Source organism: Panicum virgatum, chromosome 8N (assembly GCF_016808335.1).
Source record: "Panicum virgatum strain AP13 chromosome 8N, P.virgatum_v5, whole genome shotgun sequence".
In the NCBI taxonomy this organism is placed as follows: domain Eukaryota; kingdom Viridiplantae; phylum Streptophyta; class Magnoliopsida; order Poales; family Poaceae; genus Panicum; species Panicum virgatum.
In genome coordinates this window covers 35,128,808-35,200,896 of record NC_053152.1, presented here as the reverse complement: position 1 = coordinate 35,200,896, position 72,089 = coordinate 35,128,808, and the positions used below count along the sequence as shown (strand labels likewise).

The 72,089-nt window shown below is 45.4% G+C and overlaps 1 protein-coding gene and 1 non-coding gene across 6 annotated transcripts; both read left to right on the top strand.

Annotated features, from left to right (window-relative positions):
* Positions 1–32,534: 32,534 nt before the first annotated feature.
* Positions 32,535–46,432, top strand: LOC120684527. Of its 5 annotated transcripts, none has more exons than XM_039966380.1 (6): positions 32,535–33,727; positions 33,812–33,954; positions 34,248–34,341; positions 35,262–36,583; positions 37,173–39,559; positions 46,095–46,432. In XM_039966380.1, the coding sequence occupies exons 4-5, from the start codon at positions 36,566–36,568 to the stop codon at positions 39,543–39,545; spliced, it is 2,391 nt and encodes a 796-aa protein (XP_039822314.1). In that variant the 5' UTR covers positions 32,535–33,727; positions 33,812–33,954; positions 34,248–34,341; positions 35,262–36,565; the 3' UTR covers positions 39,546–39,559; positions 46,095–46,432. The 5 variants fall into 5 exon arrangements, with proteins under 5 accessions (XP_039822314.1, XP_039822317.1, XP_039822316.1 ...); XM_039966383.1 differs by lacking the exon at positions 46,095–46,432 and having other exon boundaries at positions 34,282–34,341; positions 35,262–35,431; positions 36,315–36,583; positions 37,173–39,791; XM_039966382.1 differs by lacking the exon at positions 46,095–46,432 and having other exon boundaries at positions 35,262–35,394; positions 36,315–36,583; positions 37,173–39,791.
* Positions 46,433–67,074: 20,642 nt separating this feature from the next.
* On the top strand, positions 67,075–67,180 carry LOC120687078. The gene has a single exon (XR_005680578.1). It is a non-coding gene; the product is annotated as a small nucleolar RNA R71 (small nucleolar RNA).
* Positions 67,181–72,089: the final 4,909 nt, after the last annotated feature.

The window sequence follows — 72,089 nt, the reverse complement described above, 5'->3', positions numbered from 1 at the left end:
GTACTTGATGCGGCACGGATCTGGATTATGGATAAGATGTATCACGCCTTGTATTCATATGCCTTGTAAACTAGTCATGATAGCTTTAGAACTAGTCGCAGGTATAATGATCCACCTGAGTAGTATTTGGATAGACTTGTAGGTTCTCACCGACCAAGAGTTTCCTTGTAATCCTACTCCCCCAATCGATATAAGGGCGAGTAGGGACCCCTCTCATTCATCTAGGCATTAGCCAAAACCTCCAAGACATACAGACTTCCTCTCTACGTGTCCCAAGCAATACAAACCACACAGGATATAGGGTATTACGCAATATCTGCGGCCCGAACCTGTCAAACCCTTGTGTTGCTTGTACCATTGTGTTCTTGAACTCGGAGATCCCCCACGATCATCTCTCTACCTAAGGGTATCCCTAGGCAGATCCGACGGTAAAACACCGACAGTTGGCGCCCACCGTGGGGCAAGTCTCCGACGATCCTCTGGTAAACCCAATGGCCATCTTCTAGTTCCCCGTCACTATGCCCAAAGAAGGTATAACTTTCATCTTCGGTTCATGGATTTGTGTAGCCAATGCTCAGGGAGGCTTCGATAGCCACCTTAACACGACTCTGTTCATCTAGAGGTCATCCAGCCCAGCGTTATCAATAGCGCTGACGAAATCCCTAATCAGATGAGGAGATTATCCCTCGATCAGAAGGTGTTCCTACAAACAATAAAGCCGAAATTAGAAAATAAAAGACAAAAATTGAGTGAAAAAGTACTTGGGCTTGAGCTAAGAACTCACTAGAGTTGGAGGCCTTTCAACACTAAACAACTCGAGGATAACAGGCAATGCCAGGACCCCGAGAAACGCACGCCTGAGCATCCTCAGGGCCAGCCTATCATCCAATTCCTCTAAGGCGATGCGAGAAGGGTCGTCAACCCCAGTGTACTCGTACCCGAAATGTGTATGTAGCTGCAGAGGCTGTACACGCCTTCGCAGCCACGACAGCATAACAGTGGCACCCGTAGCGCCGACCTTCTTCAGGTCCTAGATCTTTTGAAGAGGACCCCGAACTTGGGCCATATCCTCCTCCGGAACCTCATACTTCCAACAATCCTCGGGCACGAGGGCTACATGAGTCCGAGCAGGTAGAGAGGCGCATGGTTCCTGATGTAGATCTAGCAATTCTTCCACCGTGACAAACTACTTGGGGTATCATATTCTATATACTCTGACCCCCTACCTTGGATTAGCGCTGTTGGGTTTGGGTTTGAGATGGAAAAGATAAGCAAAGAGATTCCAGTGAGGCGGAATGACAATAAAAGCCTCACAGAGATGAACAAACATAGAGATATGCAGAATAGAATTGCGGACAAGATGATGGATCTGAATCCCATAAAATGAAAGCAAATTGCGAGGAAATTCAAAAACAGGGAGAACAAGACAACGCTCGATGAACTGCTGGAACAAAACCAGTACATCCATGTTTTCGAAGGAGGTCACATCTGAGCCAGACACCCTCCACTGAACTACCTCGCGAGCTTGAAGCAAGCCCTCATCTACGAGTTGGAGAAGATTGGACTCGGAGCACCTACTTTTTCTCTACTCCGAGTTCGAAATGGCAGTCCCCTCCGCCTTCCCCTTGTTTGCGCCCCTCTTCTCAGCCATCTCTTACTCAGCAACGAGACCTCGGACTTGGGGGCTCAGAGAAGAGAGGCGAACAAGAGCAACAATGTCAAGGGCGCAGATCTAGAAATGGCAGCAGCAGAAGCGAAAAGGCCATTGAAAGAAACCCTAGCTTACCGATTGGGCTAAATAGCCCACCGAGTGTCAGAAAGGGTAAATCTTGAGAAGTTGCCACAACCGTCCCTGGTTGCGTCAATTCCACCAACCCATCGGGTATGGATTACTCAAACAGTCATTTTTTTCGATACTTTATTCCGAAAAAGAGGCATTTTAAATTTAAACGTGAAACCAAGTATGCCACAATATTCTTGGATCCTCTTCTCCAAATTTGGGAATTTGGACTCAAGGCTCAGGGGCTACTAGGTACGTGTCATTAGGAATCTATTTTTCCAAATGAGTTTTAGAAGGAAAAATAACTAACCTCAGGTATTCAAAATTGACCTTCAGCCTAATTCTTCGATTCGACCTAAGGCTCGGGGGCTACTCCATATGGAGTGCGACTACTCATCGAACCGCATATATATATGTATATAAGACTTTCAAAAAATTCCAAGACCACTCGGGCAGGAGCACCTCATAGCCTCGCTGCAGTCCCTGGAGCACTTGGTGGATCAGAAGTACCCGAAGGTCAGAAACCATTCGGCTACGAAGAGCTCGGGGGCTTGTCAGACCTAGGGACACAGGGTACTTGACGTGGCACGGATCAGGACCATGTATAAGATGTATCACGCCTTGTATTCATATGCCTTGTAAACCAGTCAAGATAGCTTTAGAACTAGTTGGAGGTATAAAGAACCACCTGAGTAGTATTTGGATAGACCCGTAGGTCCTCACCGACCTAGGGTTTCCTTGTAATCCTACTACCCCAGTCTATATAAGGGCAAGTAGGGACCCCTCTCATTCATCTAGACATTAGCCAAAACCTCCAACTCATAAAGACTTCCTCTCTAAGCATCCTAGGCAATACAAACCATAGAGGACGTAGGGTATTATGCAACATCTGCGGCCCGAACCTATCCAACCCCTGTGTTGCTTGTACCATTGTGTTCTTGATCTCGATGATCCTCCACGATCATCTCTCTACCTAAGGGTATCCCTAGGCAGACCCGACAGCAAAACACTGACAAAACTTTCACCCAAGTGTATTCTAGGGTATCATATCCATAGGGAACATGAGTGCATTATCTAAGACACGAATTCATCCAAGGACACCACACTACCGAAGAGGTAAAGGGGAAGAGAGGATTTCAAAAACCAAGAATCAGAGGTAAGATAGAGCTAACTAGTTGTTCACTTTGGGCTATCGGGTTCACCTGGATTAACCAGAAGTTCCAAAACTAAGGCTACTGTCATACACTCGAACATGGAGGATTATGATGGCACAAAATAGGGCAGTCAGCACTTGCAGGCTATCTCTACAAACTGTGGGATGTCACAATAATCAACAGGTAGAAGCAGAAGCTGATGGATTTCTAATTTCAAGAAGCAGGTGCATCTTCATCTCTTGAGAGTGAAGACTTCTCTCCACCCACAAATTGTACAATGGATAGATTGAGTTGTTTAGAGCTTCTCCTTTTTCTTCTCTCCTTTCTACCCCCCTGATGTACCTCTATAAGTCTCTTCTTTTGTACAGTTTTTTTCTTTTTTATATATAAAAAATCTTGAAGCACTGTGGGGAACTCCCTCATAGTTTTTCTTCAAAAAAAATAATCAATAGGTAGAATCTAGTCTAAGCACCACATCTAAATTGTCCTTTACTAACTCTAGAGTCATACAGGATTATCTCTCTTTATAAGGAGTCCTACTCTAGAGGCATCCACTAAGCTAGTGAACTATTGATCCCACAAACAACTAGTGTACTAGCACTAACTTAACTAAGAAACTAAAGTACAAAGAAGATCATGAATGCTTATTATGATTGATAAGCATCCGTCGAGATACAAACTGGAGACGTGTGCTAGTAGCGCAAACCTAGAACCTCCTCGACTCCCCCTCACTCTCATAGAAGTACTAATTAGAGAGAGCGCTGACATACCGGTGCCCCTCCTAAGTACCTCTACCCCTACCTAAGCAGCACTACACCTCAAGCATGAGCCTAAAGCTCAAAGGAAGAAGTTAAAACTCAAGAGGTGAGTCGATGTGGGATGTGGTGGTGTCTCTCTTTTTGGAGCCCCTCCCCTGATATTTATAGAGGGGATTCACTAGTGTTGTGGCTGAGTTCTGCACATGGGCACCTTGAACTGCCTTTAGGAAGCCACCACGAAGCTGCACGTGGAAGCTGGAGGTGAGAAGGCCCAGTGCTAGGTCGGCCAACCATTGGCCACCGTCTTTCACCCACAATTTTGGTCGGGAAGCTTCTTGGAAGGTCCTTAAGTCGGTTCGTGGTGAATGGGCTGAAGATACATCGGTTTACTCCCTCCGGTGGGCCCTCTAATCTGTGTGTTGCTGCGTGTCAGGCTCTGATTGGCCGAGAAGGTGTTGCCTTGGATTGATAATGTGTTCACGAGCATGGTTGTGTTACCTTGTGATTTGTTGGAAATTTATACCTTGGATCAAACTTGCTAGTTTCTAGCATTTTTGGTCCAAATTCATCTGCGCACATTTTCATACCTGCATATGTGGAATTGGTTAATAAATTATACTATCCTAACATTTATTCCCTTTGATGTTGTTATTTTGTGCTATAGTTGACGGTGAAAATGGGTCAAAGTAGACCGTCAACAAGATCCCCCACACTTAGTCCATTGCTCATCCCGTTCATTCAGGAGACTAAATGGAAGGGCCAGGAGGTGAAGGAGGTTGAGGATACTGGCTTCAAGCGACCGGATGGAGTCGTAGAGGTTAGAAGGCAAGGCGACCGGATTATCCTAATTTGGATGGTAGTTCGAGATTCGGCTTTGAATGTGATCAATGCCTATGCCCCTCAGGTAGGCCTTAGTGAGAGCACTAAGAGGCAGTTCTGGAAAGATCTATATAGCATGGTTAGTACCATGCCTACCGGAAAGAAACTCTTCATAGGAAAAGATCCCCATGGCCATGTGGGTGTGACTAATGTAGGGTTCAAGCGAGTGCATGAGGGTTTTGGGTATCGTAGTAGGAGTCAAGAGGGGGCGGATGTGTTGAACTTCGCATTGGCCTACAACTTGTTGATAGCGAATACACATTTTAAGAAGACAGAATCCCATCTTGTGATGTTTCGTAATGGACAACACTCGAGCCAGATCGACTTTATCCTTGCTAGGAGGGAGGATAGACATGATTGCTTAGATTGTAAGGTGATACCTAGGGAGTGTGTTGTCCCTCAACACAAGCTTGTGGTGCAGACATTCATCTTCGGGTACATATCCACCAAGACAAATGTGCCAAGATTGCGAGAACAAAGTAGTGGAAAGTTAGAGGGGAAGCGACGCAAACTTTTAAGGAGAGGATGCTAGGTGGGCCTTGGGAAGAAGGAGAAGATGTATATGACATGTGGCTAAAGATGACAACATGTGTTCGGAAGGTGGCCTCTAAGGTGTTTGGTGTAAGTAGGGAAGCCAAACAGGAGGGGAAAGACACCTGGTGGTGGAATGATGAGGTGCAAAGGGCTATTAAGGAGAAGGGGTGTTTCAAGCGCCTCCACCTTGACAAGAGTTGCAAAACGAAGAGGGTTGCAAAGTGAGCTGTGAGTGTAGCAAAGGGTAAGGCGTATGATAACGTGTATCAGCGGCTAGGCACGAAACAAGGGGAGAAGGACATATATAGGATGGCTAGGATCCACAACGGAAGACAAGGGACATCAACAAAATCAATTGCATCAAGGATGGGACAGATCGACTTCTAGTGAAGGATGAGGAGACCAGGGATAGATGGAGAGAGTACTTCAAGAAATTATTTAATGGGGAGAGTGAGGGCCCTACCCTTGAGTTAGATGACTCTTTTGACGATACCAACAAACGCTTGTGAGGAGAATTCAAGAGGTAGAGATCGGGCAGGCTTTGAAGAGGATGAAGGGAGGTAAAGCGATGGGCCCCGATGGTATCCTCATTGAGGTATGGAGATGCCTAGGTGACAGAAATAGTATGGTCAACGAAGCTTTTTAACCTCATTTTTCGGTCAAATAAGATGCCGGAAGAATGGAGGAAAAGTATATTAGTACATATCTTCAAAAATAAGGGTGACGTTCAAAGTTGCACTAATTACTGTGGGATTAAGCTGATGAGCCATACGATAAAGCTCTAGGAGAGGGTTATCAAGCATAGCCTAAGAAGAGTGACAAGTGTGACCGAAAACCAGTTTGGGTTCATGCCTGGAAGGTCGACCATGGAGGCGATTTTCTTAATACGACAATTGATGGAGAGATATAGGGAGCAGAAAAAGTACTTGCCCATGGTCTTTATTGACCTCGAGAAGGCATATGACAAAGTATCGAGAAATGGCATGTGGTGGGCCTTGAAGAAGCACAAAGTCCTAACTAAGTACATTACCACATCATCAAGGATATGTATAAGGACGCAACGACGTTTGTCCGAACATGTGATGGAGACACCACTGACTTTCCTATTAACATAGGCCTACACCAGGGGTTTGCATTGAGCCCTTATTTATTTGCTTTAGTGATGGATGAGGTCACAAGGGACATACAAGGTGATATCCCTTCGTGTATGCTCTTTGCTGATAATGTGGTGCTAGTTGATGAGAGTAGGGCAGTAGTTAATAAGAAGTTAGAGCTGTGGAGACGCACTTGAGAGTCAAAAAGGTTCAGACTTAGTTTGACCAAGACCGAGTACATGATGTGCGATTGAGCATGACTAGGCAAGAGGGGAGAGACATTAGTCTATATAGGCAAGTGGTTGCCCAGAAGGATACTTTTCAGTATTTAGGATCAGTGCTACAAAAGGATGGCGACAGTACTGAAGATGTTAGACATAGAATTTCAGTTAGCTAGTTGAAATGGCATCAAGCTTCTGGCATCCTTTGTGACAAGAGGGTGCCACAAAAGCTAAACAGCAAGTTCTATAGGACAGCGATTTGCCTAGCGATGTTATACGATGCTGAATGTTGGCCTATAAAAAGGCGATATGTCCAACAACTGAGTATAGCAAAGATGCGGATGTTGCGGTGGTTTTGCGGGCACATAAGGAGGGATAGAGTGCGGAACGAAGCAATTTAGGATAGGGTGGGGGTGGCACCAATTGAGGAGGAACTTACCCAACATCGATTGAGATTGTTTGGACATGTCCAACGGAGGCCTCCAGAGGCACCAATGCATAGTGGGGTTCTAGAGCGGGTCGATAATGTAAACAGGGGTAGAGATAGATCTAAACTCACTAGAGAGACCTTAGAGATTGGAATATCTCCAAAGAGATAGTTTTGAATAGGAGTGTTTGGAGACTATAGTTTTGAATAGTAGTGCTTGGAGACTAGCTAATAATATGCCTGAACCATGACCTTTATTTCTTTTGGGTTTCATCTCTAGCCTACCCCAACTTGCTTGGGGAAAAAAGGCTATGTTGTTGTCGTTGGTTGTTGTTGTTGTTGTGTCTAAAGAGAAGAATCTTCCGAAGAAGAATTGCTAGTTTTTGGAAGGGCTGGTTTTGGAGGTGTTTTCCAGAAGTGGGTGGAATTTCAGAAGCTGGATAAAATGATAGCTGGTAGGGTGAGTTTTAGGGTTCTGTTTGACACTGTCCTTTGGGAGAACCCTCGTTTCAGTTGGTGTCAATTGTCCAGGAATAGTGTCTTGTTGTGCAGTGATCTTTTGTCGGCTGTGGACCGTTTGTTTGGTCGAGGCCGGATCATCCTTAATCTAAAAAGAATGTCAGCTATGTGTTCATTCTATATCTTTGCACACTTCTACAAAGAAAATGCACGCGGAGCAAAAGAAATTATTGAGCAATATAATTGAACGATTAGCAGCTTTTTATCTCAACAAGGTAGGAACAATACTAGAAAACGTGCCATGGGAACCAGTTGGAAACAGCCTTAGGCACCGGTTTTCCAACCGGTTCCCCCAAACCGAAACCAATAGCATCACCCTAAGACCCCGAGTATTTAACCCGGTGCCTTAGCCATCCATTGGTACCGGTTGGAAAGACCAACTGGTACCAAAGGGGCTGCCACGCTGACGCAAGGTGGCAGCCCCTTTGGTACCGGTTGGTCTTTCCAACCGGTACCAATGATATTTTCCCTTATTTTCCGAATTCTAGTTTTGTTTGTTATATTTATTACTCTTTATTCTTTTATAATTGCTAAATGCACTCGAGCTCTACAGTACTATGTGTTCATTGGTAATACGTACGTGTTCGTTTTCAGAGAATATTTGAAACTAACTAAAAGTGAAATGCGAGCATATAATTAAGCTAATTAGATGAACTAATATATTTATAAATATACAAACATCAAGGCATCACGTTTAGAAATATTTATAAATGTACAAGTCATATTTGTAGTCCAACTATTGGGCCCCTCAGGAGCTCGATGGAAGTCCTCTATAGATGTGATCGTCGTGGTAGAACTCGCCTCTAGGATCTAGGATCTCGTTCAAAATGAATCCGGTGAGCTGCTCACACACGGCGTTGATCCGATCGGTAAAGTAACATTCTTCCTCATTCGAGACATCTATCATTTAGGAAAAAAAGGATTAACATCACGTGTGTTATAGTATAATTATGAAAATGTACTAGTGAATGATTTGTACGTACTCTTAAGTCCTCTGTAGTAGGCTTCCCGCATGGAGTCATGATGTGCAAGTAGTCGCATACGTAGTACCCGCACCAATCAGTTTCTTGTACTTGTCGCGCAGACTTAAGGAGAAACAAATAAATTACTCAATTTAGAACAATTTTGAATTACTTAACTAGACAAATGTCTGTGAATCAACATACCGGATAATCCATTTTAACATTCAGTTCGGGGCTCCATTGACCACGTCCTTTGTTCGTTTTCATAAATTTTTTCCACACCCTGCGCTCAAAGGTAAGTTTGATATTCAGGAATTGTTATTAACAGAAAAAGGATTTGATTGTGCAAACTGAACTTACCTGTTCAAGGGGTCTATGATATATTCGATTGCGGACTTTGGATTTGTCATTGAGTCAAAGACTACAAGATTGCCGGTCTCTATGGAAAGTATGAGTAAAATCCAATGATAACTGCAGATATAGATATGATATATACATACATGCATTAGACGACTTAGTATTTATTTAGTAATATAACAGAGGATTGAGTAGACCAAGGCTTACCCAAAGTTGTATGGTATGTATATATAGGATTTGAAATTTTTCCTAGTCAACGAATTGTACATGTTTTGGCATGTGTCCCTGTAATTTTAGTTGAGCATTTTTTGGTTGACTAGCAACGGAGACATGAAGCCGATCTGATGGTGCCAACCTTGTTTTCGGCTTCTTTGAATCTCCTATCTACACGATACAATAGAAATTATATAATGCACATAGATAATTATGTTCTTGTTAACAAAAAGTATTAATGTAGAGGTAAGTGATACAGAACCCAAATGGTGATGATAGAGGCGTCGAGGGCTTGTCGATGGTAAATGTGATATAAATCTTCGAAGTACACCTAGAAGTCGTCCTCCCCGCGGAAGAAATTATGGTCACAATACTTGACTCCAAACATTTTGCCTTCATCATTTGACATTCGCAGGTACCATCTATGCAAATTGAACATCTGCGTGCCTAGACTTTTCTCCTCTTCCTCAGTGACAAAAGGTTTTCCATGCTTGAATGGAGTAAGAACGGGAGCGACAGGGATTTCTACTGCCTCGTCTTGCCCCGTTGCCTGCCCTAGCATTAATCCAATTTCTGAAAGAAATATCACTGCCTGTAGGTCCGCCTAGAGTTGTACGTCCGTCGGGTGTAGGACTGGCAACCCTGGCACCCGGAGGGGCTCGAGTTCTTTTTGTTGTGTGCCAAGCTGAGGAATGGTCTTGCCACATTTTTTCTTCACATTTCTCACCTTGTGTGCCTTTGTCAGGGTACGATCATAGTCCGAGGGTAAGCTTTTCGGTTTTGGTGGGTTGTCTAGGTTCGCAGAAGCTTTTTCCGTAATTCTAGATCTACCATTTCCCTTGGCGGGGGGACTTTAGGCTTCAACTGTTCTTTTATATATCGAGTAGTCTCCTCTTCCAACTCCTCAGCAGTCTTCTCGTAGGTCAATTTTCTTACGACCATTTTCTGCTTCTTCTTTGAGGGTCTAGCCGCTGGGAGGGATGCTGTCTTTTTCTTTCCTTTTTCTGGTGCAGGAGGAGTTGGTGTACTCATGGCCCTTTGCCCCGGCGGAGACGGTGGTGAGGGAGGTGGTTGTGGGGACGGTGGTGAGGGAGGCCGTGGAGACGGGTGATCGGTCTGCGCAGAAGCCGTTGTGCTTGCAGTAAGTTTGATGTCGACTTACACCATAGAACGACCCCATGCAGTGCGTCTCCCGATGTCTTCTCTCCATCCCCTCCAGCGAAGTTGAGCTCAAATCCTCATTGTTTCCAACTATCTGCTCGACTGTGATGGAGGTGTAGCCAGGGGGTATCGGCCTTCCATGAATTGTAGTACAAGGATTCAGGGGCATGGCTGACCCGTATGCGACATGAATGGATATATTCTTTGCTCGCACATGAAGCTCGCACGCTGTCGGCATGGTGACATCATCCACTGGATACCTCTGGTCATCTACCGCCGTTGGCTCAATCTGGGGTTGCTGTTCAGCTTGTACGTCGGGCGTCACCGTGGATGCACAGCTGCTGCGTCGCTGAGAGGCCCTGCTTATCACAACATCCGGGGTACGACCCAGTAGTGCCCCTTTGGCTCAGAGCTAGCTGAACTGCCTCATTGACCCTGGCATCCATCTGAGATTCCAAGGATGCAACCTTCCTGTTCATCTCTTCTTGTATGGCACAGAGTTTCTCTTCTCGTTCGGCTTTGCTCTTTCGGTGAGTCTTGTAAGAGTAATCTCCGGCCCAAGCAACTTTCGATGGGACCACGCCGATGCTGCGGGCTCGTCCAGGGTGTTCTGGATTCTTTAATGCCCTGGTCAGTTCATCATTCTCCCTTTGAGGCTAGAATGTTCCATGTTGGGCCTCATCTATTGCTGTGACCAGATAGCGGGACACTTCTTGCATATGCTCGGGCACGACCAAAGTTCCATCCAAAGCGTCACGCCATTAGCAAATAACCACCATTTGGATCTATCCGGCCGATCCCAAGTCGTCGGCCTGATGCCTTTGTCCATAAGGTCCTACTCCATATTCTACTATTTTTTTATTGCCTTCTTGTACCCTCCAGCCCCAAGGTGGTGGTTGTATTTCTTATTTGCTGCATTCGCCTTGGCCTATTGGGATTTTTCTTGGGCTTCCTCTGATAGTTTGTATTGTTTGAACTCCTCCTAGTATGGTTTAACTTGAGGAAGATCGCCCCGGTTCGGCTCCTTATCCTTCTTGATGTAATTGTTGTACAACTTCTTCTTAAAACTTGCAACGGCAAGGGCCATCTTTTTCAAGGCACATTTCTTCACAAGTTCTTGGTCAACTCCTTCAGGAAGAGTGAACATATCCTTGAGTTCTGTCCATAACATTTTCTTCTGATGTGGAGGCACGACGTGTTGCTGTTCTTCGGGCTTGCTCGATTTCTATAGTCTTGTGGTGATCGAAATTCGTGCCCGAATAATAACCCCACATTGGTTGAGAAATTTCGTGCTAGCAACCTCTGGAGCACTTGGACAGCCCTCTGCGTCCACTTCTGTGACGACCTGTCTTCCCTCCATTTTCTTGGTAGGCCGGCGTCTCCCTTTTGATTGCCTCAACGAAGTAGATGAGGAGGTCGACTAAATTATAGAAAAGTTATGTTAATCACAAAACTAATCAACCGAGGTCACCATGCATAATTAAGATACGTACTGGAACGTGCTGCTGATGGTTGGGCGGTGGCGCAAAGTCATCTTCTTCTTCTTCGGCATCTCCAGACATATTCAGGAACAAATCAGCTATCCTAGCCTCTTCTTCACCGATTGGCTGGGTGGTGTTGGCCCTCGTATCTTCGTTTATTGCGTCCAACATGTATTGCCTGGCGGTCTTGTCATCACTGAAAGGGTCCACCCTTAACTGAAACCGTATAAATGTGTAAGAGTCGGTGACCATCCTTAACTGAAGCACGAGAATTTAATTCTTTAAACGAATGTGTGTGTATGTGTGTGTGTGAGAGAGAGAGAGTGTGTGTCTTTGAGAGAGTGTGTGTGTGTTTGAGAGATTGAGTGAGAGAGTGAGTGTGAGTGTGAGTGTGTGTGTGTGTGTGAGAGAGAGAGAGAGTGTGTGAGAGAGAGAGTTAGTGTGTGTGAGTGTGTGTTTGAGAGAGTGGGTGTGAGCGTGAGTATGTGTGTGTGTATGTGTGTGTATGTGTGTGTGAATGTGTGTGTGTGAGAGAGAGAGATATAGCGAGAGGTCAGGTGTGTGAGAAGGAGTGAGAGACCGTTTATGAGATCGAAGGAGACAGCGAGAAGTTTGTGTGAGTTAGTTTTAAATGAAAGTACAAAAATTCACTATATAAGGACATGTACATCTCATAATGACACATTTGAATTAAGAATTAAAAATTACATGTACATCTCATAATGACACATTTGAATTAAGAATTAAAAATTACATGTACATCTCATAATTACACATTTGAATTAAAAATTACATAATTGACATGTACATTGAATAAGGAAATTAAAATACACATGTCAAGAAAAAGTAATTAAAGGAAACACTTAATATATAATACAGAAAACATTATAGCCATAATTAAATTCTAAGAATATCTCTATAATTAAGCTTGAGGATAAAACAAATTATAGCACAAGCAAAACTAACATTTAACATGAACTAATATTTTTCCTCTGAAGATCTTGATTTTAGTAAACTAACAAAATTTATTTTGCAGTTTTAGCAGTTTTTTATAATTTTCTACACATTTTCATAGGTTTCAGCCATTTAAACAATAAAATCAAGAAAACCCTAAATCCTAAACGTGGCTGACGGCTGGGCCCCACCCGTCAGTGGGAGGCCCAGGCCAGCCCCTGCTAGCGCGCGCGCACCGTGGCCACGGTCGGTGCGGCAGCCAGCCCTGGCTGCAGCAGCGCGTTGCCTGCCGGTGGCACGGTAGGGCAGTCCAGCGGCCAGGCCGGGCCGGCGGAGCAGGAGCGCCCGGCGGCGCGGCAAGGGCCCGCACGGGGGCGGCCCACGACGGCCTAGTGGCGGCCATGGCGGCCGCGTCGGCGTTCTGCCGCCGGCGGCGCGAGAAAGGGAGAGGAAAGGGGTTGGGGAGCGGGAAGGGATCGCAGGGAAGCTCACCGCGGGGTTCAATCGGGCGAAGGAAGGCCGGGAGGGGGAGGTCGACGGGGCAGCGGAGGCTCGGGTGCGGCGGGGCGGCGGGGTTTGGCCGAAGCGGCGAACGGTGGCGGAGCTCGGGCTCTAGGGAGGCGCGGGTGCTCCGGAGGTGAACGGGGAGGCAGTGGAGGAGGAGCGCCGGTGGAGGAGGCGCGGCGGTGGACGACCGGGGGCGGCGGGGCGTCGAGGAGGGTCGGCGGACGATCGGGGGTGAAACCTCAGTGGCGAAGAAGTGGGGAAGAAGAGTGAACAGGACAGTATATTTTATACCCTAGAAGCCTTTGGTACCGGGTGAAAACTCCACCCGGTGCCTAAGATGACCTAAGGCACCGGTTGGGAGTCCACCCGGTACCAAAGGAAACCCATAGGCACCGGGTGGAGAATTCACCCGGTGCCAAAGGCATCAACGGGGCGGAAAATGAAAAGGGCCTAAGGCACCGGTTGAAGTAAAAAAAACGGTGCCTTAGGCTCTTCTAAGTAATGTACTTTAAATATTTTGCCGCCTACAATGTTGAAATCACAACATAGTTCAATGGAATGCAAAAAATATCTATGCGCCGCGGCCCGGGTTCAACTCCAGGTCACCCATCTTTTTTTTTTGGCAAAGATATTGGTACCGGTTAAAAATATCAACCGGTACCAATAGGTTTTTACTGAAAATTGCATAATACATCATTTTAATTGCATAATAAATAATTTAAATGCAAAATAAATCATATAATTGCATAATAAATCATTTAAATGCATAATAATTCTAATAATTACATAATAAATCATTTAAATGCACAATAATTCTATTAATTACATAATAAATTATTTAAATGCATAATAAATCTGATAATTGCATAATAAATCATTTAAATGCACAATAAATCGGATAATTACATAATAAATCATTTAAATGCATAATAAATATGATAATTGCATAATAAATCATTTAAATGCACAATAAATCAGATAATTACATAATAAATCATTTAAATGAATAATAAATCTGATAATTGCATAATAAATCATTTAAATGCACAATAAATCGGATAATTGCAAAATAAATCTGATAATTACCATAACAATCATACATAATCATTCAACTAATGGAATATTAACGATGGTTCGCTTTACAATCGTCCTTTCGTTGTGATCATGGCATGCGTAGGGAGTCTCCTCTTCGGCTAAAAGAATACTTGTGTCAACCTCCACTGCGAATGGAGTCATATCTTCAACATTGTTGTATTCCTCTTTATCTGTGACATCGTCGACTCCCACAATATTCCTTTTGCCTGCCAGAACAATATGGCGCTTTGGCTCATCTCCGGGACCTGGACCTAGAAAACTTGATTCATTTCTGGACTTGTCCTTTCTCGATTTGCTAGACATGTCCTGCACATAGAAAACTTGAGTGACATCTTTAGCTAGGATGAATGGTTCGTCTCGATAGCCATGCTCTTTGAGGTCTACCGTTGTCATTCCGTACTCGTCGATATCGACACCTTTTCCTGTGAGTTTAACCCATTGGCAACGAAATAGAGGGATCTTCAACGGCCCATAGTCGAGTTCCTAGATCTCTTCAATATAACCAAAATATGAGTTCGTTTGGCCACTAGAGTCAGTGGTATCTATACGGACACCACTATTTTGATTGGTGCTTTTGTTATCTTGGGCTCTTGTATAAAATGTGTAACCATTAATTTCATATCCTTGGTACATCAGTATTGAATTTGCCGGACCCCTGGCCAGCCAAGCTAGCTGCTCATGAATTTCATCATTGGCCATGACTTCCTTCTGCAACCAGGTGGCGAATGTATCATTATGATGTTTTGTAATCCATGTCTCAGACTTCAAAGGGTACATGCTTCGCACAATTTGCATGTGCTCCTCCATGTATGGAGCCACCAAGGCTGATTGTTGCAGAACTAAGAGATGTGCTTTGCTCAACGTGCCATGATCTATGGCATTTACTGATTTTCTTCCAAGTGTGCCCTTTCCAATCAGCCGCCCCTCATGACGTGATACTGGAATCCCAATTAGGCATAGTTCTTCCACATAGTCAACACAAAACTCAATAACCTCCTCTGTGACGTAACCCTTCGCAATGCTTCATTCTGGATGAGCCCGATTACGAATGTATTTCTTTAGGACTGCAAAGTATCATTCAAAAGAGAATATATTATGAAGGAAAACAGGACCGAGAATACCAATCTCTTTGACCAGGTAAACTAGAAGATGTGTCATAATATTGAAGAATGATGGAGGAAATATCATCTCAAGATTAACTAAACATTGGACAACATCCTCTTATAGCCTGCTTAAACTCGATGGATCGATTACCTTCTGAGAAATTGTGTTGAGAAAGGCTCATAGATTTATGATTGTTGCTCGAATATTAGCTGGTAGAATACCCTTAAGTGCAACTGGAATCAATTGCGTCATCAACACGTGACAGTCATGGGACTTTACGTGTGCGAATTTCTTCTCTTTCAGGTTCAGTAGCCTCTTTATGTTCGAAGAGTAGCCCGATGGGACATTGATACTATTCAAACAGTCGTACATACTTTGCTTCTCTTCCTTATTAAGAGTGTAGCATGCAGGACCTAGGTAATGACGTCCTTTATCCCTTATTTCTGGATGTAGGGCGGCCCGATGTTTCATACGTTGAAGATCTTGCCGCGCTTCCAATGTATCCTTTGGCTTACCGTAGACACCAAGGAAGCCTAGAAGGTTCACACAAAGATTCTTTGTTAGGTGCATCACATCAATGGCGTGGCGGACCTCTATGACTTTCCAATAAGATAACTCCCAAAATATACTCTTCTTCCACATAGGAGCACGACCGTCATCACTCTGCACTGATCTGCTGCCGGGTCCTTTTCCGAATACTACTTTTATATCTTTGACCCTTTCAAACAACATTTTCCCACAACGGTGCCTAGACTTGGTACGATGATCTGCCTTTCCACCATAGTGAGCATGCCTCCTCCTTAATGGGTGCTTGATCAGAAGAAATCGACGATAACCCATATACACGATCTTCCTACAGTGCTTGAGGTATGTGTTGTCGGTTTCTTCTAAACAATGGGTGCATGCCCTATAACCCTTATTGGAATGTCCGGAGAGGTTGCTTAGTGCTGGCCAATCGTTGGTGGTTACGAAAAGCAATGCACGAAAGTTAAAATATTCCTCTGCGTGCGCATCCCACATACGAACACCCTCCTCTTTCCACAATAATAGAAGATCCTCAATCAGTGGTTTCAGATACACATCTATATCATTACCGGGTTGCTTCGGGTCGGGGATAAGCACCGGCATCATAATGAATTTCCGCTTCATACACAACTAAGGAGGAAGGTTGTATATACAGAGTGTCACATGCCAGGTACAATGGCCACTACTCTGCTCACCGAAAGGATTCATGCCATCTGTACTTAAGCCGAACCTTACATTCCTCGCATCATTTGCAAATGTTGGGAATGTTCTGTCCACCTTTCTCCACTGTGACCCATCAGTGGGGTGTCTCAATATATTGTCTTGTTTACATTCTTATTTGTGCCATCGCATCAATTTAGCATTTGTTTTGTTCATGAACAAACGTTTCAGATGTGGTATTAGAGGGAAATACCACATCACCTTGGCAGGCACCCTCTTCTTGATACGCATCCCCTCAACGTCGCCTGGATCATCTCGAGGGATCTTATACCAGCAAGCGTTGCATACAGGGCATGAATTCAAATTTTCATACTCACCTCGATATAGGATGCAGTCATTAGGACAAGTATGTATCTTCTATGCCTCTAATCCTAAAGGACAAACAACTTTTTTTGTCTCGTATGTTGTCTCCGGTAAGGTGTTACCCTCAGGGAGTAAGTTTTTTATAAGTTTCAGCAACTCCTCGAATCCCTTGTCAGACAAACCATTTGATGCCTTCCATTGCAACAATTCCAATGTGGTACCCAACTTCTTTTGGCCTTGTTTACAATCTGGGTACAACAATATTCTGTAGTCCTCCAACATACGCTTCTTATCTCTCGATTCCTTTTCTGTTTCACAAACTTCCTTAGCTTCGCGCAGCATCTGACCCAGATCAACTTCTACATCGTGTCCTTCAGCATCTTCTTCAGGCTCACCCATTGCAGTGTCATCAAAAAAGGCAGCGTAATTGCCTGCAAAGTCAGGAATCCTATCCTCTTCTTCATTATTATCCAGCGTTATTTCTCTTTCTCCATGCTTGGTCCAAACATAATAGTTCGGCATGAAACCATTACTGAACAAGTGATTGTGGATGGTTCATGATGATGAGTAATCCTTCTCATTCTTGCAGTTTTTGCATGGACAGCGAACGAAACCACCGTACTTATGGTTCTCAGCAACTTTTATGAATTCATGCACACCATCGATGAACTCCATTGAACACCGGTCTGTCATGTACATCTATTGCCGACTCATCTGGGTTCACATTTCATTTATTAACATCAAACGAGTGTCAACATAAATCATTTGTAAATAAACATTGGAAGTAATAATAATAATAAATTGAATGAATCAATGATTGATTACGAAACATATTAAATTGGAGTGTCATCAAAATTATATACTACAAATATATATTATGCATTCCTAATATAAAAATAAAATAATCCAAATCCTAACTATATATAAATAAATAGTTATATTATGTCTAATAATTTATATAACAATAAACTAAATCAAATGCTAACTACATCCTCAAAATTAATTTGCTAAAGTATTGAAAACAATATTACTAACTTTTAAAAAAAATTGAAAAAATTCGCCCCCCCTCCCCCTCACTAAGCTGCCATGAACAGTGAGTTCACGGCAGCTTGGAGGGGGGAAGGGGGCAGGGTATTTATAGTGGGGGCACAAGGCACCGGTTGGTGCTGGTCAACCGGTGCTAAAAGTAATTGATCATCACCGGTTGAGTTTACCAACCGGTGTCTATGTCCAAGGCCAGCACTAGCACCGGGTCATGATCCGGTGCTAATGTCTGCTCCATAAGCACCGGGTCGTGCCTTCACCCGGTGCTAGTTCAAACAACAAGTGGTACTTTTGGCCTGAATCTTTGGCATGTTTTCTAGTAGTGGAAGGAAGTAAGAATAATCCATGGTCCTTTGGGCATAGACAATACATTTTTGCCTGTAGCAAACTAATGATAATTTCCTTGAATTGCAAGCGGGTTCATCGGAGGCGCGGTAGCTAGCTAGCGCACCCTTTTGATTCTCCTGGCGCTGTCTGTTGGGTCCGCGTGAGCTTGAAATGAGAGAAAAGGCAAGAAAAGAAAAACATGCCAAATCTATAGTAGAATAGAAAACAACACCCCTCGCAAAAAAAAAAAAAACAACAACACGCACCCACACTCACCCTGCCGAGATCGACGGCGGCCTGACAGAGGTTGCTTACCATCAATCCCGTATATTGCCCGGTGCAACTGGAGCGATTGCATGCACAGGGTCTTCAATTAGAGGCCCCTAATCAGCTGCTTACTAACACTAGTAATTAAGCATTTAAAGTTTCGGAATACAAGGCACTATTGTCAAATTAGCCCATTTGCTGCTGGCGCCGGTTAGTTTCATTATTGCCTGCTGCGTACACCTCCAACTCTCCTAGCTTCCGTAACTATAATTTGGGCGATCGATTTTGTCTCACCGCTTCATCTCATGATAACCGATGTCCAGTTGTTTCCTCAATTTTCCACACCTACCCTCAGCTATAATCTCGGATTGCGGGAACCATACGGTGAGTATCTTGCACCACATCATCGTCCCTTATGGATGCATTCGAAAGCACCACACGACCCTGCAAGATGCATGTCGTCGTCGTCGGACTGCGGGAACCACACGGTGAGCCTTTCTTGCACCACATTGTCCCTTGTGGGACCAAATCGCGGCTTTCCTCGCATCCCGGGTCGTCCTCAGATTATTGGTAGCAGTGGTGCGCCGCAGATGTAACAAGCTAGCCCATCTCGGTCCTCCAGGTGGCTCAGCCTCCACCAAATGGTTCCGCCCAGTCGGCAGACGAGGGAAATAGTTGGTTTATCCGTATTGGTTTCTAGTTTGCGAGTATTTCTTCACTGATTAGATCAGTTGATATAGACGCACAGACTAGGGATGTAAGTTATATATATTTTGGCCCATCACATCGGTGCAAAAAGTTGATCAAATAAATTAGAATGGCATACTCCGTAAATAATTCAGGAGGTGAAATAAACTAGGGTGTCATGTCATCGTAATTAATTAGCTGATCTAATAATACTTTTAGGTACCCACTTGCATCCTTACGCACAGTATTTGATAATTCTTTTAATTCCTTATTTGCGTGCAGTGGGACTGAAGTCAAGCTAAAGAGCAAAATGTCTTGGTGTTAATGGATGAAACAAGACAAAGCCGCGTCCCCATCATCTCGCGCACCCTAGCTAGGTGCTGCCTTAACTTTGTGTCTACAACACTCCGCGCATCTATAGTTCAAAGCCAGAAGCCAGAGTACGCTCGCAACTATTTATTTGCACCATCTGGAAGGCGCTTGGGGGAGGGATCAAAGGACTCATCATCCATCCATCATAGGCGATGGGGCTTCAGCACACGGTAAAGCTATATCTCTTGCTCGTCCCCTACGAAATGTTACATCGTTTGAAGTCATGAATCATGCATGCTTGTGCTTTGCTCTTGGAGCAAAGGCTACGATTAAAGCCATCAAGCCTATATATATATCTGAAGTGTGCAAACTGTGTCTGTTCATTGTCGATGTTATCGAGGATTTTAGCATGAAACTGGGTAGGCCCATTTCTGAAAGATCACCGAAATTATTCAAATTTGGCAGAGTTCAGTTGATTTTCTCATTATAAGTACTTTGTAATATTATCCGTTTATATTATAGTATGTTTGGTCAAAGCTATATATAATTTGCGTAGGAGCTAATTTTTTCCAGCTAGGTAAATTATTGCTCCAGGATTTGTTGATTTGTTGTTCGTGTTCAATATATTAGCATTTTAAGTTATTTGAGTTACGGACTATGGTTGTCGTTGCATTTTGTTGTGGGATATTTATTTTGGTTATCACAATCGTTAGGCGTAGCACTGGCACGCTGCTAGGTTCTTAAATGTAAAACCAATAATAATACAAGTGAAGACATGCATTTCTTTAATTTTAACAAGGCGAGAGTGGACCACAATTTTGTTATCTACCATTAAGCCATATTAGGCCGTCCGTGCTGCTTGGGTTTATATATAAAATCAAGGTCAATTACTCAGACCTTCAAAACAGTTGTTTTAAAAAGTTCTCTTCCTTTCCCATCCTTTCAAAACAGAGGTACCCCTCCACCCCCCCCCCAAATCCTTTATAGGACATTCAAGATTGATTTCTTTAACGGTTTTACACCTACTACATGATAACTAGCTAAAATAGGACTTCTATTCGCCACACTAGGTGCTACATAAGAAATTTAGCGCGACCGTAAAATTTGCTCCCGTAACTGTAAATTTTCTTTGATTTTATTTGCCCGTGAGTCTGGAACCGTAAAACCACATTAGTTTTTATAATCACAAAGTTGTTTCTGTAGTAAAATCAAAATTTTACAGTTTGAATGACGAACCTTTTACTACTACATAATAAACACTGAAATGTTAAGTTTTACGGTTGCGGGAAAAGACTTTTACGGTTGCATGGCAAGATTTTACAGGTGCGCTAAATAACTACTTAGAGCACTAAGTTCTGAATAGCGGGGTCCCTATCTAAAATCTATATATGCCTTTGTTGACCAATGACCTTAATGACTGCATTGTTGTGCCTACCACTATGACCTCATTTGCAGCTTACAGGATTATTTTTATAATGTTGCAGTTTACCAGTTTTTGCATTATGTTGATGCCAAAGGGTTATCATGCGAACACCACATCCTTTTCTAAATGTGCAAAGGATCTTTGGAGGAGCCCCAGGGGAATAGAGGTACTTGTTGTACTGACAGCTGTCAACCTGTTATTCATGGCCACCTTTGGGTACTGGCGTCGCCGAACCAGAAACTCATTCATCCAATATGGTGTCTTGGGTGCATACACTTTGTCCTCCTCCCTGGTATCATACACACTTGGCGCAATGCATTCATCAGCAGTGAAGAGCAGCATGTATCCCATTTGGGCCGTATCCCTGTACGTCCTCTTTGGCTGTGCTGACTCTACTACAGCTTATAACCTCAATGACAACAACCAGCACGCAAGTCTTGTGTTTTTGTATCTTGTTTACCACATCTATATCTCGTTAATAGCTGCACCTGATTATCTTTACTTGACTCAACTAGCTTCTTTTAAATTTGTGCAAATATATTGGGCACACTATCTGGCAAGTGAATCATGGAACTTGAATAAAATGGTTGCTGACTACATGTATGAGGAAACACACCAGGAATGGAGTATCTTACGATCCAGCCACCATGAAAGGTTACCATTACCTAGTTGATTGGCCCCACGGTGAGTCAAAGCTGGACAATGGGGCACTATACGCAACAGAGCTAAGAGCAGGTGGTGATCAAGTCATTGACATCGAGAGGATATGGCAGTGTAGAGAACTAAGACCAGAAGTGAAGGATTTATGCCTTTCCTTCTCTCTTTTTCATCTGTTGAGAAGGCGCTGCTTTGAGTTTGCATGCGCTGAGTCTTCGCTGCAGAAGACGCATGATTTTGTCTTTAAGGGACTTCTGTCGGAGAATGACAACGGAGACACTGACTACAATCGGGTTTTTAAGGTCGTTGAGGTTGAGTTAGCATTTATTTATGATTTCTTCTTCACCAAGTATGCTGTCCTGTACTATGGATCTAAAAAGGTTTCAACAATTTGGTCCTTGGCTACAGCTAGCTTAATATCTAGGACAGCCTACCGGTTGATAGCCAGTTTTGTCTACGATCATGGATCTGATTTCGAGTACACCACAATATCTGATGTTGCTATCACTGTACTGATACTAGCATGTATTGCTTTGCTTCTGTTTCTCCAAGAGTTGTTTTATTGGAGCACCATTTGGGGCAGAGTATCCATTGTTTGCCATTATGTTCGAGAACAAGCAGTAAACACAAGGAAAAGCATCTGCATGAAAATTTTTCAAAAAATCTGCTGCATGAGATTCAGAGAGATTTTTCTTACAAAGATTATGGGTATGTCAATGTCAAGCAAGCAAATGCTACTACCAAAATAAGCTTGGTCAGTAGTCCTTGCTTGAATCAGTAAGGTACAAGCACAAACGGCCAAAGGTAGGGCTTCATAAGTTTATGCGACGATATTGTAGCCTTATAATACTTCCAGACTTTAATCATCTTTGTGCCGCAAACAAAGAGAGAATTTATGCACAAAGTATCCGCAAGGGATACGGGAAACCTGCAGCTGTTAAGTTACCTGCAGAGGTTAAAAAGGCACTTGTCCATTCACTGCAACGTACTCAGGGTTTTCTAGTCGGTGGAGAATCATCATTGGTGCACAATGCAGTGGATGACCTCTTATGGGCATGCAGGACTGGTATACAGTCAGGCTCAGGCATCACCTGCATCCGGGAAAAGGAGAATCAGACGCACATCATTATGACTTGGCACATTGCAACATGTTACTGCGAGATGGCAACACTGAAATATCTTTGCCCTAGGAATGGGGGTGAATTGAAGTTTCATCTTGATGTTGCTACAATACTGTCTAAATATTGTGCATATCTGGTGGTCTCAGCACCAAAGTTGCTTCCTGGGAACCACTATGATACAAGCCTAATATTCGATGCCATTGCAGTGGAAGCAGCGCAATCTCTGCGAAAAGCAAAAGACAAGTATGAGGCTATGAGAAGTCTAACTGAATCAACAGAAATGACCATCTTCCAAATGGGTGTGACGCTGGGGAGGCAGCTCGAGGAGACGGAAGACGGCAAGCGTTGGAAGGTGCTGGCAGATTTCTGGGCCGAGTTGCTGCTCTATGTCGCACCATCAGATAATGTGAAGGAGCACATCAAATGCCTGGGAAATGGTGGGGAGTTCCTCACACATTTGTGGGCGTTGCTCTCCCATGCTGGCATTCTGGATAGGGGGAAAAGGAATGTCAACGACATAGAAAATTCAGCAAGTGACCAACCTTGTCCTGGAGAGATCTCATACTCTGCTGCTTTGAGGCTTTGGCATGCAACCTCCTACCTTGATAGGTGCAGAGAAAGGGCTGACCCTGCCCATCTGCACCTCAAGTCAACAAGCAACATATGAAAACAGTGTGGAATGTAAGTGTTTCATCATTTGTTTGTCGAAACAGCCATTTACCATAGTAGGTACATTGTTTTATCATCGTGCAGGAGGGCATGTTTGGGTACAAAATACTTTTGTAGTTTTAAGAGATAGCCATGGTTTCTTAAAATAGTGTCATGGCGAGAATCGTTGGGCATCTGGATATAAAATCTTTTGTGAATTAAAAACCATAGTATGCAAGATACTAGTGTTTGGAGCAACTCTTCCAACCTGTTCCCAAACCAGGAATTGAAGCATGTCCCATCCACCCCACTGTTGGTCTCATTTCCTGTCACGTAGTGCAGCAAGGATTGATTGATGATTTTTTTTTTCCAACGTGGGAGTACGCCCCTGATTTCATTACTGGTAGTAACGAAATTACAGCAGTTCAAGTTTCGGGTTTGACATAAAAGAAACGAGGTTTAAAGGCTAAGAGTTGTGGTCTAAAAGTCTCCAGCAAACCCAGCGGCAATAAAAAGAATGTAAATGCTAGTAACTAGCTAAGCGCAAAACTTTCCCTCCAAGCGACTTCGCAGTTGAGGGCGATACTTCAGTTTTTCCACTCCCCTTTACTTCCTCTCCATCACTGAAGCAGGACCACCCCGACGTCTCTAGTTGGAGCTTCATGCGGGTGTAGGCTCAGAGCCACTGCTCTGAGGATATCCGCGCCTCCCTCCAGCAACAACTTGTCCTCTTCCGATTGTAATTCAGCCCAAAAAGAGATAAATGATAAGGCAAGGCAAATCACCTTTGTGGGAGATCTCACATTTTTTCTTTCAAAGCATATGTTATTTCTGGTTCTCCAAAGAGCCCAGCAAATCCTGGCCAATCCCACGCCATATGGAACTTTTCGATGCGGGGTATAAAAATTTCCACCCAGTGCCAAAACTGGTCAAAAGAAGCGGGCCTGCAGTTGCCCCCATAACAATTACTACCATGCTCCAGATGTATTTGGCCATAGAACATTCAAAAAACATATGAAGAACGGATTCATCCTCCCTACAAAACATACATTTACGATCCCTATTCCAACCCCTCCTCCAGAGGTTGTCTTTCGTTAGGATTGAATTTTGGTGAATCAGACACATGAAAATTTTAATCTTTAGTGGTAATTTAGCTTTCCATATCTTCTCGAGTTTCTTCACTGAAGAAGTGTTTGTACATCGATTTAACCGAGAAGCTTCCATTTTTTTCCCCAAATCGAGGGTAGTCACTCTCACTCCCCGTGGCAAAGGAGGTAGTTATGTCCAACAGCCTTCTTAGCTTATTTTTTCTTTCCCTCATCTAGCCTCCACCCTCTCTGTGCCATACTGGCAACAGAGCAAGACTTTTCATTACAAATAATATAAAGGGCAGGGAACTTGCCTTTCAAGGCTATTGCCCCACAACAGGGTCCAGCTAGAAATCTATCATTTTCCCATCTCCAACTACCATTACTCTTCCTTTGATATAATATTCTCATACATTTAGCATCTAGTTCCAAACTGGTGAGTTGGTAGCTTTGTACTTCAATTGGGATATACACTTTTCTTGACATATTTTTTCCTCACAATTTCTTGCCATAATCCTTCACCTTTTTCCACTTTCCACCACCATTTTCATAACAGGCTCAAATTCATCTTCTTCAAATCATGGATTCCCAAGCCACCTTTCTGTTTTGGTTTGGCTATTTTACACCACTTAACCGAGTGATATTTTTTCTTCAGACGCCCTCCCTGCCAAAAACATCTTTTCCTAGTGCGATCCATCTTTTTGTGAATGGTCTTTGGAATAAGGTACATAGACATCCAATAAATGGAAATACTGCTCAGACAAGCTTTATTGAGAGTACCTCTCCCTCCAATGGATAAGGCACTCTCCTTCCACCCATCGAGTCTTTTTAGCAGTTTTTCATCAAGGATCAGTCAGTCCTTGACATGCAACCTAGAGCCGGACACTGGGACACCTAAGTACTAATTAGGCCAAACTCCCATTGCACAGTTAAACATCTCGGAGTATATAAATGTTTTTCCTTCATCTTCACGAATCATGGCCACCCGTTGATGATTAGACTCACCATATTTTCATCCTCTCTCTGGTTCCAAGTTGTAACCTTGGACCATGGCCCCAGTGGTCTGTAGAGCTGCTCTGTTCTTGCCATTGACCTTCACCAAATATCTTGTTGCTGTCGACATGGCAAGTGCACAAGCGCAGAAGAACTTGTGTGTGTAGTCATCTCATCCAGAAATTGAAGTTGTTTGGAGATTGTTTGTGTATCCAGCAATTCAAAAATCGTACAAACTATAGTTTGCATGTATACCGAAGAAAAGCTATCAAACAAGCTTCTCTTAATAGGCATTTTTGTGAAATGTTCTATTTAACGCCGGTGTCTCCAATCATCTTTAATCTTGTGACTGAAAAGAAACTGATTAAACACCTAGATTGTTAGGTCCCGACTTTTCGGGTCCCTTATGGTCATCGTATCAGTCCTTGGATCCATAGTTGATACGCACAATTTCACATAATGGCAACAGAAACCATACAACATCACACTTTATTGATATATATAGTCTTACAACACCAGACTCTAATTTCCACGAGGCCTACACACATGAGGAAAACACCAAGAAAACTTCAGAGGGGACATAGCGGAAAAGACGCAGCTAGTCCCCATGCCACAGCCAACTTGGGGCTCGGACATAACCCTACACGCCTTATTCGACATCCTCTAGGTTGATCCAGTCGTACTCCGGATAGGTTTAACTCCGTAGAGTGTGTAAAAATTACCCACATGATATGCACCGCATCCAGCCGTCCGGTCCGGTGGAGCGGGCATAACAAGGTCCATTCCCAACCAAACATAGCCAGTATCCACCCATGGGACTCTACCAGGGGGCATCACTTTCAACAAGTATCAAGTATTTCAACTTCATTTTTTGGCCGGACCATGGTACTCACTTTCCCGGCAGGTCTGCTCCTGTTGCCACCGTCGGCCTCTGGGTGAGTACCAAACTAAGTCAGTGGAAAAGTGAACTAGGCCATTCCCATTTATGGCATGTGGTTGCACTGAGTATTGCTAGGTCGGATGTCACCATGAACCGATCCTTATGTGACCGAGACGAGTGTCTCCTAGCAGTACCTTTTTAGTACCTGCCGTAAGGTATCCCATCAATATGAGGCGCTCACTTGTCCCTGTCAAAATAACTCTGGTGGAAGCTCCAAATGATAAGCTACTGGACCACACCTTTCGGCGATGATGAAAGGTCCCAATATATTAGGGTGCATGCTTGCCTTTAACACAAAACCATTGTATCCCCTCGGTAGGAGATACATAAAGATAGACTGACTTGCCCACCTCAAACTCTAAGAGTTGACATCTTTTGCCGGCATAGCTCTTTTGTCGAGATTGGGCGGCCTCAAATTGGATTGAATCAACTGTGCCTTTTCCTCGGCTTCGTTGATCAAGTTAGGGCCAAAGATAACTCCCTCACCAGATTCACATCAATTAAGTGGAGTTCGGCACTGACGGCCATATAACGCTGCATAAAGTTCCATCTTCAAACTGGCTTGATAATAGTTGTTGTAGGAGAATTTCGCCAAAGGCAAATATTCATCCCAATTCTTTTCCATAATCTGGCAAGCAGGCTCTTAGCACATCTTCCAGAATTTGACTGACCTTCTCTATCTGACCATCAGTCTGAGGATGATAGGTAGAACTCCGAATCAAATGAGTGCCTAGAGAACTCTGCAAATACTCTCGGAACCGAGAGTAAACTGAGATCCTTTGTCAGACATGAAGGTCTTGGGAACCCCATGCAAATGTACAATTCTAGAGATATAAAGCTCAACATATTTCTTCATTTTGTACCGAGCATTCACTGGAATGAAATGGGCGAATTTGGTAAACCAGTCAACAATAACCCAAATGGAGTCATGCTTGTGTTGTGTCATTGGTAAACCAACAATGAAACCCCTGCTAAGTCCTCCAATTTCCATTCAGGAATATCTAGAGGTTGAAGTGGACCCGCAGATTTCAAATGATCTGCCATGACCCTCTGGCAGGTATGATATTCAGACACATCCAGAATTTGCTTCCTCAGCTCAAACTGTTTTGGAATGACCAAGCGATCCAAAACACTCCTTTGTCATCTTGATGGAGGTGCTTGACTTGCTCATCTCCACTAGTAGCCTTTGACAAATATGCTTTACATAGGGATGTACCTTTTGAGTGGAGATCACTTGCACACAGAGGTTAGAAGTGATGCTAAGATTAGCACAATACCCATGTGGCACCATAGCCAAGTTCGGTCCTTCCATTTCCAGGCATGTGGACTTCACATCTGAAGAAAAATGAAATTGCATCAAGTCTTACAACTCAAAGCATTGGCAACCACATTAGCCTTGCTTGTATGATATTGGACTTCAAGATCATAGTCCTTAATTAACTCGATCCATCGCTTCTGACGCATGTTTAGGTGTGACTGAGTGAAAATATAGCTCAAGCTCTCATGATCAGTGTAAATATTGCATTTATTCCCCAATAGATAATGTCATCATATTTTTACTTTTTTAGGGCACAAACCACTGTGGCGAGCTCAAAATCATGAGTTGGGTAATGCTTTTCATGATGCTTGAGTTGGCGTGAAGCATAGGCAATCACTCGACCTTCCTGAATTAGTACACAACTAAGACCAATGACAGAAGCATCACAATAGACATCATATGGTTTTCCCAAGTCTGATGTAGCTAAGACAGGTGCAGTTGTCAATAACTACTTCAGCCTGAAAAGCAGTCTCACATTCAGGACTCCAAGTGAATTTGTTGCCGTTCATCAAGAGTTCGGTCATAGGCTTGGCTACCTTAGAGAAATTTGGACTGGATCTCCAATAGTAGGCAGCTAGACCCAAGAAGCTTCTAATCTCGGTGACAGATGTAGGTGCTTTCCAATTTAACACATCCTGCACCTTGCTTGGATCAACAACTATACCGGTTGCAAAATTGATATGTTCCAAGAATGGGACTTCCCGCAATCAAAACTCACATTCGCTGAACTTGGCATACTATTGGTAATCTCGGAGTCTCTGGAGCACTATGTGCAAATGCTGCTTATGCTCTAGCTCACTTTTGGAATATACCAGGATATCATCGATGAAGACCACCACAAATTTGCCCAACTCGGGCGTGAAGTAAGTGGGAGCATTAGTCGACCCAAAAGACATCACCAAGTACTTGTAAATCCCATAACGAGTAGAGAATACTCGTAAAGCCCATAACGAGTAGAGAAAGCTATCTTTGGGACACCTTCAGCTCAAATCTTGATTTGGTGATAGCCAGAGCGAAGATCAATCTTGGAGAATACCTTGGCACCCGTTAATTGATCAAATAAGATGTTAATCTAGGGGCAAAGGATACTTTTTCTTGATGGTAACATCATTGAGAAGCCAGTTGTCAACACAACCCCAAGCACTCATCCTTCTTCTTGACAAATAAAGATGGGCAGCCCCAAGGTGAAGAACTCGGGCGAATGAAGCCTTTGTCAAGCAATTCTTGCAATTGGACTTTCAACTCAACCAATTTATTGGGCATCATCAGGTATGGCCTTCTAGAGATAGGAGCAGTACTAGGCTGAAGGTCAATACGAAATTACACATCCCTGTCTGGTGGCATCCCCGGAAGGTCCTCTGGAAACACATCTGGGTACTCACATACTTCAGGGATATTAGCTATCTCTTGTTTTTCTGCATCGTAGACATATGAGCCCTGGCTTGAAGGTAAGGGAAGCTGCAAACTGATGGTGCCGTGCTCTTGTGATGTCAACTGAACAATTCTGGCTTGGACATCCAAAACAGCCTGATAGGCATCAAGCCATCCCATTCCAAGGATAACATCTATACCCTGATTGCGTAAAACAATGAGGCTAATGGGGAAAAGCCTTAACCTACGTTCAATGGTACCTACCTCACAATCTGATTTGCAATGATCCTCCCACCTGGGGACTGGAGAGTGCAACTCTCACCCGAATCAACTATAGGCACATTAACCCTTAAGGCAAAATTCTTGCTAATATTATCATGCGATGCACCTGAATTGAACAAGACATATACTAGTTGGGAGACTGGGAGTGGATGAAAAACATTCTAGCCATCACTGGCTCACCAGTGGGAGCATCCTCCTCTGCATCATATAGTTGGCCCGACCAGAGCAGCCAGGCGGACTCTTCCGCGGTGCAGTCATGTGGAAAAACTTTTTCTCTTTCTATCTTCACATTTCTTTAACAAAGGATGCCAACTCTGGAGGTGAGTTGGTATTTGGTAGTGTCTGATTAAGAGGGATGGATTGTGTTAGTTGTTTGGTTTGTTTTAGTTCGTAGTCATGTCTGATAGGGAGTGTCTATGGTTTGTGAGACTTAGTGCAAAAGGTTTCTAGTATCTACTGGCTTGGTTTGTCCAGGATCCTCCTGCATTTGTGCTCTCCTACTGTTCGTAAATTTGTTTTGTTATAGCAAACGAGGGCATGGCGCATTGTATAAGGAACCTGTCCGTTATGTTCAGCAACAAATTTCAAAACCTAACCCCTTCACCTTTGAACATGCAGATTCTAGGAAAGCTCTGGTATCTTTATCATACAAAAGGGGACATCCTTAGTTTGTAAATTAGTCCACATAGCTGTAATAAATATCCATGGTGTGCTTTACCATAGAAGGGCCACACATTCTTCCGTTTGGGAGAATGATGGAGCAGTCATTCTCTCATTAAGGTTAGTTACATTTTTCTTATGTACTTCTTATGTATTCTTAAGCTTGTACTTAATGAACCATACTCAGCTCTCCTGTATATTATTCTCAAAGAAAAAGTGTGTGCCAATGCACTTCGTTATGTCGGAATCCTCTATGTCATTGAGAATAACAATTCAGAAACAATTCTGGTTAGTGGGACAAACCCTCTTTGATTTTCCTGCATTATACATATCAGCTCTTGCAGTCAGGTGGAATGTGTCCTGCATAGTATAGTCAGGTATTTCATCTGCGTATTGAGTTCTTCCCTTCAGTATATGTTGTTCTTCTATGCATTCTACAACATTCTGGCATTCATATCCTCTGTGACTAATGGAAGTGAGTACTATTTTGCGTACCTGTGGGGCTGGTGAGCAGTCTTGGGAAATTTGCTATCCATTTGCCTAGGTGTGTGGATGTGGATGTTATGTCAGCTGACTGATGACTAGTGCATTCATTCCAATTCAGAATTTCGAACCAGCAGGGGATGCAGAAAGTCTCGTCAACTTCATGGCAAAAATGAATGTTTGTAATACAATATATCGGTCCTTGCCTAGTTGGGCTACACTCAGAATGTACTGTGATAATGAACCCGCAGTGTTCTATGCTCACAACAATAAGTCAAGTGGTGCTGCCAAACAAATTGACATAAACTTTTATGTTGTGAAAGAAAAAATCCAGGATCACACCATCAGTCCTGAGCATATAAGCACAAAGAAAATGCTTGCGGATCCACTCACAAAATTAAAGTCTTACCACCCAGCGTGTTCAGTGAACACGTAGCCGGCATGAGTTTAAGGGAAAGTATGTGATTCCTAGACAATATAGGACCCAAAAGTTAAAGAATTATTTCAGAATAGTGAAGTGTGTGGTAGCTGTTGCATCTATCGGTAATTGACCGTGACGATGATGCATGCTCTATATGCCAATCTGTGATGGAATGAGTAAAGTTAAAAGTGTTGAGGACAAAGTACAGAGTTGAAAGGAAAAGGGAAGAGATCAAGGAGGAGAATGTTAGGATTGATCTCGGGCCGGACTCAGCCCAACGACAGAGTCCGACTCGGTCTCTCCCCCACGCGCCCTGATCGGGGGTGTCCAACCTCTCTATGGCTGGTGGGCCCTTGTTGCACAGTGCCATAATAAAAGGGGTGGGGGGGGGGGGTGGGGCGCTCTGCACTAGGTTTGCCATGCCGCCAGTCATCCCACCCACAAAACCCTAAGCCAATCTACTAGGGGGCGCTGGGGCAGCGGGGAGTTCCGCCGCCGCCGTCGCCGCATCTACGTCGCCGTCCGCCAACGTCGGCAACGCCGTCACGCTGGCCTCGACGTCTCTGCACCACTCGTCGCCGCCTTTGAGCGGATCTGCATCGACGAACCCATGATGGCCGGAAGCTTGAGCTCCTCTGGCGGCGAAGGTCCTCTACTTCTCTACTCTCTCTCTCTGTGTGTGTGTGTATTAGTTGTAGATCTAGGACTCTTGTACTTAGAACAAAGGAAAGAAGAAAGAAATCCTCTCGATCTATGCACTGTGTCGATCTAAAGTGTCTAACAGTGTTCTCTTGCTGAAAGAAGCTAATGAGACGTGGTTCATCTCAGATTGATGAATATCACGTGCTGAAAAAAGTTAGTTTGGTTAATGAGCTAATAGTTCTTGTTTATTATTGATGATGTAATCTAATCCTAATCTGATTGATGATAGAATGACACAGTTGTTCTAATTATTAACGCCCTTTTTTAGCTTTTGTTTTCATTCACTATTTTATATTATTTTTTCAGAAAATATAGATGATACTTATTGGTTGATTAAATGGGCTAGTACTGGGCAAGCAAGTGCTAGCTGCCTGTTCAAGCAATCGAGCTAGCTGTCTGTCCATGCAGAACATGCGGGCTTAGAGTTTCTGTCACAAAACCCACAAACTGCTTATTGCCCGCATGCTAAACCTTGTGGGTAGCCTCAAACCCGCAAAAAATAGTTAGCGACGAGCTGCGAGGGTTTGTGGCCGGCCGCAACCCGCCCCGCCTGCAGCCTGATTACTAACACTAGTAATTAAGCATTTAAGTTTAGGAATACAAAGCACTAAGTCAAATTAGCCCATTTGCTGCTGGCGCCGGTTAGTTTCATTGCCTGCTGCATACACCTCCAACTCTCCTAGATTCCGTAACTATAATTTGGGCTATGGATTTTGTCTCACCGCTTCATCTCGTGATAACCGATGTCCAGTTGTTTCATCAATTTTCAACACCTGCCCTCTCATCTATTCATTTATATCTTCCCTATCTGTCAATACTATGTAAGAAGTGCTCAAAGAAGACACTAATATAGGAGACGCGAGTTTTAGACGTATCTCCTATAATTTATTGAAGACGCGTGTTAACAACTCGCGTCTCCTATGCATTTGCCAAAAACATCTATGAGGAATAATCCGTGTCTTCTATATATATAAGATATACATGCAAGTTGAATCCTCTTGCGTCCGCTCCCCACCCCCATCCGCCTCCCCACCTCCCCCGGCCCATCTCCCCCGGCCCATCTCTCTCTTGCTCCTCATCCTTTCCTCTCTCCCTCTCCCAGATCCGGCGTTGCGCCTCCGGCGGGCCCTCGCCGCCGCGTCCACCACGGCGTCCCTCCTCCGGCCGTTCGCCTCCCTCCCCCGTCCCCTCCTCGTGCCTCCGTCCGCCTCCCTCCCTCGTCCCCTCCTCTGAGCATCGAGCTCCCGCGGACTCCGGCGGCGACCGGGATGTCCCGGAGCGGGGAGCTGTCCAGAGGCGCCTCCGCGGGGCCGGGGCCGGGGCCGGCGCCGGCCGCGGTACGCCACGAGGGCTGGCTCGTGCGGCACGGCGGAGGGAAGATCGGGAGGTCCTTCTTCCACATGCGCATACTTCCGTCCTCGACAACAAGCTGCTCGCCTACTACAAGAAGAAGCCCAGGGACAGCATGGTACGTCGTGCGGCGTATGTTCTTACGCTCTGAATTTTGCTGTTGGGTGGGTCGTTAGAACTGTGATCCATCTGATCTGTTGATACAATCTGGGATCCTCCTCTGTCGTGAAATTTGGCTGCGGTTCTAGTCACTAGAATTATCCATTGAAGGTCGGGTTGCTGTCGGAGTTCCTTTGCTTGTGTTTGGGTGGGATTTCCCTCTCGCAGTTTTGTTTTGAATCATCGATGGATATGCTCAACTAGCTATCTATCTGGTGCTGGATCTTAATTCTGAAAAGATAATAGCACTGCAAGGCAGATATACGATCTATTATTAGCTATAAGAATCATTTCAATGCATAAAACAAGGAAGTGAGGAAGAAATAAACCGTAAGCTTAATTTAGCTTCCTTTTTTCCAACCACAGTTTGAATTTACATTTTTACTGATATGCACTTCAAATCTCATATGGCAATATTTCTTTCATTGTCAAGGCTGGCAATAACTAAACCACAGGATGATTTTCTTTACAGTTTTCCATTGAAATATTTTATTATGCATGTTTCTTTTTGCATTACTGGACAAGTTTGCAGTCAGGGTCTTGATCAAGAAATGCTCCTCTCTGACATATACTATCGAGTTCATCGTGATGTATGCTATTCATGAAAGAAAGTACCGTCAGATTGTTGATAACCTTCTTGTGCTTCTTATTGGAGGAATTCCCATTGCCATGCCTATGGTTCTTTCTGTCACTATGGCTATTGGATCACACAAACTAGCGCAGCAGGTTTGATCAGAGTTCTTTGGTAGAAAATTAGCTGGGCAACTGGGTTCTTTATAGTGACTTTTGCTCCCCTTTGATTGTTTGCAGGGTGCTATTACCAAGAGGATGACTGCCATAGAAGAAATGGCTGGAATGGATGTCCTTTGTAGTGACAAGACAGGAACATTGACACTCAACAAACTGAGTGTTGACAAGAATCTAGCAACTTCTGATAATGCATAGAGCTGGAGGTAGCATCAATTTTGAACAAGCATTTCTGAGTTCGACAGCTCATGGCACTTGCATTCATAAGTTTCCATGTGTAACAGAAAAAAAGCCATCTAACAGAAAACAAGCATTTCTGTGCTCTATTTATTTACGTACACTGAAATATATATATCTATGTTGTGAGATGGTACATGCGATGCTTACTTACACAACCAGTATTGCCAAGTCTGAAAATACGGTTGAGTACTGATTTAACTCCTTAAGATTATTTTTCTTATCACAAGCTTGTAATATGGATTGTATCATATTGTTTCAGTTCAGTAGAGGCATGACAATTGACAACATGACAGGTAGAAGTATCTGAGAACATGACAGTTGGAGATCAACATACAAGACTGACTTCAGAAATGGTATGGTTCAGTAGTTTAGTCTACATCCTTACAATTCTGGGTGCCTGGTTGTTGACAACTGACAAGGAAAATGTCTGTCAAATCTAATGATCACAAGTATTTATAATTCCAAGTATAACCCATGTCTTGATGAAATGTTTATGATTCTGCCAAATCACTGTAAAAATATTAAGTTCATCCATGTCCTGATCCAGATAGCAGCTACAAGAGCCTTGATCAGCCACTAAGGGTTAACACAGAGCCTATAGATGACTAGAGAGGATTTAATTGTAACTACAGTAATCAATCACCACAAGTACATTTTTCTTGTAAGCATTCATCCTGAGTCAAGTTCTTTGTTCCAACATCTAGAAAAGAAATTAGCTACAACTGGAATCTGCAATTATCTTACCATGATGCAGAGCGAGCAACTCCAATCGTTTGGCAAAAGAACTTGGCATCCTAGAATTTTGCCAAAAACTCTAAAAGTAGTCTCCAATCGTTTGGCATCCCGGTTGGCAAATTGGTGAGACTTGGCATTTGACGGGCCAAAGCGCGCATCCGCTAGCGCACGGAGGCAGAAAGGGTGGAAAAACAATTTTGTTTTTGTCTCAGGGTTCCTGATGCAAGTTTTCTTTAGTTTGCCAAGTGAATTTTGCCAAACGATTGGAGATGACTGGTTTTTTCACTTGGCAAAACTTTTGGAGAGTTGGCAAAATCCTGTTTTTGCCAAGTGAATTTTGCCAAACGATTGGAGTTGCTCTTACTAATTTTCTAAAACTGGAATCTGCTTTGTGATGATAATTTCAGCATGTTCAGTTACATACACGAGTTGTTCATAGCTTTCATGACTTAATCATTTTTACTTTTTGTAGTAATAGAGTAATAGATTATAGCACTGCTGTACAGTGATCTCAATAATTTATTTCTTTGCTTTACAGGACTGAACCGTACCGTTTTAGTGGCCAAAAGATTATTATCTCTGCTCCAAGCAAAGATGCACCTGTGATTGTTGTTGGTGTAATAAGGACAAGTGCAGCTAAGATATTAACATTGTCTTCAATGATGCCTCTGGTGTGCATGATTGGCTTCGTGGAAGATTGTTGGTTTGGTGCATATAACTTGTTTAGGATGCTATTTATTTATTTTTGTATGAAAAGCAGCACTTCTGGTTATAGGATACAATTTGCTCTACCTCTAATGATAATAGGGGATTTGTATGAGTTCAATAGATTAGGACTGCATTTGTAATGTATACAGTGGATAAAACATGTGAATTTGTGATGTAAAGAATGGATAAAATATGGGTATATATGATGTATATAAGGGTGTATTGTTATATTTTTTTTGTTTTTTAATTCATCATAGGAGACGCGGGTTAACAATCCGCGTCTGTGAAGTCATAGGAGACGCAGGTAACAATCCGCGTCTCCTATGTGAGGTGTTATTGGAGACGCGGGTTGTAAAAACGCGTCTCCAATGACCTTTCTCATAGGAGACCTTTTTTTGTTTTTTTAATTCATCATAGTAGGGATGTAAGTTATATATATTTTAGGCCATTGCATCGGTGCAAAAAGTTGATCAAATAAATTAGAATGGCATATACTGCGTAAATAATTTGGGAGGTGAGATAAACTAGGATGTCATGCCATCGTAATTAGTATTTTTATTTTGAACTTTTTTCTAGCTGTTGATCTATAGAAATTATTTATAAAAATTAAATTAAATTAGTACTCGGTTCCACTTTTCGGTATTTGGTCCCACATTTTAGAAGTACCACGTACTTTATTCTAGATACTTTATCCTAAGTACTTCTAGGTACTTTCTACCTTCACCACCGTAGGATTTTATCAGATAGACGGCTCTTATTTTTTTCAATCATTGTAAAATTTCTCTCGTAATTAATTAGCTGATCTAAAAAATACTATTAGGTACCCACTTGCATCCTTACACACAATATTTGATAATTCTTTTAATTTCTTATTTGCGTGCAGTGGGACTGAAGTCAAGCTAAACAGCAAAATGTCTTGGTGTTAATGGATGAAACAAGACAAAGCCACGTCCCCATCATCTCGCGCACCCTAGCTAGGTGTTGCCTTAACTTTGTGTCTACAACACTCAGCGCATCTATAGTTCAAAGCCAGAAGCCAGAGTACGCTCGCAACTATTTATTTACACCATCTGGAAGGCGCTTGGGGGAGGGACCAAAGGAGCTCAGTTCCTCATCTTCGATCCATCATAGGCGATGGGGCTTCAGCACACGGTAAAGCTATATCTCCTGCTCGTCCCCTACGAAATATTACATCGCTTGAAGTCATGAATCATGCATGCATGTGCTTTTCTGTTGGAGCAAAGGCTAGGATTAAAGCTATCAGCCTATATATATCTGAAGTGTGCAAACTGTGTCTGTTCGTTATGGATCTTATCGAGGATTTTAGCATGAAACTGGGCAGGCCCCTTTCTGAAAGATCGCCAAAATTATTCAAATTTGGCAGAGTTCAGTTGATTTTCTCAATAAAAATACTTCCTAATATTATCCGTTTATATTATTGTATGTTTGGTCAAAGCTATATATATAGGAGCTAATTTTTTCCAGCTAGGTAAATTATGGATCCAGGATCTGTTGATTTGTTGGTCGTGTTCAATATATTAGCATTTTAAGTTATTTGAGTTACGGACTATGATTGTCATTGCATTTTGTTGTGGGATATTCATTTTGGTCATCACAGTTAAGGGGCCCTATCTAAAATCATTTTATATGCCTTCGTTGACCAATGACCTTAATGACTGCAATTGCCTACCACTATATGACCTTATTTGCAGCTTACAGGATTATTTTTATAATGTTGCAGTTTACCAGTTTTTGCATTATGTTGATGCCAAAGGGTTATCATGCGAACACCACATCCTTTTCTAAATGTGCAAAGGATCTTTGGAGGAGCCCCAGGGGAACAGAGATACTTGTTGTACTGACAACTATCGACCTGTTATTCATGGCCACCTTTGGGTCCTGGCGTCACCGAACCAGAAACTCATTCATCCAAAATGGTGTCTTGGGCACATACACTTTGTCCTCCATCATGGTATCATACACACTTGGTTCAATGCAGTCATCAGCGGTGAAGAGCAGCATGTATCCCATTTGGGCCATATCCCTGTACGTCCTCTTTGGTTGTGCTGACTCTACTACAGCTTATAGCCTCAATGACAACAACCAGCACGCAAGTCTTATGTTTTTGTTTCTTGTTTACCAGACATATATCACGTTAATTGCTGCATCTGATTATCCTTACTTGGCTCAATTAACTTCTTTTAAACTTTGGCAAATATTTTGGGCACACAATCTGGCAAGTGGATCATGGAACTTGAATAAAATGGTTGCTGACTACATGTATGAGGAGCACACAAGGAATGGAGGATCTTACGATCCAGCCACCATGAAAGGTTACCATTACCTAGTTGACTGTCCCCTCGGTGAGTCAAAGCTGGATGGTGGGACAATATATGCAACAGAGCTAACAGAAGGTGGTGCTCAAGTCATTGACATAGAGAGGATATGGCAGTGTAGTGAACTAAGCCCAGAGTTGAAGGATTTATGCCTTTCCTTCTCTCTTTTTCATCTATTGAGAAGGCGCTGCTTTGAGTTCGCATGCGCTGAGTCTTCGCTGCAGAAGACGCATGATTTTGTCTTTAAGGGACTTCTGTCAGAAAATGACAACGGAGACACCGACTACAATCGGGTTTTCAAGGTTGTTGAGGTTGAGTTAGCATTTATGTATGATTTCTTTTTCACCAAGTATGCTGTCCTGTACTATGGATCTAAAATGGTTTCAACAATTTGGTCCTTGGCTACAGCTAGCTTAATATCTATGACAGCCTACCGGTTGATAGCCAGTTTTGTCTACGATCATGGATCTGATTTCGAGTACACCACAATATTTGATGTTGCTATCACTGTACTCATACTAGCATGTATTGCTTTGCTTCTGTTTCTCCAAGAGTTATTTTATTGGAGCACCATTTGGGGCAGAGTATCCATTGTTTGCCATTATGTTCGAGGACAAGCAGTGAACACAAGGAAAACCGTCTGCATGAAATTTTTTCAAAAAATCTGCTGCATGAGATTCAGAGAGATTATTCTTACCAAGATTATTGGTACGTCAATGCCAAGGTTAAGCAAATGCCACTACCAAAATAAGCTTGGGCAGTACTCCTTGCTTCATTCAGTAAGCTGTAAGAAGCACAAACCGCCAAAGGTAGGGCCTCATAAGTTTATGCGACGATATTGTAGCCTTATACTACCTCCAGACTTTCAGTATCTTTGTGAAACAAACAAGGAGAGAATTTATGCACGATGTATCCGCAAGGGATATGGGAATCCTGCAGCTGTTAAGTTACCTGCAGAGGTTAAAAAGGCACTTGTCCATTCCCTGCGACGTACTAAGGGTGTTCTAGTCGGTGGAGAATCATCATTGGTGCACAATTCAGTGGATGACCTCTTATGGGCATGCAGGACTGGTTCAGGCATCACCTGCATCCGGGATAAGGAGAATCAGACGCATATCATTATGATTTGGCACATTGCAACATGTTACTGCGAGATGGCAACACTGAAATATCTTTCCCCTAGGAATGGGGGTGAATTGAAGTTTCATCTTGATGTTGCTACAATACTGTCTAAATATTGTGCATATCTGGCGGTCTCAGCACCAAAGTTGCTTCCTGGGAACCACTATGATACAAGCCTTATATTCGATGCCATTGCAGTGGAAGCAGCGCAATCTCTGCGAAAAGCAAAAGACAAGTATGAGGCTATGAGAAGTCTAACTGAATCAACAGAAATGACCATCTTCCAAATGGTGAAGCTGGGGAGGCAGCTCGAGGAGATGGAAGACGGCAAGCGTTGGAAGGTGCTGGCAGATTTCTGGGCCGAGTTGCTGCTCTATGTCGCACCATCAGATAATGTGAAGGACCACATCGAATGCCTGGGAAATGGTGGGGAGTTCCTCACTCATTTGTGGGCGTTGCTCTCCCATGCTGGCATTCTGGACAGGGGGAAAAGGAATGTCGCCGACACAGAAAATTCAGCAAGTGACCAACCTTGTCCTGGAGAGATCTCATACTCTGCTGCTTTGAGGCTTTGGCATGCAAGCTCCTACCTTGATAGGTGCAGAGAAAGGGCTGACCCTGCCCATCAGCACCTCAAGTCAACCAGCAACATATGAAAACAGTGTGGAATGTAAGTGTTTCATCATTTGTTTGTCGAAACAGCCATTTATCATAGTAGGTACATTGTTTTATCATCGTGCAGGAGGGCGTGTTTGGGTACAAAATACTTTTGTAGTTTTAAGAGAGCCATGGTTTCTTAAAATAGTGTCATGGTGAGAATCGTTGGGCATCTGGATATAAAATCTTTTGTGAATTAAAAACCATAGTATGCAAGATACTAGTGTTTGGAGAAATTCTTCCAACCTGTTCCCAAACCAGGAATTGAAGCATGTCCCATCCACCCCACTGTTGGTCTCATTTCCTGTCACGTAGTAAAGCAAGGATTGATTGATGATTTTTTTTCCAGCGCGGGAGTACGCCCCTGATTTCATTACTGGTAGTAACGAAATTACAGCAGTTCAAGTTTCAGGTTTGACATAAAAGAAACGAGGTTTAAAGGCTAAGAGTTGTGGTCTAAAAGTCTCTAGCAAACCCAGCGGCAATAAAAGAATGCAAACGCTAGTAACTAGCTAAGCTTGCAAAACTTTCCCTCCAAGCGACATCACAGTTGAGGGCGATACTTCAGTTTTTCCGCTCCCCTTTACTTTCTCTCCATCACTGAAGCAGGACCACCCCGGCGTCTCTAGTTGGAGCTTCATGCGGGTGTAGGCTCAGAGCCACTGCTCTGAGGATATCCGTGCCTTCCTCTAGCAACAACTTGTCCTCTTCCGATTGTAATTCGGCCCAAAAAGAGATAAATGATAAGGCAAGGCAAATCACCTTTGTGGGAGATCTCACATTTTTTCCTTCAAAGCATACGTTATTTCTGGTTCTCCAAAGAGCCCAACAAATCCCGGAACTGGTCAAAAGAAGAGGGCCTGCAGATGCCCCCATAACAATTACTACCATGCTCCAGATGTATTTGGCCATAGAACATTAAAAAAATAGATGAAGAACGGATTCATCCTCCCTGCAAAACATACATTTACTATCCCTATTCCGACCCCTCCTCAAGAGGTTGTCTTTTGTTAGGATTGAATTTTGGTGAATTAGACACATGAAAATTTTAATCTTTAGTGGTAATTTAGCTTTCCATATCTTTTCGAGTTTCTTCACTGAAGAAGTGTTTGTACATCGATTTAACCGAGAAGCTTCCATTTTTTCCCCAAATCCACCAAGGGTAGTCACTCTCTCTCCCCATGGCAAAGGAGGTAGTTATGTCCAACAGCCTTCTTAGCTGATTTTTCTGTCCCTCATCTAGCCTCCACCCTCTGTGCCATACTGGCAACAGAGCAAGACTTTTCATTACAAATAATATAAAGGTCAGGGAACTTGCCTTTCAAGGCTATTGCCCCACAACAGGGGTCCAGCTAGAAATCTATCATTTTCCCATCTCCAACTACCATTACTCTTCCTTTGATATAGTATTCTCTAACTTTTAGAATCTAGTTCCAAACTGGTGAGTTGGTAGCTTTGTACTTCAATTGGGATATACACTTTTGCTTAACATATTTTTTCCTCACAATTTCTTGCCATAATCCTTCACCTTTTTCCACTTTCCACCACCATTTTCATAACAGGCTCAAATTCATCTTTTTCAAATCATGGATTCCCAAGCCACCTTTCTGTTTTGGTTTGGCTATTTTACACCACTTAACCGAGTGATATTTTTTCTTCAGACGCCCTCCCTACCAAAACATCTTTTCCTAGTGCAATCCATCTTTTTGTGAATGGTCTTTGGAATAAGGTACATAGACGTACAATAAATGGAAATACTGCTCAGACAAGCTTTATTGCGAGTACTTCTCCCTCCAATGGATAAGGCACTCTCCTTCCACCCATCCAGTCTTTTTAGCAATTTTTCATCAAGGATCAGTCAGTCCTTGACATGCAACCTAGAGCCGGACACTGGGACACCTAAGTATTAATTGGGCCAAACTCCTGTTGCACGTTACACATCTCAGAGTATATAAATGTTTTTCCTTCATCTTCATGAATCATGGCCACCCGTTGATGATTAGACTCACCATATTTTCATCCTCTCTCTGGTTCCAAGTTGTAACCTTGGACCATGGCCCCAGTGGTCTGTAGAGCTGATATGTTCTTGCCATTGACCTTCACCAAATATCTTGTTGTTGTCGACATGGCAAGTGCACAAGCGCAGAAGAACTTGTGTGCGTAGTCATCTCATCCAGAAATTGAAGTTGTTTGGAGATTGTTTGCGTATCCAGCCATTCAAAAATCGTACAAACTATAGTTTGCATGTATATTGAAGAAAAGCTATCAAACAAGCTTCTCTTAATAGGCATTTTTGTGAAATGTTCTATTTAATGCCGGTGTCTCCAATCATCTTCAACTTAATCTTGTAACCGAAAAGAAACTGATTAAACACCTAGATTGTCAGGTCCCATCTTTTCGGGTCCCTTATGCTCATCGTATCGGTCCATGGATCCATAGCTGATACGCACAATTTCACATAATGGCAACAGAAACCATACAACATCACACTTTATTGATATATATAGTCTTACAACACCAGACTCTAATAGAGAATGGCCACAAGGCCTGCACACATGAGGAAAACACCAAGAAAACTTCAGAGGGGAGCGGAAAAGACGCAGCTAGTAACCATGCCACAGCCAACTTGGGGTTCGGACATAACCCTACACGCCTTATTCGACATCCTCCAGGTTGATCTAGTCGTACTCCGGATAGGTTTAACTCTGCAGAGTGTGTAAAATTTACCCACATGATATGCACCGCATCCAGCCGTCCGGTTCGGTGGAGCAGGCATAACAAGGTCCATTCCCAACCAAACATAGCCAGTATCCACCCATGGGACTCTACCAGGGGCATGACTTTCAACAAGTATCAAGTATTTCAACTTCATTTTTTGGCCGGACCATGGTACTGACTTTCCCGGCGGGTCTTCTCCTGTTGCCATCGTCGCCCTCTGGGTGAGTACCAAACTAAGTCAGTGGAAAAGTGAACCAGGCCATTCCCATTTATGGCATGTGATTGCACTGAGTATTGCTAGGTTGGATGTCACCATGAACCAATCCTTATGTGACCGAGATGAGTGTCTCCTAGAAGTACCTTTTTAGTAACTGCCGTAAGGTGCCCCATCAATATGAGGCGCTCACTCGTCCCTGTCGAAATAACTCTGGTGGAAGCTCCAATCGATAAGCTACTGGACCACACCTTTCGGCGATGATGAAAGGTCCAATATATTGGGATGCGTGCTTGCCTTTAACACAAAACCGTTGTATCCCCTCGGTAGGAGATACATAAAGATAGACTGAGTTGCCCACCTAAAACTCCAAGAGTTGACATCTTTTGTCGGCCCAGCTCTTCTGTCGAGATTGGGCGGCCTCAAATTGGATTGGATCAATTGCACCTTTTCTTTGGCTTCCTTGATCAAGTCAGGGCCAAAGATAACTCTCTCACCAGGTTCACACCATCTAAGTGGAGTTCGGCACCGACGGCCATACAACGCTGCATAAGGTGCCATCTTCAAACTGGCTTGATAATAGTTGTTGTAGGAGAATTTCGCCAAATGCAAATATTCATCCCAATTCTTTGCCACAATCTAGCAAGCAGGCTCTGAGCATATCTTCTAGAATTTGATTAACCTTCTCCATCTGACCATCAGTCTGAGGATGATAGGCAGAACTCCGAATAAAATGAGTGCCTAGAGAACTCTGCAAATATTCTCGAAACCGAGAGTAAACTGAGATCTTTTGTCAGACACGAAGGTCTTGGGAACCCCATGCAAATGTACAATTCAAGAGATAAAGCTCAGCAAATTTCTTCATATTGTATCGAGCATTCACTGGAATGAAATGGGCGAATTTGGAAAACCGGTCAACAATAACCCAAATAGAGTCATGCTTGTGTTGTGTCATTGGTAAACCAACAACGAAATCCATGCTATGTCCTCCAATTTCCATTCAGGAATATCCAGAGGTTGATGTGGACCAGCAGGCTTCAAATGATCTGCCATGACCCTCTGGCAGGTATCACATTCAGACACATTCAGAATTTGCTTCCTCAGCTCAAAATGTTTTGGAATGACCAAGAGATCCAAAGCACTCCTTTGTCGTCTTGACGGAGGTGCTTGACTTGCTCATCTCCACTAGTAGCCTTTGACAAATATGCTTTACATGGGGATGTACCTTCTGAGTGGCGATCTCTTGCACACAGAGGTTAGAAGTGATGCTAAGATTAGCACAATACCCCTGTGGCACCATAGCCAAGTTCAGTCCTTCCATTTCCAGGCATGTGGACTTCACATCCGAAGAGAAAATGCAATTGCATCAAGTCTTACAACTCAAAGCATTGGCAACCACATTAGCCTTGCTTGTATGATATTGGACTTCAAGATCATAATCCTTAATTAACTCGAGCCATTGCTTCTGACGCATGTTTAGGTGTGACTGAGTGAAAATATAGCTCAAGCTCTCATGGTCAGTGTAAATATTGCATTTATTCCCCAATAGATAATGTCATCATATTTTTACTTTTTTAGGGCACGAACCACTGCGGTGAGCTTCAAATCATGAGTTGGGTAATGCTCTTCATGAGGCCTGAGTTGGCGTTAAGCATAGGCAATCACTCGACCTTCCTGCATTAGTACACAACCAAGACCAATTCCAGAAGCATCACAATAGACATCATATGGTTTTCCCGGGTCTGATGTAGCTAAGACAGGTGTAGTTGTCAATAACTTCTTTAGGCTGAAAAGCAGTCTCACATTCAGGACTCCAAGTGAATTTGTTGTCGTTCATCAAGAGTTCAGTCATAGGCTTGGCTACCTTAGAGAAATTTGGACTGGATCTCCAATAGTAGCCCACTAGACCGAAGAAGCTTCTAATCTCGGTGACAGATGTAGGTGCTTTCCAATTTAACACATCCTGCAACTTTCTTGGATCAACAACTATACCGGTTGCAGAAATGATATGGTCCAAGAATGGGACTTCCCGCAATCAAAACTCACATTTGCTGAACTTGGCATACTATTGATAATCTTTAAGTCTCTGGAGCACTATGTGCAAATGCTGCTCATGCTCTAGCTCACTTTTGGAATATACCAGGATATCATCAATGAAGACCACCATAAATTTGTGCAATTCGGGCGTGAACATTAAGTTCATGAAGTAAGTGGGAGCATTAGTTGACCCAAAGGACATCACCAAGTACTCGTAAAGCCCATAACGAGTAGAGAATACTCATAAAGCCCATAACGAGTAGAGAAAGCTATCTTTGGGACACCTTCAGCTCGAATCTTGATTTGGTGATAGCCAGAGCGAAGATCAATCTTGGAGAATACCTTGGCACCCGTTAATTGATCAAATAAGATGTTAATCTAGGGGCAAGGGATACTTTTTCTTGATGGTAACATCATTGAGAAGCTAGTTATCAACACAACCCCAAACACTCATCCTTCTTCTTGACAAATAAAGCTGGGCAGCCCCAAGCTGAAGAACTCGTGCGAATGAAGCCTTTGTCAAGCAATTCTTGCAATTGGACTTTCAACTCAGCCAATTTATTGGGCATCATCAGGTATGGCCTTCTAGAGATAGGCGCAGTACCAGGCTGAAGGTCAATACGAAATTCCACATCCTTGTCTGGTGGCATCCCCGGAAGGTCCTCTGGAAACACATCTGGGTACTCACATACTTCAGGAACATTAGCTATCTCTTGTTTTTCTGCATGGTAGACATATGAGCCCTGGCTTGAAGGTAAGGGAAGCTGCAAGCTGATGGTGTCGTGCTCTTGTGATGTCAACTGAACAGTTCTGGCTTGGACATCCAAAACAGCCTGATAGGCATCAAGCCATCCCATTCCAAGGATAACATCTATACCCTGATTGCATAAAACAATGAGGCTAATGGGGAAAAGCCTTACCCTACGTTCAATGGTACCTGCCTCACAATTTGATTTGCAATGATCCTCCCACCTGGGGACTGGAGAGTGTAACTCTCACCCGAATCAACTATAGGCACATTAACCCTTAAGGAAAAATTCTTGCTAATGTTATCATGCGATGCACCTGAATTGAACAAGACATAGACTGGCTAGGAGACTGGGAGTGGATGAAAAACATTCTAGCCATCACTGGCTCACCAGTGGGAGCATCCTCCTCTGCATCATATAGTTGGCCCGACTAGAGCAACCAGGCGGACTCTTCCGCGGTGCAGTCATGTGGAAAAACTTTTTCTTTCTTTCTATCTTCACATTTCTTTAACAAAGGATGCCAACTCTGGAGGTGAGTTGGTATTTGGTAGTGTCTTGTTAAGATGGATGGATTGTGTTAGTTGTTTGATTTACTTTAGTTCGTAGTCATGTCTGATAGGGAGTGTCTATGGTTTGCGAGACTTAGTGCAAAAGGTTTCTAGTATCTAGTGGCTTGGTTTGTCCAGGATCCTCCTGCATTTGTGCTCTCCTACTGTTTGTAAATTTGTTTTGTTATAGCAAACTAGGGCATGGAGCATTGTATAAGGAACCTGTCTGTTATGTTCAGCAACAAATTTCAAAACCTAACCCCTTCACCTTTGAACATGCAGATTCTAGGAAAGCTCTGATATCTTTATCATACAAAAGGGGACATCCTTAGTTTGTAAATTAGTCCACATAGCTGTAATAAATATCCATGGTGTGCTTTACCATAGAAGGGCCACACATTCTTCCGTTTGGAAGAATGATGGAGCAGTCATTCTCTCATTAAGGTTAGTTACATTTTTCTTATGTACTTCTTATATATGTATTCTTAAGCTTGTACTTAATGAACCATACTCAGCTCTCCTGTGTATTATTCTCAAAGAAAAAGTGTGTGCCAATACACTTCGTTATGTCGGAATCCTCTATGTCATTGAGAATAAGAATTCAGAAACAATTCTGGTTAGTGGGACAAACCCTCTTTGATTTTAGACTCATGTGTCCTGCATTATACATATCAGCTCTTTCAGTCAGGTGGAATGTGTCCTGCATACTATAGTCAGGTATTTCATCTGCGTATTGAGTTCTTCCCTTCAGTATATGTTGTTCTTCTATGCATTCTACAACATTCTGACATTCATATCCTCTGTGACTAATGGAAGTGAGTACTATTTTGCGTACCTGTGGGGCTGGTGAGCAGTCTTGGGAAATTTGCTATCCATTTGCCTAGGTGTGTGGATGTGAATGTTAGGTCAGCTGACTGATGACTAGTGCATGCATTTCGATTCGGAATTTTGTCGGTACCCCAGGACTGGGGTACCCCCTCTTGCTGTGTCTAGGCAAGGATCTTGTAGTTATCCTTAACTACATCCAAACAGCCGGACCCCTGCGGTCCGGAATCCTGTTCTCCCAGCAGCGGCCTGGACCGAACCTCAGTTGAGATAGGTCCGGGGACACCTCGTGTCCCGGAAAAGGCAGGAACTCATGCGCAAGCAGTCGGGGCTCCGGACCTCCCCGAGGAGACCGGACCCCCGCAGGGTCCCGGACCCCTCATGGGGTCCCGGACCCCCTGTATAATAACCGGACCCCTCACTAAGGGAAGAGATCGACGCCCCGCGTCGGGGTGGTCCGGGGCCGCCACGTGTCTGCAAGACATGGCCGTTTGGGTTTCCATACCAACGTTCACCCACCATTGCATTTATTGCAGTAGGTGAACGTCTGCATTGATATGACAGAAGCTGAGGCGTCTCATTGACCAGGGGATATTATTGATCGCGTATTACCAAGGCAGTGGAGCCGCTGGCGCCACCCATACTGCGTCTACCAGATGGATACGACGGCTCAGCTTCGCCCATTATGACGCTACATAATAGCCTCAGCAGGCCACGCCGCAAGCTACGCTACTCCAACGGGCGCCTAGTTGACGGGACAAGAAAAGACCCCCCTGAGTCAGGAGAGCAGCAGTAAAGATTCGCTACCACTGTAGCCACAGTCACGTTGGGCCCACCTGTCGGGGCATCAACGCCCTATGTATCCGCTCCCCCTTGATCTATAAAAGGGGGGGACGCCGCTAGAAAACCTCAGGCTGAGGAGGAGCCAAGGCCAGCAGAGAATAGGTTCATACACACTACCAAGAACAATACATCTCCCAGTGGACGTAGGGTATTACGCTCCGGCGGCCCGAACCACTCTAAATCGTGTGTTCTTGAGTCCTTGTCCCAGCGAAGATCCAGCCCTATCGCCTAGTACTTCCCCGAGTACTCCCTCGCTGGGAATAGGCGGGTGCGTTCCGCCACCCGGCTGTGGGTACCCCTAGAACCCCACAACATTTTGGCGCCGTCCGTGGGGACGACAGGAGTTGGCTGGATTTTTGGGCTTTTGGGCCGTGTTCATCCTCTGCAACGACGAGTGAGAAGATGAAGGAAGGCAGCGCCACACTCACTCCACATGCCATGGCACCGGCGCTCCAACGCCCTCGGTGCGGCGGCGCACGGCAGCGGCGCCTGCTGTGCGTCGCCACTGCGACACCTCAGAGCCGGCGTAGCAGCGCACAGCGGAGGCGCCGCTGCGCGCTGCCGCTCCTATGTCGACTCAAGGTTTTCTCTCAAGCAATGGCCACGCCTCCTCTGCAGTGGCATGGCGTCGGCTCAAGGCTTTCTCTCAACATGGAGCCTGGAGCCGACGGCCATCCCGGAGGAAGTTGACCGTGACGTCCTGCCGTCGCCAGCACCGGAGATCCACCTCAGCGTTGCTCGGTGCTGCTGCAGACAGAACCCCGCCACCTCGCGCGGGGGCCCCTGGCGCTAGCACCAAGGAAAAGCCGGCGAACGACCGCACTTCTCCACGCGTCGCACCGGTCCATCTGCTGCGCAAGGGCTCTGGTTTCCATCGGCAACGGCGACGGCAGGGGGAGGGGGCCTCTTCCATTCAAAGCCAAAGAATTTGTCTCATGCCATGTAAGCATGTGACAGCTCTTAGGCAAGGAGGGGTCCCCCGAGCTCCCGAGGTGATGCTGGATGATGCGGTTCAGGCACATCCAGGGCGCCTTCACGCGCTGTATAGCATGCAGCCGTAGGTTACTCCTAAGAAAGGAATGAGAGATTTTCTCCTTTGTAATAGCGTGGCGTCTACGTGTGTGTCCAGAGCGGTCAAGGTCCGACCTTGTAAACCCGACCTCTGGCCCTATCACACAAACAGGCAAAAGCGGTCCGGAGCAGTGGAGGTCCGACCTCGTAATCCCGACCTCTGATGTATACCGTGACAACCACAATAATAAAGGAGACTTTCTTTCTCAGTTTTACCTAGGCTCCACCCTGGTTACATCTATTCGCCTTGGTTTAACTATTCTTTCCTCTTGACCAGAGTTTCCCTTATTGCTAACAATCCAAGTTAAGTTGCTGGCTTGTGGTCAGGTGAAGACACCCCTTCTAGCTGGAAGGCGGTCCGGACCCCTAGGGACCTGTTCTGGGGAAGTGGTATTTGTATCCTGGGGTAGAGAAGCTCCGTGTGGCTTAGCCTGGTAATGTACCCTAAAGTTTACGTACTTCACTACCCTGTTAGAAGTACTCTAGTATCCAAGACTGCCGTCTTTAGAGGTCCCGGGCCCTCTTCTAGTATAAGGCTTGGTTTTTTTGCACCTTACTATGAGGTCCGGTAGCATGCTTCATCGGATTGTCAGCAAACGGTCGCTCCAAGTCCACTCCGGTGGCCCGCTCCGGCGGAGACCGCTCGCCACGGTCGCTCCAAGTCCACTCCGGTGGCCCGCTCCGGCGGAGACCGCTCGCCACGGTCGCTCCAAGTCCACTCCGGTGGCCCGCTCCGGCGGAGACCGCTCGCCACGGTCGCTCCAAATCCACTCCGGTGGCCCGCTCCGGCGGAGACCGCTCGCCACGGTCGCTCCAAGTCCACTCCGGTGGCCCGCTCCGGTGGAGACCGCTCGCCACGGTCGCTCCAAGTCCACTCCGGTGGCCCGCTCCGGCGGAGACCGCTCGCCACGGTCGACAAAAGCCAGGTCCGGGAAGCAGTGCTTGCTCCCTGAGCGATCCGAAGTCTGTGTAGCCGCTTAGCTTGGTTCCGTACCCTAAGCCTACACCTTCGTCGTACCATGGAGAGCACTCTAGTACCTAAACCTAGCAACAGGCATACCGGCCTCAGGGGACCGGGATGACCGCTCTCTCCGAGGGCACACCAACGCAATCAACTTGCATAGGAACTCATCACGATGGTGGCCCCACCTGCGGGTTCGTACCTCACCCGAGGTGGGCCCGGGGGCCACTGTCGGTACCCCAGGACTGGGGTACCCCCTCTTGCTGTGTCTAGGCAAGGATCTTGTAGTTATCCTTAACTACATCCAAACAGCCGGACCCCTGCGGTCCGGAATCCTGTTCTCCCAGCAGCGGCCTGGACCGAACCTCAGTTGAGATAGGTCCGGGGACACCACGTGTCCTGGAAAAGGCAGGAACTCGTGCGCAAGCAGTCGGGGCTCCGGACCTCCCCGAGGAGACCGGACCCCCGCAGGGTCCCGGACCCCTCATGGGGTCCCGGACCCCCTGTATAATAACCGGACCCCTCGCTAAGGGAAGAGATCGACGCCCCGCGTCGGGGTGGTCCGGGGCCGCCACGTGTCTGCAAGACATGGCCGTTTGGGTTTCCATACCAACGTTCACCCACCATTGCATTTATTGCAGTAGGTGAACGTCTGCATTGATATGACAGAAGCTGAGGCGTCTCATTGACCAGGGGATATTATTGATCGCGTATTACCAAGGCAGTGGAGCCGCTGGCGCCACCCATACTGCGTCTACCAGATGGATACGACGGCTCAGCTTCGCCCATTATGACGCTACATAATAGCCTCAGCAGGCCACGCCGCAAGCTACGCTACTCCAACGGGCGCCTAGTTGACGGGACAAGAAAAGACCCCCCTGAGTCAGGAGAGCAGCAGTAAAGATTCGCTACCACTGTAGCCACAGTCACGTTGGGCCCACCTGTCGGGGCATCAACGCCCTATGTATCCGCTCCCCCTTGATCTATAAAAGGGGGGGACGCCGCTAGAAAACCTCAGGCTGAGAAGGAGCCAAGGCCAGCAGAGAATAGGTTCATACACACTACCAAGAACAATACATCTCCCAGTGGACGTAGGGTATTACGCTCCGGCGGCCCGAACCACTCTAAATCGTGTGTTCTTGAGTCCTTGTCCCAGCGAAGATCCAGCCCCATCGCCTAGTACTTCCCCGAGTACTCCCTCGCTGGGAATAGGCGGGTGCGTTCCGCCACCCGGCTGTGGGTACCCCTAGAACCCCACAACAAATTTGAACCAGCTGGGGATGCAGAAAGTCTCGTCAACATCATGGCAAAAATGCATGTTAGTAATACAATATATCGATCCTTGCCTAGTTGGGCTACACCAACAGTATTATAGTAATCTTATCATATCTTACTATTACTAATTGGAGGCTTTTTTAAAGTCTTCACATGAAGCCACCTAGGATTCTAGGTGGACACTCTAAAAAATAGAGAAATTTTATAAATTCTCACAAAAATCAAAAACATCTAGCTGTCAATCTAACAACTCTAATTATAATAGCCATTGCATCTGTTATCTTTCCTTATAAATTAACCACCTCTGCCATTATGAAGATAGACTAGTAACCCCCTAATCTTCGTGTAAATTACCCAACTATGCCATTATAATACAAATAGCCCCCTAAATTTGCATATAAATTATCTAATATATCATTATTAGAAGTTAAATTACTCCTAAATCTGAATTTAAATTATATATTATAGTAAAATATTAAAGTATCAATATAAAAATCTAAATTACAATTTCTATCATTACTAATATTATTATTTATATAAAAATACTACCCACGATTTATTACCATGTATTTATGTATGATGGAAGAGATAAGACTACCAATTCACAAACAAATAGTTCAACTAAATATATATATCGAATACATGTGGAGGTGGGATGCAAAATAAAATCTATTGTAACTAAATAATGATAAATATATATTTTAGAGTATGTGTTAGAATATTTAATTGATGAAAAAGTAAGTGAGATACATAATTATAATTATTGAACTCATTCTTATACTAATTTTAATTAGCCCGTGCGGGAGCACGGGTTGATAGGCGTATTCCTAACTGATACAACTGCACTCGGCAAACTGTCTTTTTTCTAACCAACCGCACGTCCGCACCTACATTCTGCAGCTGAAGACTAGAGAGACTAGACTGAATATGCTCCTGAAATGCATAAGGGGTTGTTTGGTTTCAAGTGCTAAACTTTAGACTATGTCACATTCAAGAGAATTTTGATATTTATTAATATTAAATAAAATCTGATTACAAAACTAACTGTAAAACTTTAGGGCCAAATTACGAGACAAATCTAATGAGGTATGTTAATCCATAATTAGCGGATGGTTGGGCTAAAAAAATTGATGGAAACAAACAGGGCCTAACCGTTCTCGGGTTCAGCTGCATCCTTTGCCCTTGCAGGCTGCTGTACTTGACCTGTTTTATTAACATTAATTATTAAACCGAAGACAGACCAGAGCTGAATCCGATCAGGTGGTACTATACCTGCTAGGTACTTACGTGCATTGACGCTAGTGTGGACTGCAACTCTCTGCACTTCGCCATAAGGATGTGTTCTTGAGTGGCAACTCCGGAGAGCTGGGACACCAAGACATTTGTCCTGGCTAACTGAAGAAAGTAAAAGTTGATGATTTCAGACCAGAAACAGCAGCGTGTATTCTGTGTAAAACTGGTATATGGTAAAACGAACAAGGGAAAATCTTTTATATAGGATTGCCACGAGTTTGCTGTCGTCTCGAAGCAGCTGCAGCTGCATCTTTCTCATGGCGACGGATTTGCGTGTCCGCAGGATACTGATCCTTGCACCAAACAAGGTTCTCTGCCATGAACGATCAAGGATCAGTATCAGTGAAACCACTTACATCTGAATCTCTCTGAATTCTCAGCATATCAGACATTCAGACCTCAAGTTTTGCAAAGAACAGAGTCGCTCACCTCTGTCACCATTACTTGCGAAGAAAGGGCAGCTCCAGCCTGCGCAATGCGCATTGGCGAGCCGCCACTGCAAATGTTGGGTGTAGAGGAGTCTCAACTGGTCCTTCTCCTTGGCCTTGCTCGCCGCAAGAGGCTTCACCTTCATGTCGCCTTCGTCCACATTGCAATCGGTTGAAGCAGCCGTGCCCTGCAGCTTCGTGGCGTGGCCGGGCGGTTGGTAGCCAAAATTGGCAAATACCGAGGCTGACCGGTCAGACAAGTCTGTGCCTATGTAATCCGAGTCTGATTAGATTTATTTTATAGAATCCATTTGTAACCCGATTTGGAAGGGGTACATCTTTTCCGGCCTATAAATATAAAGACCACGGCCGATTGAGGTCTTTTTACCGATCGAAACAATCAATCTATTATTTTCTTATTTTTCTCAAACCCTAACTTTTCCGACATCGTGCTGTTCTTTGCTCGTCTCTACGGCGTTCAAGGGAGTCTTGGGTGGCCTGCTGACTTCAAGACAACTCTAGATCAGCGAGCTCCGACGGGTCACTACCGAGTTTGCGGTTTTAGGTTTTCACGAAGCTCCTCTGTACCCGACCGGTCTGACCGGTTGGCGCGACCGGTCTGACCGGTTGTCAGGGTTCTTCGTCGGGTTCTGATCGTTGCGATCCTACGCATTATAGTGCTTGTGTGTTGACCAATCTTGCGTCAACATACTTTTTGGAGACTCCGCTGGGGACAGATCTGCATCCATCGGTTACAAAATGGCCGGTGAAAAGCCCGTCCCCTCCAAGGTAGATTCCACTTCTGTTGATGTCAAGTACGAGGACATAGCTGAGGAGCGTCGCAAGCAATTCGAGGCCCAGCTCAAGGAGCAGGACGAGGGCACAAAGAGATTGCTTGCATGTTATGGGAAGACTCGGCAAGGCGTCGTCAAGAAGGAGATGTTCGTCATGCCTACATTTACGCTGCCACCACCGAACCCATCTACTACGACTACAGTTGCTGCAACATCTGCTTCCACTCCAACCGATGTAAGTCATTCATTCGAATCTATTAAGCAGTTTGCGGAGGCCTTTTGTAGTAGATTAGAACAATCATAGAAGCTTACACAAGATCTACTCATTGATTTGAATCTGCAATAGGGGTAAGAGAGTCGCTAATGATTATTCTAATCAAACCCTTAATGCCAGTTCTTCGGCTGCGCAAATAGAGAATATTCAGTACGGTATGCTGCCGAATTATTTCGTGGGGAAAACACCACCACCAAGAACAGTTCGACCGTCCATGGCTGAACCGGTCCGATCAGTCCAGCCGACCAGTCCGACTAGTGCCTCGATGGCTGGATCGGTCAGACCGGTCAGACCGGTGCCATGGTGGTTGGCACTACGTCACAGCCACACATCGCGCCTCTTCCTTCTTCGGCTGCCTTTGGGCGAGAGGATGAATTGGCGGATTTTGTGCCACCGTATACTACAAAGTCATACGGTGAACCCCCGTTCCCTCCACCTATGCCGAAAGATGTTTGGGATGATTTGCTTAAGTCAAACCCTCACTATGCTACACAGACGATGTCCACTACTCATCCTATGACACATCATTTAGGCCAAACATCTATGGGCAACTACGAGGCTGACTTTGCTATGGTGAGAGAAGATCTGGCTAGTATGTTCAAGTCTAAACTCGGTTTAGACGTGGGTAGGAGTCGGCTTTACCAAAGGCCGTACATTGATGCTTTCGATTTGATTCCTTACCCTGCTGGTTGGCGTGTTCCCGATTTCGTTAAATTTAGTGGTGATGATAACCGATCCACTTGGGAGCATATTAGCCAATATATCGCTCAACTTGGAGAAGCTGGTTCTAGTAAGTCTTTGCGACTTCGTTTATTCTCTTTATTTTTAACTGGAACAACTTTTTCTTGGTTTTCATCGTTAGCCTCTAATTTGATTCGTCCTTGGGACGAATTAGAACAAAGGTGTCATGATCATTTTTACAACGGGGATAATGAAACTAAGTTGACAGACTTGACATCGGTCAAACAGGATAGAGACGAATCTATCCATAAGTACTTTAAAAGATTTAAAGATATTAAAAACTGATGTTATAATTTGACGCTTTCTGAAAAAGATTTGGCCGATTTAGCTCTTGCGGGTTTGCATTCTAATTATAGAGAAATGCTTGATGGTTCAGATCACTATTCGATAAATCAGCTTCAGGTAAGAGCTTTAGGCCAGGAGGCTAAGTTCATAAAAGAAAAAGATACCTATAAGTCCCATCGTTCAAATACACATATCCTTGAATATGATTCCAATTCTTTGGATAATGAGGACAAAGAAGTATATGCCACTGAGTTTGTTTGGCCAACCGTGGCCAAACTATGTTCTTGTGCATCTCTCAAGCCGACTCAAAGGAATCGGCAAGAGGAGATGAAGTTTACTTTTGATGTGTCCAAGTGCGATTGCATTTTTTATGAATTATTAAGACTTGGGCATCTAAAGATTACTCATGTTATACCGCCATTTTAGGAGCTAAAGCGGTGTGCTTATTGTAAATTTCATAATTCTTAATCTCATGCAACTAACGATTGCAATGTGTTTCGTCGACAGGTACAATCGGCCATAAATGAAGGACGATTGACCTTTCCAGAGATGAAGATAGACAAAGCTCTGTTCCCTATTCATACCATTGATCTCAACAACTCCAATGTACTCATTCAGCTGGATCAAGCCAAAGGAGCAAAGGGCAAGAACGTGATCATTGGTGATGAGAGGTCGTTAACTATTGATAACAAGATTCTGGCTAGGGAAGTGGTTCAGGAGAAGGCTCTTGATGGGAAGAAGAATCTGAGAATAATACTTAGGCCTCGTACGCTCGGGGGGCAAGAGGGTTCTTCTTCAGGTGACCGGTCTGTTGCTCAACCGAGACCGGTCAGATCCATTGCTCCGACCGGTCCAGGTGGCCGAACAGACCGCCCTGGTGGTCAACCCCAGTCGTTTAAGCCTAAACGTCCGGAAGTGGATATGTGGAAGACAAACCAGCCAAAGGTACAGGGTAAGCTTGCGAATCAGAAGCCCACCTTTGATCAGTTGCTGAACAAATACTCAAAGGCCGTTCCAAACAATCGGTCGCTAAAAAAGATACCAAGGTCACCTCCGCGACAAGGCGCACCATCATCTCCTAGGGGAGAATCGAGCAAGCGCAGGGGTGATGTGGTTACTTTGTTCCCTCCTCAACAGATGAAGCCGATGTATGCTACTATGCAATGGGCTCCGCCGGCATCGGATTCTTAGTTTCCCGCATGGGAGCATGGGGGATTTTGGATGCAATGTTACCCGATGCCATATCCACCATACTTCTAGGGGGAGGGAAGTTCCAAGGGACCTGTGTTTGACAGGTTGAAGCAACCGGTTCACGACCGATTGGGGCAACACCAATCTGGTCAGGGGCAAAATCTCGGACTGGTTAGACTGGTCTACCCCGACCGGTCAGACCGGTCTCAACAGAGGCCGGTCCAAGTTCGTCCTACGCGTCAAGAGTATCGCGCCAAGGAGAAGAGGGACGAACCTGAGCCAGTGCAAGTGGATTCTAGGAAGACTTCAGTTGCTGATGTTGTGCAAGCTGAGGATGGCAAAGGTAAAATCCAAGATGCACAAAAAGGACTGATGATCATTGAGAAATCGGTCGATGCTTCTCAGAAACTTGTGTTGGCCAATGATCATGAGGCCAGCAGCAGCAACCCCAAGGACCAAGACAAGGAGAAGTATTTTCAGCCTAGGTGGTGCCCGCCGGGGTTGACACATACTCAGAAGAGGAGGTTGCAGCACCTTCACCGCCTGGAACAGAAGGAAAAAGAGGCAGAGAAGTTGAGGGATGAGCACTTGGAAAAGTACAGACCAAGGATCCCTCAAGGCACGATGTGGCAGGTCAAGCTAGTTGACTAGCCATCAGGACCGATTGGACCACCCCAGCCGACCGGTCTGACCAGTTTCCTAGACCGATCTGACCGCTCAAAGCAACCGGTCAGACCGGTCGGGTCTGAGTCTGAGCAGAAAGCCGAAGAAGATATTCCTACTTTGGCTCCTCGCACAACAGAGGTTCCAGCAGCCCCTTCAACAACAGAAGATGTGGAGTTGGTGGATTATGAAGCTTCTCCTGAGCGTGCCAATATGGAGATTAATGTTGCGTGCTTCTTCGATGATTACTTGGCGATGTTGGAGGAGGAAGCTGCTCATTTGGACTTTGGACCACACGAAGCTATATTTCAGAAGCTCAAAGAGTCGGATAATCATTTGAAGGCTCTCTACATGAGGGGGCACATAAACAGGAAGCCAGTTTCTCGCATGCTTGTGATTAGTGGGGCGATTATGAATTTGATGCCCTATTCATTGTATAAGAAGCTTGGCGGATTGGACAAAGAATTGATCAAGACCAACATGACAGTCAGCGGCGTTGGAGGAGGTGATCCCATTGGTGCCAAGGGGGTGCTTCAATGGAGTTGACTGTTGGAAGCAAGATGATCCCAACAGCGTTCTTCATCTTCGAGGTGCAAGGTAACTTCAGCCTTATACTTGGACGTGATTGGATTCATGCCAATCAATGTGTGCCATCTTCCTTGCATCAATTTCTTATTCAGTGGATCAGCGATGAAATTGAGGTGGTACATGGTGATGCCCCTTCTTTCATTGCAACCACCAATTCCGAGTTCGTTGGTGCACATGACAACATCAAGTGTTAATCGGGCCTGGATTTGACCGATTATGACTTGATCAGTTGCACCAAGGAGCGTTTTGTATCTGCTGTTTTAAAGCCGATGGAGAATCGACTACATTTACTCTTATGATGCATCAGGTTAACAACACAGAGCCGACCGGTTAGACCGCTGCCTCTAACCGGTCAGCTGACCGGTACGACCGGTCTATCGCAGACTGGCTGCAGCAGTGCATTGGGACTTCGGTGATTTTGATAAATTAGGCGAAGGTTTTACGTTGGCTGATCCATTAGAAAAAGTAGATATTGGAGTTGGTTCTATTCCTAGGCCGACTTTTCTAAATATAAATTTAGCGGATGATTGTAAAGCCAATTTAATAAAGTTATTAAAAGAATATGTCGATTGTTTTGCATGGGAATACTCTGAGATGCCTGGTTTGGGTCGTGATTTGGTTGAGCATCGGCTGTCGATCAAGGATGGTTTTAGACCTTGTCAACAATCTGCTAGGCGTTTTAATCATATTATGTATGACCGAATCAAAGAAGAGATTAATCACTTACTAGATGCTGGATTTATTCGGTCTTGTCGTTATGCGGAGTGGATCTCTAATATTGTGCCCATTGAAAAGAAAGATTCGGGCAAGATTAGAGTATGCATTGATTTTAGAGATCTTAATAAGGCTACTCCTAAAGATGAATATCCTATGCCTATAGCCGATATGTTGATCTTTCTTCAGTTGAAAGATGAAGCTGAATTTATTTGGGGGGTAGAACAGCAAGAAGCTTTTGAGAAGATCAAGAAGTACTTGTCTTCGCCACCGGTTCTCAAGATGCCTAAACGAGGTATTCTTTTTAGGCTTTATGTGGCTGCAGAAGATAAAGTTATTGGTGTTGTGTTGACTCAAGAGACCAAAGGGAAGGAGTATATCATTACATATGTGGGCCGACGGCTTATTGATGTAGAAACAAGGTATACATTTATTGAGAAGGTGTACTTATCATTATATTATACTTGTACCAAGTTGATGCATTATCTCTTATCTAGTACTTACATAGTTACTTGTCAAGCCGATGTTATTAAGCATATGCTACAAAAGCCGATTTTGAGTGGTAGAATCGAAAAGTGGCTTATGCGATTGTTGAATATGATTTGTCCTATGAATCTTTAAGAGTTGTTAGAGGCCAAATTGTAGCAGATTTTATTGTTGAACATCGGATTAATGATGAGCATGACTTGGAAGTCGGCTATATTACTTGCACACCTTGGAAGTTGTTGTTTGATGGATCGGCTTGTGATGATGGTCAAGGAATTGGTGCCGTTCTAATTTCTCCGAGTGGCACTATTTTTTTGGATTCTCAAACCGATTCGAAGAACGCACGAATAACCAAGTTGAATATGAAGCGCTTCTATTTGGTGAATTCTTGGGATCAATGGGTGTTAAACATGTGGAAGATTATGGAGATTCACTTCTGGTGGTGCAATAAGTTTCCAAGGTATGCCAATGTTACAATGGATCTTTAAATGCTTATCTTGATACATGCCTTGATATTATCTCTTTGATAAATTTGTGATTCGACATATTCCAAGAGAAGATAATAGAAAGCGAATGCTCTGGCTCAGCAAGCATCTGGCTACAATGTTACTAAAAAATATCTTAACATGAGAAAGCCAATGCAAGCGAAAGCCGAGATACTAGTTCTGGACGAACCGGTCAGACCGGACGCTCTGACCGTTCTAACCGGTCAGACTACTGAGTGTTGACATTTTTAGCTCAATCACTAGGAACGGGGGTGTCCCTAGCAACGGTGGCAGAAATGCCGTGTTGGTATGTCTTAACGTTTACAGAAAGATCCACAAGCGCAAGGATATACCGTTGTAACATTTCTCCCGGAAGTATTCAGGGTATCGTTATTTATATTTTCCCAAGGGATGGCGAAGTTGTGTAAAGATATTTACTAGTTCTATAACCATGACTTATTAAATAAGGTGCAGACTACTGATTATGCAAGGGTAAGTGATAAATAAAAGATAATCAGGAGTAATGTGACACACACAGAACAACCAACTCTCATGAATAAAGAATAAACAAGAACACCTAAGGTTAGTGGGAGCTTAGGCACAGATACTATTATACTATTCATATTAGCAGATAAGTTACGTTAGCCACATGCTTAGAGCTGCAGGTGCCGGAAAATTAGGGACATCGGGGAGAATGACCCGCACTAGAGAACATCCAGTCCCGTTTTATATTTGCATGAACTCCTACACGATACCCGAATGTCAGGGAGTACGCTAACCGAGAAGCAGCTTCCCAGCGGATCGACAGGGTTGTCACCACATGCGGTCTACCCCAGTCAAACCGTGGAGCACCATCATATCCGAGGGATCCCGTATACCCGGGCACCACGCCCGCATATGAGGTCACTACCCTAGCACCCTCGGGTCCCCTACCCTTCAGATGGACAGGTAAGATGCTAAGGCAAACCCGAAAGCACAACGAACCAATATCCTTACCCAGATCATCTGGTCTAAGCAAGCAACTAGCATAACTTGGATAAGCATAGATCAAGTCTAAGCATGCTAGGAACATAGCAAGATAACCAAGAACGAACTCAGAATGAATACCATAACAAAAGTCGGAATACAAAGCCATACCAGAGGCCGAGGATTGCTCGCCGACCCCGAGGATGACTGGATTCGCTAAGGAGATGATTTACTAGCCTAGCTCCACTACCCTAAGGAGTACAAGTCACAAAAGAGTGTGAGAGAGAGGCCTTCAAGTGGTGTGTGTGGTGTGAGAGAGGAGAGGCCCCTTTTATAGCTTGAGAGGTCGGTTCCCGCCATCTCCTTGTATGCAAACATTGGCCACCGACTTCAGGAGGATCAGAGGAAGCTTCCCGCCAAAATGCACCTAGACAGGCGCTAGGGCAGGTTCGGCGGAACCATGGGTTCGGCCGACCCCCCCTTTGGCGGTTCTGGCCACCGCCTTCCTCTGGGTGACTGACTGGTGGGTCCTGAGGTTGCTATGTCGATGCCAGGGTCTAGTTGGTCGGTTTGGTCTGATTTGTGGGTCTCTTTTGCATGTGTTACGCAGGATGCCATCTTCTGCGACTTTGTCTGCGTATTCTTCGTGTTTTCTTTTTATCCTAGACTTGTCCTCCTGAAAACATAAATCTTCAAAAACAACTGTGGAGCTAGGTTAGTGATACAAATATGCGAGTAAGAGGTATGGTTTTCCTTCATTTACGAGCATAATTGATGGTCATATTTCGCACTTAACGACCGTCAACACACCCCCAAGCTAGCCTTTTGCTCGTCCCGAGAAAAACAAGGCGCTCGTTGTTGATCAGGATTTGCTACGATATTGAATTTCCAACTCATACTTAGGCACAACCAAATGCTTCTTACCTTGATTTTGAATAAGTTGGCCTTTATTCTTACCTCTTACCTTAATCCTGTGGAGTTTATAGCTTCACCTCATCTTTTGGCGGTTGAGAGTCAGAACGGTATCATAGAGTGCTCATATTTCTTTCTCTTTAGTTCAACTGTCAATCCGGAGGTTTTGTAAAGATTTTCAAAGAAATTTATAAAGTTCCTCGGATGATCTCTCAGATCGCTCAATGTGTATGATTCCATACCAAGGCGTTTTATTGTGCCTTTCTTCCTCAACCTATCTCTAATGGCTATTTTTGTGGAGCTGTAGGTATGGAAGATTCGAAGGCATACCTACTTCTCATATTTTGCTAAGTCAAAGACCGGATCCAAAGGAGAAACAAGTCATAAACCTTGATCAAGATGTGCAAGTGTGTGGATATTTTTGGCGAATAGTGTACGAACTCCTTTGTATGAACCATCTCTCCTTTTTCTTTCTTTTTGGATAAGGGGCTATCTTTTCCTCTCTCTTTTTTGACATGCCTAAGCATGTGGCATACCTTCTTTTGGTATGCATCTTTCCTTTCTCTCTTTTCTTTTTTTTTGATATGCCGAAGCATGTGGCATACCTTCTTTGGGTATGCATCTTTTATTTTCTTTTTTGCATAGCCCCATATCCTTGATATGCTTTAAGAGAGAGTGGTGTCATACATGGACATGGAGTTTTATTTTGAGGATGGATGGATATTTGCTTACTTCTAGTGTAGAAGCATAGCATGTGGTGGAAATGTGTACGTGATCTTGATCATGGGAGTATAAAATGAATCTTACTAAGGGTTACAACAATTTGAAAAAGGTCAATGAGATAGCAAGCTGCATATGTGGAAAGTTTTGCAATGAAAACAACATATGGCCTTAGATAGGAATTTTCATATCATCAAGGAACTTTATTATATTTTTGTGTTTTCAAAAATTAAATACTCTGGATATCAAGTATCACATAAGAGAAACTCTACTTAACCATATCATAGCTCAAAACAACTTAGATTTGGATCATGCTTTTTCACTACCCACAAGTTTTAAGTTTAAGGTTTGAACTTTCAAGCCAACGAACCAAAACTAGGCAGAGCATAAAGTTGTAACTAAGCATATAAAGGAAATTAACAGAGCAACTATTCATCATTTCAACAAGGAAAACTTACACCATGCTTACTACACATACTAAAGGAAATATTTTTGGTGTTTTCTAAGTTTTGCAAATTTTTATGGGTTTCATGCAAGGTTATGAAAGCAATAAAGATAAATGATACAAGTTACCTCTCGTGGGGGTACTCCCCCAAGCTAGCTTCAGGCTCACTACGGCTGGTCGGGGTTGAAACCTGTCCAGCGGCAGTATGCCCTCCACTCCTCCTATCGCTGCAACTGCAACTGCTCCATGTCGTGGAGTCTCTCGCTAGTGTGACACTGCCATGCTTGGGATGTATCGATGTGTTGGTGCAGTGCCTCTTGTATGTTGTTGTTCTGCACCCGCAGCTCGCCTAGCTGCTGGGTGATGGCACCGAAACCTTGGGACGATGTCGTCCGTATGATGAGGTTTGGGGCTCTGCTGCAGCTGGAACTGGTGGACCGGCAGCCTGGTGCCTGCCGTGACCACTCCTCAGTGCTAGCACTATGCCATGAAGAACCACCAGCCTCATGCTGATGTGAGTGTTGTGGCCGCTGAGGTGGTGGTGTCGGTTCTGCTTCCCTTCTGGTCCTGCTTCTTGTCATCCTGCCAGGTAAACCAAAAGATCTATGCCTACGAGCTCCTTCTCGTGGAATGAGAGGGATGGTTAGCGAATGGCAATTATACAAATGAAACTCCGCATTGGGCAGTGGAATCTCATTTTTAAAGCCCAAGGAAAATAGGATCAAAGAGTCATTTGGGCCTTTCTTGAGTGTGTGACCTTGAATCAAGTAAGCCTCGTCGATATACGTATGGTTGCCCTCAATGAAAGGAATAAATTCCCCTCTAAGACACCGATACGTGTAGCGATATGAGTAATCAAAGAAGTGCACTCAATAGGACCCGTCATCTTGAAATTTGAAAGCCATTGCTTAACCAAAGCTTGCGCGGGGGAGATTTTGATCTTGTTGACCATGGTATAAAGAATGAGCAACTCATCGTTGCGCACGGATCGGACATCATCTCTAGGAAACAGAGTGATGGTTAACCACTAGTGTATCAACTGAAGAGTCGGATTATGAATATCGCTGCACCGAGGTGCAAACTTGCCATGGACAACTTGACCCGAAATCTGGCCCCAAAATTCATGACGATTAAAATAGCAGCAAGCTTGCTGAAGAGAAATTGGCCAGCGTTTGTTGAAATCGAGGTGGCCGGCAAAAGTTTTCCAAAAAAGCAAATACTCTTTCCCAAAAAGTCAAAAATAAACCCAGTTTTCCACCTCCCGAAGAGTGCAAAGAAATTAGATGGTGAGGAGCCGAGAACCATACTCCTCAACAGGAACGAAGTTATCCCATCCAATTGCATGCCAAACATTAGAGAAGTCTTCGTACATACCTGTTTTGTCGAGGAGATCTGGATCGAATGCTCGGGTGTGGACGAAGCTTCAGTTCTTGAGGATGACGTAGCCTTGGCGTTCATGATCATCTCGCAAGTCGAGGTAAGGGGCATCTTCTGCGTCAATCTCTATGACCTCGGCTTGTGATTCGGCTTGCATCTCTTCGTATTGTTCTTCTTCCTCATAGTCCATTGTGCTTGGTGTAGGCATAGGTTTGGGTGTGTACGAGCTTGAGCTACCCCGAGAACAGGATGAACTTCCACCCGTCATCTTCTTGAATGTGCCGGAGACCTTCCGCCCTAAGCCTTTCATGATGGAACAAAAACACGTGCAACTCGAAACGGGTTACGTTAGTAAAATCAAAATGAATGTTCTTACTTGCGAGTTGCTCCTTTCTTGTAGCAAAGAAATGAGAGAGAGAGAGGCTTCTTGAAATCAAATTTGAGCAAGAAAATCCAATGAAAACCCGAGATCAAAGTTTGAGAGAGTTTGAGAGGGAGTGAGTGAATGAGAGTTGAGTGTGAGAGCTCAAAACTCACCCCTTGGCCTCTATTTAAAGAGAGAATGGCCGGGCACCATTGGAGGAGACAAACCTCAACGGCTAGTGACTGTTGGAGAAGGATGGGCCCACTAGCCGTTGTCAAGAGGTCGGCCGACCCTAGGGTTCGGCCGAACCCTAGGTGGGCCACCCTACTGACAGCCAGGGCCCACTGCCCTTCTAATGGTCATAAGCTTTTTGAACTTTGGTGCCGGCCAAACTTTGCTTCGAAAAGATGTTCAAAATTATTTTTCAAAGGATTTTTATGCTCGAAAATATTTTTTTGGATTTTTGTGAAAATGGAAAAAGTGCTAGGAAAGTTTCTAGCATGCAAGATTGTTTTGAAAATTCAAATATGCAGCGGGAAAAATCAAAAGAGTCGAGAAAAGAAAAATGGTGGAATGTAAATATGAGATACGTACCGAATTACCTTCGGCAAGGCTCGTCGTTTTGAGTCTGACGAGCGAGACCTTTCTCCTACTTTAGTCACCATTGTTCGGCTCGTCCTGGAGAGTTGGACGAGGACGAACTTGCGACCTTCACCTTCTTTGCACGTCTTTTCTTTTATCATGTGGTTGTAGGTCTTGGTAGTTGGGATTCTGGTGCATCCCATAGTGCCTGCCCTTTGTCATCCTGCTTGTTCAGGATGGACTGCTCTTCCCTTTACTTAAATTTGAAGAACATGTTTTCCTTTCCAATGCTGAAGCAGATTTCTCCTCTTCCCACGTCGATCCTTGCTCTGGCGGCTCTCAGGAATGGTCGCCCAAGAATGAGCTCGACTCCGAGGTCACCTTCTATATCCATAACCGCAAAGTCTGTAAGGACAAAGGAGTCTCGCACGCGGACCAAGTCTCGGGGACCACGATTAGGGGCACCCTAATCGGGGTACTAAAATCACCCTGAAAACGCAAACACATATTAGTCAACTGAGCCCACGAAGGCCTACGACCTTCTTCCAACCTAGAAGAAAGGAAAAGACTCAAAAAAGTCTAGCACACGGCCCATCCGAACCCCCCTCGGACCCGCGGGGTGATCTCCGTCTCGCTCGAGGGCTCCCATCGAGACCCTCGACCGCGCCCCGCGTCTCCGCCTCGCTCGAGGGTAGCGAACCTACCCTCGAGCAGGGCGAAACGTCTCCGTCTCGCTCGAGGCCACCCCTCGACGAAAAGGACAAACGGCCCTTCCACTCACTCGCCCGTCGTACAGAGGCATTAAATGCCAACCACTCCTCCATAGCACCCAGGTCAGACGGCGTCAGGCCGCCATTCCCCACAGTGGCTGTGACCGGAGTCCCGTTCGCCAACTCCGGTCACTGCTCCGCCATCCCGGACGTTGTGGCAACAATGTGGGAACCTGCGACGCGGTACAAGACGTGCTCGCCACAGCTCCCGTTACTATTCTGCCAACTCCTGCTGTCCGGACTCCACCTCACCACACCAACGGCCCCGGACCCGTCCCATGCTCGGGAAGGGATCCGGCATCGCCACGTGTCCCCCAAGGAGGGATGCTCAGCACTAGCAGTCGGAGGCCCGGACCTCCCCCCTCGAGGGGTCTGGGACCTCCACGTGACTTCGGGACCCCCTTAGCGCACGCGCTAGCCCTCCACCCAGGGGGGGCCGGGACCGCCCCGTGCCCCACTACCGCTGGCGCACATATATATGCAAGAACCTGGCCTGCAGGGCCCACGGAACGCCGCCACGCCACACCTAGAAGATGGTACACCCTACAGCGACGACCACGCCACCTGCTGGGGCTGTCAGGACGCCGGCACGATCTCCGCAAGGCCGAGGACGATGCCTAGGATGACTGCCACGCCCGACGCCATGCCCCACAGTGTACTTCCCACCGTGCTCGACCACTGCACCCCCGAGATTCGGGGAAAAGACGACGACTTCCACGAGCCAATGCGCATGTACACCGTCCCTCCTTGTGTCTATAAAAGGAGGAGGCGGGCTTCCTTTAAGGGGCGCGGTCGGGCCATTCGGTAGGACACAATGTTTCGCACTACTAGCAGAGCACACACGCTCCTCTGAAACCCGATATTGGCACTCGCCTCAATCAACTCCTTCTCTAGCAGAGACTTGGGAGCTTCCCTCCCTCTCTCGCCTCGCCTGTACCCCCTACTACAGGCACCTCTGGTGCAAGACAGTACAGTGCTCTCGCACACCCCTTTGCTGTATGTACGGCCCCATGCCCGGAACCAGGATAAACCCGTGTGTTACTGTATTGCCTCTTGCATCAACATCTGGGACGAGGAACACGCAGCATCATCACTGGTTGGGTCCGGACTGCCGGGTCAGGGCACCGACACCAAGACATTCTTGGCTATCCCCTTGCGATACCGGATTGTAGAGTCTGCGAGTTGCACACACATATATGTTGGGGAGAGAGTACGGTATAAGAGTTTCTCATATATTACCATGGGCATGATGTTGACACTGGCCCCCAGATCGCAAAGTGCATGCTCATAGTATTGATCGAAGATTGAACAGCTGATCATGGGGACTCCTGGATCTTCTTGAATTGCTGCTACCAGGCCATCCCAATTGTCATTCTTCGGGGGATTGTACTTGCCTGCATGGGTAGTGCGGGGAGTCTACCGGGGAAGGTTGCCCCACCCGGTAGACACCATATTTGCAGTCTCAACGAGAGGTTCGGGTTGCCTCGGAATCTTCCTAGACTCAGAAACAGGAACAACAGTAGCGATTTGAGCCAGTTGTGTTTCTATCATTTTGTTGAAACTTAATTGATATTTAAGAGCAGAAGAAAGAGTTTCAACTTTAGAATTTGTACTTTCCAAAATTTTATCATTGGCAGCAAGCTTTTTGTTTAAAAATTCATTTATTTTAGCTTGGCCAAAAACTAGATCTCTCAAGGAGGGTTGGTTTGAATTGAAATTCGAATTGAAATTTGAGTTGAAATTGTTACCTCCTCCTTGGAATGGTGGGCGTGCTTGACCCCACCCCTAGCCTCCTTGTGGACGGAACTCGGTGTTGTTGTTGTTGTTGGTGTAGGCTATGTCTTCACGGGTCTCAGGGCAGTCATTCCCCGAGTGTCCACCGTCACCACAAACCTCGCACGTCAAGTACGAGTTCATGGCATGGACGGGAACAGGCATTTGTTGCTGGTTCCCTTCATCGAGTTTCCTCAGTAGGAGGTCCAGCTTGGCGGCGAGCATGTCCGTTTCCTTGACGGTATGCATTCCGCCCTTTGTTCTGGACTGGGAACGTTTCTCGTTCCAGCCCTGGTTGGAGACCATCTTTTCAATTAAGGCCGTAGCCTTTGCAATTGTTAGGTCTAGATAGGCTCCTCCAGCAGCAGCATCGAGATGGGCTCTGGATGTTGTGGTTAGCCCATTGTAGAAACTTTGGAGCACGAGCCACTCGTCCATCCATGATGAGGACAAGTGAGTATCTATTCTTGGAGTCTCTCCCAAACTTCTGGGATGGATTCCATCCCTGTCTGCTGGAAACTTAAAATTCTTCCACGTAGGTCATTTTTTTGCCCAACAGAAAGAATTTGGCAAGGAACGCTGTGGAACACTTGTCCCATGTGCTGACGGCTTCCTTGTTTTTATAAAACCACTGTTTTGCTTTCCCCAGGAGGGAGAAAGGAAACAGGCGGAGCCTGATGGCGTCAGACGTAACGCCTCCTACGCCTCTTCGTCCAGCACCAACTTCGCCGAGTATGAGGATCTGCCGGGTCATCACCTCCTGTCGATCCGCAACCTCATCGCATCGTCTCCTAACGACTCCTACCCTGAGACGGCGAGCTCGATCGCCGACGACATCAGCTTCTTCATGGACAACTTCACAGCCGAGGAGGCCGAGGACTACTCCGGGGTCCGCGATCCCGATGCTTTCTGCTCGTTCCAGCTCGCGGCGGCTTACTGCCTCACCTGCTCCGAGGACTCCAGCGAGAGGGATTACGATCCCACCCAGGAGTGCTTCATGGTCCAGCTCACGAACGGGCAAGAGCACAACGCTCCGGGTGATGACAGGAACGGCGGGGCAGACGCGCAGGCAAACCAACCGGTGGTGCCGGCTGCGGCCCCTTCTTCTTCGTCAAGCTCGGCGGCGCGACAGGCACAGCTGGCGCAGCTCATGGAGCTTGAAGCCAAGCTCGACGAGCAACATCGGCAGACTCAGGAGCTGTTCCCCGCACTCGAGCAACAGCTCACCGTGCGTGGCGCACATGCCCAGGCGGCGGCATGCGTTGCCCGGGAGCGGATCCTAGCCGATTACAATGTCGACAAACCTCCGAAACTGAAAACGGGCAGCGAAAAACTCGTCGCTACGGCCTACCTACTCCAAGCGATGCTCGAGCCATCGACGACTTCAGGTCGCAACCTGCGCCACGAGGCACAATCGCTCATCGAGCAAGATGCTGTGCAGCAGGCCGAGAGCTCTGCGTCTCGCATGCGCTCGATAGTCCCGAAGCAGCCCAGTGGAACTGCACGGCAGGACCACGAGGTTTCGGTGCACACTCCACCAGGAGGGAAGGGAAAGGCAGCCGCAGCGCATGATGCGAAGGCACCCTCGGTGCACGACCGCATCGGAAAGGCTCCCGCAAGGGAGTGACTCCACGACACGCACGGGCATACCGGCGACGGCGACGCTCGCTACATTGTCAATGGTAGGAAGTACACCCCTCGACGGGGTGGACGCTTCGACCCTGAGCACGACAGGGGCGAGTCACCGGAGCCTCCGGGCACTCGGGTGTTTAGCCGAGAGATTCGTACCGCTTCTTTTCCCCCGCGCTTTTGACAGCCCACCACCCTCGTCAAGTACTCGGGCGAGACCGATCCCGCAGTATGGCTCAATGACTACTGCCTAGCATGCCAGCTTGGCGGTGCGACGGAAGACGCGGTCATCATCCGCAACCTTCCCCTTCACCTTGCTGACGCCACACGAACGTGGCTCGAGCACTTGCCCACAGACCAGATCCACAACTGGGCCGACTTAGTCCAAATCTTCGTGGGCAACTTCCAGGGCACGTACGTGCACCCTAGGAACTCCTGGGACCTCAAAGGGTGTCGGCAGAAGCCTAATGAGTCCCTGCGTGACTACGTGCGGCGCTTCTCCAAGCAATGCACCGAGCTCCCCAGCATCACCCACGTCGAGGTCATCAACGCCTTCCTTGAGGGCACGACGTGTAGGAACCTGGTGCATGAGCTTGCGCAAAGCTGTCCCGCCAACACTAATGAGTTGTTCGACGCTGCCACCAACTACGCCACCGGTGAGGAGGCAGTTGGCGCCATTTTCGATGACAAGCCGAACAAGTGCAAGGAATATGCGCCCGCAGAAGGCGGCAACGTCAAGATCAACGCCCCCGCCAAGAAACAAAAGCGGGGGAAGAAAGGGAAGAAGTAGGCCCCACCAATCCAGCGTGGACCGAGATAGGCAGAAGACTCCGACGAGGCCTTCGTCGCCGCCCCAGACCGCAAAGGACCTCGAGGCCCCCCTCGAGGTGGAGGCGGCCTATTCGATGACATGCTCAAGAAGCCGTGCCCTTACCACAAGGTATCGGTCAACCACACCCTCGAGTAGTGTGAAATGCTCAGGAAGTACTACAACCGTGTCGCGCATCACGACGAGGACAAGAAGAAGGATACTGGCGACAAAGGTGGAGATGACGAGTTCCCCCCGGTGGAGAACGCCTTCTTCATCTTTGGAGGACCAACGATGAACATGACCTCTCGGCAGCGCAAGCGTGAGCGCCGAGAAGTCTTCTCCGTCACCAAGGCCATGCCATCCTACCTCGACTGGTTGAAGGAAACCATTTCCTTTGGCTGCGAGGACCACCCCGACTACATCCCACACCCGGGACGGTACCCGCTTGTTGTCGACCCCATCATCGGCAACACCCGCTTCTCTAAGGTGCTCATGGACGGAGGCAGCAGCCTCAACATCATGTACGCCCAAACCTTGGAGCTCATGGGGATTGGATTGAACAAGCTTTGCCCCAGCAAGTCGCCATTTCATGGCGTTGCGCCGGGGAAGCGAGTCCAACCCCTCGGCCAGATCGATCAACCCGTCTGCTTCGGCACGGCAACCAACTTCCGCAAGGAAGTGCTCATCTTTGAGGTGGTGGGGTTTTGGGGATCCTATCACGCCATTCTTGGTCGTCCCTGTTACGCCAAGTTCATGGCAATCCCCAACTACACCTACCTCAAGCTGAAGATGCCGGGTCCGAAGGGTGTCATCACCGTCGGCTCCTCGTTCGAGCACGCCTACGAGTGCGACGTCGAGTGTGTTGAGCAGCCACTCTGGACAAGATGGCAAGCGAGGCCTTGGACTCCACGCACCGGCATGCGGGCAGCTTCGAACCCGCCGAAGGAATCAAGAAGGTGCCCCTCGACCCGAATCGCCCCGACGACAAGGCGTTGCAGGTCAGCGCCACCCTCGACAGCAAATAGGAAGTGGTGCTCGTCGACTTTCTCTGCGCCAACACAAACATCTTTCCGTGGAGCCCCTCGGACATGCCTGGCATACTGTTGACACTCCTTAGAGCCCCAATTTACGTACCGCAAGCGCACGGATCGTGGTAGCTTTTCCCTTAGAGTACACCCCCAAGGTTTATCAATCCATGGATCGGAAGCGAACCGACTAGAGTTTACCATCTAATCTATCGAACCTATCCTAAACATGAAGCGAAGATTGAATATAAACTGAACACTTGATAGATATGAATGAAGCATAAGTGTTCATCACACCCACAACTGTAGATGATATAACTCAACTAAGGAGCTGGGGCCTATCGTCTATAGGTACAGTTCTTGTCAAAAAGGTGATCAAAACATAGATTGAATCTCAACTAAAGGTACACGAAATCATCTCTCAGAAAGGCGGCTCGCAAGCGGCCTACTTTCCCAAGGTCGCCGGTGCAAGGTGCGTGTTGACACCTAAGGTTTCCCAAAGCTTTACCCCAAACGCCCACCAAGTGCTCTTACTCGAAGCTCCTCCTCTTGGTAGCCGCGCAACGACTCCCATGGTACTCGCCATCGATCCTATTCCACATCATGTCGTCGCTAGAATTTTTCCCTCTGCCATGCTGTCACCACACCGGGGTAATCAACCAACTAGCTAAAACACGCTACCTCAATGTATCCGCAAGATATAGACTAATCACCACGAATAGATCTAATCTTACTATGAACATATGGATGCATCACATATGAGAAAGAAAGCATGCATTGAAGTAGACCAAAGTCGAGACAACTAGAATAAAGAGTAGATTGATATCACCATCGTGTGTGTACATACCCCGACGAATGTTGGGGATGACTCCCGAACTCCACCATGGCACAACCTCGAAGGGAGGCCATGGCGGCTAGGGGTGGTCTAAGCCATCTCCTAGGTACCTTTGAAGACTTGCGGCGGCCGTCATCTCCCTCTAGCCTTGGCCCTAGGTTTTCGTCGAGTTCTGGGTGGATTGATTCCGCGAGTTGAATAAGGTGCGAGCTATTTATAAGCCGAGGCAGCCACCAGTCGAAGGGGAGGCCGAACCGCTTCGGAAACGGACTAGGCCGGCTGGCCTCATGGGCCTAGGCCGGCCGGCCTACCCTCTTTCAATCCCGCCTCGGTCTCATCTTTCGCGTGTAGACTCCTCGCATCTTCTAGAGTTTATGTCCTTCACGATTACACCCCTTTGGACGTCGTTATCTTGGAGATATCTTCAAGGAAAGGATAGGATAGGGAATCCTACCTTAAATCTTTATTTGCTTTGCTTAATCTCAAAGTATCTTGATCTCATCTTTGTGGGCTTGGTCCTTTGGGCTCTCTTGGAGAATGGATGTGCATGAATGGGCTTCAAATCAACATGGGATTTGGTCCTTCCTTTGGGCTTTGGCCTTCGTCTTTCTCCGTGTTAGCGCTCGATCGCGAGCCTCGTCATTTCATGCTCCAAAATAGGCCAAAAACCTGCAAAAACGAAGTTCCTCCAAAATATATGTGCAAATGTGAAAATGACCAATAATTAGGCCGGGGTTAGGATGGTTAGTGATTTTGATATTAAATTCATGCCATTAACAAGGATAAACAAGGGATAAAATGGGTACTTAAGGAGCGCCAACACATACCGAGGGAGGTCGCCGAGCACTCCCTTGATATCTGACCCAACTCCAAGCCGGTGAAGCAGCGCCTGCGACGTTTCGACGAGCTCAAGCGCCGGGCGATCGGCGAGGAGCTGCAGAAACTTCTGGTGGCCGGATTCAACAAGGAAGTATTCCATCCCGAGTGGCTAGCTAATCCTGTATTAGTGAAGAAAAAGAATGGGAGTTGGCGGATGTGCGTAGACTACACTTGTTTAAATAAAGCATGTCCGAAGGTTCCCTTTCCTTTGCCGAGGATTGATCAAATCGTAGATTCAACTGCGGGATGCGAACTTTTGTCCTTTCTTGATG